Source organism: Ranitomeya imitator, chromosome 6 (genome assembly GCF_032444005.1).
Source record: "Ranitomeya imitator isolate aRanImi1 chromosome 6, aRanImi1.pri, whole genome shotgun sequence".
NCBI lineage: Eukaryota > Metazoa > Chordata > Amphibia > Anura > Dendrobatidae > Ranitomeya > Ranitomeya imitator.
Genome location: NC_091287.1, coordinates 546,417,652 through 546,489,740, shown reverse-complemented (window position 1 = coordinate 546,489,740; position 72,089 = coordinate 546,417,652).

Below are 72,089 nucleotides of genomic sequence, written 5' to 3'. Positions count from 1 at the left end.
ACACGGGCATGGGCACAGGGACACGCGGATGCTGGCCGTAATTAAGGAGAAAAGGAGTTTGACCAGTGGAATCGGCTACGGCGTTGTTCAGGGCAAATTCCGCCCAAGGTAGCAAAGATGCCCAGTCAACCTGCCTAGCAGAGACGAAATGTCGCAAATATGTCACCAGAGTCTGGTTGGTTCTCTCCACCAACCCATTCGTCTCGGGATGGTATGCAGAGGAGAGGTTTAACTCTATGCTGAGTAAACGGCAGAGCTCTCTCCAAAACCGAGATGCGAACTGGGGACCCCGATCGCTGACAATCTTATCAGGCATACCATGCAAACGGAAAACGTGTTTAATGAACAACACCGCCAAGGCCCGTGCTGAGGGTAACCGAGGAAGCGGCACCAAATGCACCATCTTGGAGAAATGGTCGGTGACAACCCAAATAATTGAGCAGCCACGCGACTTGGGTAGACCCACCACAAAGTCCATCCCGACCATCTCCCAGGGCCTGTCTGCCACCGGTAGAGGGTAAAGCAACCCAGCAGGCCGTTGCCGAGGAGACCGATTCTGGGCGCAAGAAACGCACGCCTGAATATAGTCCTTGACATCTCGGGCCATATGCGGCCACCAGTATGTTCTCGCCAGAAGCTCAGATGTCCTCTTGGTCCCAAAATGCCCACCCACTCTGGAGGAGTGAGCCCAAGAGAGAACCTCCGGTCGCAAGTTAGCTGGTACGAAAGTCTTGCCCAGGGGCACAGACTCTAGCGAAACCGGAGCTACAGTTCTCAGGCTCTCAGAAGGGACAATAAGCCGAGGCTCCTCCTCCTCCGATGACACCACGGAGCGGGAGAGAGCGTCAGCACGAACGTTCTTCTCCCCGGAGAGGAAATGGAGAGTAAAATGGAACCGGGAGAAGAACAGGGACCATCTAGCCTGGCGAGAATTCAGTCGCTGGGTCGTTTGCAGATATACCAAGTTCTTGTGGTCAGTGAAGACTTGGAAGGGAAAGCGAGCTCCCTCCAAGAGATGTCTCCACTCTGAAAAAGCCAACTTCATGGCCAGCAACCCCCTGTCCCCGTTGGAATAATTCCTCTCCGCTGGTGTGAAGGTCTTGGAGAAGAAGAAGCAAGGATGCTTCCGACCTTGAGCATCCTTTTGGAAAAGGACTGCTCCAGCACCAACGGATGAGGCATCCACCTCCAAGATAAATGGTTTATCAACATCAGGGCGATGTAGGATGGGAGCGCTAGCGAAGTGTGACTTGATCGAGAGAAAGGCTTTGGAGACCTCCACTGACCACAACTTGGGATTTGCTCCCTTCTTGGTGAGGGCAACCAAGGGAGCTACCAAAGTTGAGAAGTGTGGAATGAACTGGCGATAGTAATTAATGAACCCCATAAAGCGCTGCACCGCTTTAAGAGAATGGGGTTCCTGCCAGTCCATTACAGCCTGTAGCTTGGCAGGATCCATAGCCAAACCCTGGGCAGAGATGATATAACCAAGGAAAGGCAACGACTCCTGCTCAAACACACACTTCTCCAACTTGGCGTAGAGGGAGTTTGCCCGTAAGAGGTCGAAGACTTTGCGAACATCTCTCCGATGGGAGTCAATATCTGGAGAGAAGATGAGAATATCATCCAGATAGACTACGACCGAGGTGGTGAGCATATCCCGGAAGATGTCGTTCACAATGTCTTGGAAAACGGCTGGGGCATTACAGAGCCCGAAGGGCATCACCAGATATTCATAGTGCCCATCCCTGGTGTTAAAAGCCATCTTCCATTCATCCCCCTCACGGATGCGAATCAGGTTGTAAGCACCCCGCAGATCTAACTTTGTAAATACCCTCGCTCCCCGTAGCCTATCAAACAGCTCAGATATCAGGGGTAGTGGGTACTTGTTCTTAACGGTGATGGCGTTAAGACCCCTGTAGTCTATGCATGGACGTAAGTCTCCAGTCTTCTTCTGTACGAAGAAGAACCCTGCCCCTGCCGGTGACACTGACTTCCTAATGAATCCTCTTGCCAGATTCTCCTGGATGTACTGGGACATTGCCTCCGTCTCCGGGAGAGATAACGGATAGACTCGACCCCGGGGAGGCTCAGCACCAGGCAAGAGGTCAATAGGACAGTCATAGGGGCGGTGAGGCGGAAGGGTCTCCGCAGCTCTTTTGGAGAACACGTCTGCATAGGGCCAATAGTGCTTGGGGAGAGAGGAAAGATCTGCGGGTACCTGTGTAGAAGCAACCTGAACGCACTCCCTCAGACATCTACCCTCGCAAGATTTACTCCAACCCAAAATTCTCCCAGAGGACCACTCAATACGAGGAGAATGATAGCGAAGCCATGGTATCCCCAACAGGACCTCATCAATTCCCTCAGGAATGACTAATAGGGAGATTATCTCCTGATGTGATGGAGACACAGATAGCGTGAAAGGAATGGTTTGGTAGGTAATCTGTGAAGGTAGTGTTGACCCATTTACCACTCGAACGGTTACCAGCTTGGCGAGCATCACCAAGGGTATTGCGTGACGCTGGGCAAAAGCGGAAGACATAAAGTTACCCTCTGCCCCAGAATCCACGCATAGCTCGACCATAAGAGTGGATGGGCCTATGGTAATTGTCCCCTTGAAGGACAACATTGAGGCAAACGTCGCCGTGTCTAGTGTACCTCCTCCAACTGCCACTAGACGCTGACGTTTCCCCGACCGCTGAGGACCCTTGGAGGCAAGGTGTCCTGACTGCTGGCAAACATGACGGACCTTATGTGCACGGGCAGACTGAGACTTGGATTCCGCTTGTGTCACCTCTAAGGCCTCATGTGAATCGGATGCCTGGACTGGAGATTCCAAAGGTTTGGCGAAGGTGGGAGCCAGCCGAAACCTCTGCCTACACTGGGCTCGCTCCAACCTCCGCTCGTTAAAACGGAGGTCAATACGAGTAGATACGGCTATGAGCTCCTCCAGTGTGGCGGGAATCTCCCTAGTGGCCAAAGCGTCCTTCACATGGTCAGCCAGCCCCCTCCAAAATACGGGAATGAGGGTTTTATCTGGCCATTCCAACTCAGACGCTAATGTCCGGAATTGAACAGCAAAATGGCTGACCATGGTTGAACCCTGAGTCAAAGCCAGCAGTTGGAGCGCTGTATCATGGGTGACTTGAGGTCCTAAAAAGACCTGTTTCAGAGTGTCCAGAACCTAGGAACACTCCGCACCACATGATCGTTGCGCTCCCACAGAGGCGTAGCCCACTCCAATGCTCTGTCCGACAGGAGAGAGATTATGAATCCCACCTTTGCCCGCTTAGTAGGGAAACGTGCAGCCAGAAGCTCGAGGTGTATACCACATTGGCTCACGAAACCCCTACAGGACTTACTGTCCCCAGAGTATCTCTCAGGCAAAGGAAGGTGAGATAGGGTCGGAACAGAGGTGGCAGTGGGTAAAGCTGCTGCAGCCACGCTAGCAGCCTGAACAGCTATTGCGGTAACATCCACCGCCGAGGTTGCACGCTCAAGAGACGCCAACCGGCCCTCCAGCAGCTGGATGTACCCCTGCAATCGCTGTTCATCCGCCATTACTTAGCCAGATCCTGGCGCTAGTATACTGTTAGGGTTGGCGGAACGCACCAAATATATTGTTTATTAAAAGGAATTAGTGCGTTCGCAACCCGGGATCCACCGTGCAGGAAGGTACCTGCTGCTAAATAATGGCGGCTCTATATGGCGGTATATACCAACTCTGTTAGCTTCACAGAGTAACCGCGAGAGATGAGCTCTGTGACCTGTTAGACTTTCACAGAGGCACAGGCCAACTACCCAGATGTGAGCAGTGAGTGGTCATGCATGCATACTCAATCTCCTCGCTGGAGGAGCCAGCATTCTAGGGGCTTATTTCAGCCGGGTCCCTGAACACATTTATACACAATCTCCTCGTCGGAGGTGCCAGCATTCTAGGGGCTTATTTCAGCCGGGTCCCTGAACACATACAAACACATGACCACATTGGCGCAAAGCATATAGCAAAAGACGATACTAGCGCATGGCCGTGCAGTCATGCGCAGTTTATATAGTTGCAGCACAGGAAGCTGCTACTGAAGTTTTTGCCCTTTCAGGACCTTCCAGAAGGACCAATGGAATGTACTGCAGCACCTGAGCATGTGACCGAACATGTGGCCCTCGACCTCCAATGGGAGACCCTGCCCTGGGCATGCTCAGTGTGAGTAAACAAGGACTTAGTCCAAGAGAGGCTCGCTCACCGCAGATCAGTGCAGGGTACCATAGGAAAGCCAGAAAAGGCAGTAGTGACCCTATGCACCGAATCAGCCCCAGCGAGACGCTGGGAGCGACGTCTCCGCTGAGCAGAGCCCACTGCGGCCGATACCGAATGGGAGACCGCAGCAGACACGGATCGAGATTCCCCCTGTGCAGCAGAGGAAACTCGACTCCTAACAGACTGTCAACCAGAGCCAACAACACTACAGAAAAATATTGTTTATAATTATAGAATTCGTACCCTGAGTCCTGCGGCTTATGCACACGGATGTGTTTTCCATCAATGGCTCCAATACAATTTGTAAATTGGCATTGCTCCTCAAATCCACAGGCAATCCACAACCAGTCTTCCATCTTGGGCACAGTCATGACCACTTGATGAATTGTGGACCAGATTACAGAACAGGTAGACCGGACTATGCCTGAGACTGTAGACCTCCCAATCAAAAATTCACGATGGAGTGCTGAATAGGAAAGACCTGTTGTCAGGAAGCTGATAGAAAAAAAATCAAAAAATTAAAAATGTTTGAAGGTTTTAAAACATTCATATTGTTAGGGCTAGCGGAACGCACCAAATAATTAGGAAGATGGTATAAGGTGCGTTCGCAACCCGGGGTCCACCGTGCAGAGATGGAACCTGCTGCTGAGTAATGACGGACTATATGGTGGTACAATGTGGATACACGCACGGGTTAGCTTCACCCGGTATGAAGGAAGCGATCCCTGTTGCATCACAGGGCAGCAGTACTGCACAAAGAGCGCAAGCAAGGAGTCACTGAACACTATCCCAAGACTCAGGAAAAGAGTTTCTCTAAACCTCTTGCGCTCGACACCGCTACTGGGGTGTCAGAGTAAACAGAAACAATAATTAAATGCACAAGAGTGCGTGCAGTGCCGCTCTGGTGGACGCCACTAACCACCCAGACTTGAGTCAGGAAAGCGATTTATTAGCGCATGGTCACCGCAATCAGACGCTGTATCGTGTGTTAGGTGCAGGTAGCACTGTCGGGCGCTAGATAGCAAGCATCCACCATTCGCGAGCAGTCAACAATACTAGGAAGGGGGATGATTAAAGACAGTCTCACATCTACACACATACGTTTTCAAGCATACACTAGCGCACGGCCGAGCAGCCATGCAAACCTTTTATAGCAGCAGTGCTATGGGTCCTTCCAGATGGTCCAATACGAGCCGCAACAGGACCTGAGCATGTGACCCCTGACCTCCAATGGGAGGTCGTCTTGTGGGCATGCTCAGTATGGGAAAAGCAGGACTTAGCCCCAGAAAGACCTGCTCTCTGCTGATCAGTGCTGGCTACAAAGGCAGAGCCTGGAAGGGCAGTAGTAACCAGTCACACAGTATCAGCTTGAGCCAGATGCTGGGACCGACATCTCTACTGAGCAGGATCCTCTGTGGCTGAGGAAGAATGGGAGACTGAAGCGGAGATGGTTTGAGATTCCCCCTGTGCAGAGGTGGAAACTCAACAACTAACACATATAGAGCACAAGTACTGTGTGGAACTAAAAAGCCGGGCTATTAGTACCTTAAAATATTTACTATGTGAATTTAACATTAATAACATATTCTTAGTACTAATAGTAGAGATTTTAGATATATTAATAAAAAATTTACAGCAGCTGGTAAGCATAACTAGATAAGACACTTATTAGAGAAACATCATCAAGATAGAGTATGAGGAGGAGGAATACATACCGTAACTAGTGTTGAGCATTCCGATACTGCAAGTATTGGGTATCGGCTGATATTTGCTGTATCGAAATTCGGCGTGTAGGACCTTCGATGATGTCACGGTCACGTGAGCGGTCAGGTGACCGCTCACCTGACCGCGACGTCATCGCAGGTCCTTCACTCTCTGCATTCTCAGGAACGGAGGCAGACGCTCGCAGCGGTGACAGCCAGGGTTTGTCGGAGGGGTGAGTATATCCATATTTTTTATTTTTATTCTTTATTTTTTACATTAATATGGATCCCATGGCCTGAAGTAGAGTTTCCTCTCCTTCAGACCCTGGGAACCATCCAGGATACGTTCCGATATTTGTGTCCCATTGACTTGCATTGGTATCGGGTATCGGTATCGGCGATATCCAATATTTTTTGGATATCGGCCGATACCATCCGATACCGATACTTTCAAATATTGGAAGGTATCGCTCAACACTAACCGTAACGTAAGGAGAAGACGCTCCTCTGCAGATATACATTTACGCATCCTGGTGTCCTGAAAGGTTATCCTAGGGCACACTGTCTCCAACAAAATATCAAAGGTGGCAAGGCTCATTCGACAATATTGATAAAACTTGTTGGGATGTGTCCACAGAGATGCATAGATGCATAGAGACGGTGGAAATGGCCTTTAGTGAGGCGTTGCCTCAAAAGCAGATGGACCCACATTGATATCCTTCTTCTCGGATCCACTATCACTGGGTATGGCTGCCCAAAGTGGCGTGACAACACCCAGTTGTATAGGACACGCTCAGTTTCGGATGAAATGAAGTAGGTCTGACATGTTGCCAACAAACCACCAATGCACCAACACAAGCACAGCAACAAAATGGCGAGATTGGAGGCTGCCATCTGTTGTAGAGGCAATAAATAGGATTGCTATACGGATGACATACGGAGGAATACATGCGCAAAATACGCAGCCACACCTTGCCAACGGATGGCATATGGATCACTGTTCAGGGAACATTTATGCGTATTAGGTCGGTAAAAAACATACCGTATTTTTATACGTTATGTCTGACCCCGGCCTTACGCTGTGTAACCTCCCCAATTCCAACATCATGCACACTGCTGCTCCATTAATTTTTAATGGATCTAATAGATATAGCCAAGCTATGCACTCCGGGACAGATTAAGGGTAGCCCGAGACCCTGGCAGTTTAGTATGAGTGGGCTCCTCAAAACTCTAAACATCGTGTCACATGATGTTTTTGGGAGGTCATGTCATAGGTTACGATATGAACACACAGGTAGTCTGATGCACATCTGCAGATATAAGGAATGAGACAATGGACAGCACTATATATAACAAGAGAAGACCCTACATGGAAATGTATAGCACTATGCATAACAAGTGAGGACATAATTTAATCAGATGCAGCTATATACATAACAAGAGTGGACAATATATATTTTAATAAGGAACAAATCCATATTTAAGAAGAGAAGACCCTATATACTATTTTGGCGCCCCTGAGGGTTCAGTCGCCACAGAGGTACTGCACCTCATCCAGAGGTGTGGTATCCCACCCTCGGGTAAGGAGGGGGCACTACCCAGAACTCTAACACTAGCATCCAACACTCCACACTCCAGTCACGGCATCTGGGCATACCCCATGGGAGGATGGCCTCATCCGAGTCTAGAGAGGGATACCAGGTAGAGGATGTGGGTGGAGAGAGTAGAGTTAGCATGGAAACAAGAGGGAGAAATCAGGAAAGGTCTAGAAAGTTAGTCAGATTGTGAGAGGAGCTGAATGGAGTAAGACGTGCAGAAAGAGGCTCCCTGTCAGAGGGAAAGAAAGAAGAGTAGAGAGAAAGGGGATTCAGAAGCAAGAAGGGGTCCTAGGGGCATGGGTAGTAAGCAATCCACCTGTGGGGCTCGGATCCACACTGACCATCGCAAGGTGGAAGGACCAGGTCGCAGTGGGGATCCAGCCCCCAAGACTAGTGGAGAACTACAAGGCTCAGCTAGCCAGCAGGAGGCTGTGGTATCTGTATGATCCACAGCCACATCCATACACACTGAAAAGGCAACCATATAGGAAGCAAGGCGACTCAGAAGAGGTCATCCAACAAGGTCCAAGGCTGCTGGCTTGGGGCACTGTGTGTGAAGGCGCAGGGCAGGAGAGGGTGGGAACCAATGCAGTAAGACAGCCAGGAAAGGAACATAAGAGATGAGTCCTGGAGAAGTGCACCCCAATTCATCTGGAGATTGGCTGGACCACAGACCCAAAGGACACAGCACACGGCTGGAAACAGTAATCTGCAGAACTGTGAGTAAAACTACACCCAGCTGTGTCCTCTGAATTATTCCTACACCACTTGCCCTGCACTACAACTGCCACAACCACCATCATCACAATTACCGTCTATATCTGCCCTGGTGACTAGGTCTGCCAGTGGAGAGCTGAAACATCTTAGCTGCGTCACGAACTGCCCCAGTAGATCTGTACTGCACCATCAGCCATGTTGACTGAACACCACTTTATTCCCATTTAATTTCATTGACTCTTTTATTGGACACCCAGGTCCACGGACCGGGCCACTGCCACTGTGACACATCCCTTTAAGAACCAGCCCAGTACTGAGTATCCCCACGGCCCTGGTGGGCGCTCCACTATACCCTATACATAACAAGAGAGGACACTACATTATTTAATAATGGTCAGTATTATATATAACAAGAGAAGACCCTGTATACTAAAAGTGCAGCGCTATATTTAACAAGAGAGGACACTATATAAAAAAGGAAAAACATCCCAACCTCAGAAGGTGCTCAAGTAGGGTCCCACACCATACATGTTTAATAAAGAACACTTGACACTCAACTTCTGGAATATTTTTGGGATTTTTTTAATGCAGCCAGAAAATAATATAGACGTTTTGGCCTCACTGGCCTTCATCAATAGTGGACTGCAGTATAGTGGTTAATTGTGATAATAGGAGTGACACCATAGTCACTTTAAATATGTCTGGTCATGCACTAGGCGCTGTATAAGATAGTACTTGGGTGGGTGGGGGTGCCGTCGTGCAGTCATCAGTGACGCGGTTTCCACAGTTGTCTATCACAGTGATCAAAATGAACCAACAGGGAAAATGTCCTACTGTCGGGTGCCAGCTGGTAGATCTTGGTCGGCGCACTGCAGATGCGCCCACCATTTTCTCCTGGAAGAAGATGCCGACAGTCCAGGGGACTTCATGGGGGGAGGTTGCAGGGACAATGAAGGTAACGGGGAGGGTTCAGGGGACCCTGTTTTTCTCTCTCCCTACAGAGAAATTCCAACTTTAGGGGACACTATATCCTTATTCCTTAGTGCTGCTAAAAAGCGGCTCTGTGGCTTAAGTATCCTTAACTGCCACCATTAAAAGGCATATCTGTGGTCGTTAAAGCGTTAAGTAATAATCTTTCACTTTAAACAGGCTGTTGATCAATCAACCTATTCATGGTGTCATAGAATCATGGAATCATAGAATGTAAGAGTTGGAAGGGACCTCCAGAATCATCGTCTCCAACCCCCTGCTCACTAAACCATCCCAGTCAGACATCCCCAACCCCAGATCATTTACTTGGAAGACAATAAAATAATTAACTTTCCTGGCAATAACCGTTTGGCTCCTCTTCCTTCCTCTTGTGGCCGAAGCATTTGTGCTAAATGACTCACCTGTTACACAGAGCTCTGAGTAGAATCACCCTTTCTTCAGTTTGGCTGGACGGCCAGGTCTAGGAAGACTCCTGGTGGTCCCAAACTTCTTCCATTTGAGGATTATTGAGGCCACTGTGCTCTTAGGTACCTTGAGTACTGCAGAAATTATTTTGTAACCTTGGCCAGATCTGTGCCTTGCCACAATTCTGTCTCTGAGCTCCTTTGCCAGTTCCTTTGACCTCATGATTCTCATTTGGTCTGACATCCACTGTGAGCTGTGAGGTCTTATATAGACAGGTGTGCGCCTTTCCAAATCAAGTCCTATCAGTTTAATTAAACACAGCTGGTCTCCAATGAAGGAGTAGAACGTTCTCAAGGAGGATCACAAGGAAATGGACAGCATGGGACTTAAATATGAGTGTCTGAGCAAAGGGGCTGAAGACTTATGACCATGTGATATTTCTGTTTTACTTTTTTTAAAAATTTGCAAAAATTTCTACATTTCTGTTTTTTTTTTCAGTCCAGGTGGGCTGCAGAGTGTAACATTAATATGGAAAAAAAAATCTCAGCAAGCGAATTCATAGTTTAGTGTGAAAAGAATTAATGTGTAAAAATTTAGTCAATGCTGCTGTACTGCCTTCTTACACAAGAGTTGGATTTCTTGCGGCATTGGTTGGTTGTGTGGGCATGGTAATGGAAGTGATAATGCCCATAGTCCTGACAATGAAGCGCTGGAATATTTGAGATGTTGAATTCATTGTTCTGTATGGTATTTGCAATATACCACTCAGAGAATCTCATCATAAGAACGCCGACCCCATCCACGTTACCTTCCCCATTTCTCATTTCTTGTCCTGGTCCCTCATGACTGAGGTTACACTCCAGTAACTTTCATTATGTCATTTTCAACAAATTCGAAAAAGGCCGGTGGTCATCAATGAGGTTTTCCTCCTTTCTCCCCAGAGAGGTTCCTGGGACTGATGTGTTTCGTGCTTTTGTGTTACGTTGCTGGGTAAATGTCAGACATGATTGTGTCCTGATGCGCATTCATACTGCATGTTCTGATGTAACCGCTCCAAATATTAATACAAGTGATCCAGACAAGTGCAAGCCACAGTTATTAAAAGCGATATGACAATATTAGAGCATTTCATACAAAAATATAACATATCCTTAGTTGAGAAGATGATTAAAGTAAAAGAAAGGGGTTGTCCCAACTTAGCAAGTCCTTTGGGTCAAAAAAAAAATCTCCAGAATGGATTAATGGCCACACGAGTGTCATCTCTCCATTCATCATCTATGGGCCTGCAGGTGATGACCAGTCAGTTTGCTGGAAATTGACCCAAAAGCTGGCCACACGCATTAGAGGGCTGCCCAATGAACAATGCTTTGGCCAATCGTTCGGCCAACGCTCACCTCGATTAGCTCTCCAGAACTCGGAGCGCTTCTTTGGCCAAGTTCTCCTGTTTAGTCTAGGGAGTGCTTCCATCATAATCTTTGTTGGTGGCTAATCTCTGGGAGGGGAATAAAATCGGCAGACCCGACACAGACGTGTTAACTAAACGCTCGCGAACGAGTATCAATCAGGTCTTAGTAGCATCCATAGGGTGACAATTATTTTCGACAATTGCTGCCAAAAGTGGAGACACATCAGCGATGACTGAGCCATCCTAGCTATGGAGTTTTGATTAACAAGAAGCAGGGAATGGGTGGAATGGACCGTCTGACTACACAAGGTTTGTTTGTAGTCTGTAACCATGGATACGTATAGGCCAATGGAAAAATCAACCAACTCACTCAGGGAACGAAGGAATTCCTCATGCATAGATACGTCCTTGTAGTACGTCAAGGGGTAAGGCATGTAAAAGTGAAGAAATCCCAAAAGGGGTAATAAAAGTCCAGTTTTATTGTCAAGCCATTAAAATCCAGATGCATTTCTGATACTTATGGATTTACATAGCTGTAAGGTCCATAGTAGAAACATAGGTTGCACTCACTTTCCCTTACTAATCTTGGAGCAACAGGTTCAGCAGCAGGATAGTGGAGGAAATCTGAAAACCACGGCGTTTTCAGGCACACTACACCTCAACGGGTTTCAACTAGCTGTGTACACAAAACGGTAATACGTTTTTGGCCAGGACTGTTCGCCAAGTTGATTCATTTTATATTTTATATAAATTGTACCAATAAAAATATGGTACTACTTTTCAAATGGCAGCAGTCACTTTTAACAAATGTTCCATAAATCAGTAGTATTAATCAGTAGTAGTATTAGTAGTAGTATTAATATAGGAAACATCTCATCAGATAAATAAATATGCTTCTTTCTCCTGTTACTCCTGCTTCTTTTCTCCTGTTACTCCTGTTTCTCCTCTTCTTCTTTCCCCTGTTGTTGAGTAATTTTTTTCCCTCTTTTCTGCTTCCTAAACTCATCATGCAATGTTAAAAGATGCTAATCTGTCTTGGTCAAAACAAAATGCGCTACTATATCACTGAGGGATCAGATTACAGCTACCTATTAAAGCCTATGGGAGACAGAGTGGGGGAGAGAAATAGAGAGACATAGACACACGGCGCTGTAGTTTTCTAGTCAGTGTTTTATATGAGATGAGCTTAATTTACAGTTGCACTCTAGTCAGAGTTTAATCTCAGCAGAACTTGTTTCACAGCTACAATGCTCAGTACTGCTGTGTAAGCTTGTGAAAGCTGCTGCATCTCAACATGTTCTACAAATAAACCGGGGGATAGGACTCTCTCACGTCTGTGTTTGCTGTGTAAGAGACATCAGGTTAGCTAGTCTCTACTGACTGGCTCAGAGACAGCTTAAAATTAGAGATAGAGCAAGTAGAAGGTAAAAGTGGCAACAATTTCTGGATACAAGGCACGTAATGGCCAGTGGTAGTGTTATTCTTCATGTACATAGGACAGCTTTTACTGAAAAGTCACACGAGGACTGAAGTATCTGAAGAAATGTGAAACTTCTTTTCCTTTCTATAAAGTGGACAGAAGAAGACTCTGAAAGTCATTCTTGAGAAGCCATGGAAAATCGACAAGCTGTAAAAACGTTGAGAGTTAGGGCAGGCGAGTGGAAGTTCTGTCTCCTTCGTCATGGTTATTTCGAAGGCAAGGACAATGATGATGATAACGAGGAGCAGGGTGAAGATGTTTGGGATGAGGAGCAGGATAACGATGATTGTTTAATAAAATGTTAATTCTGCGCGTTTCAGGCATAATTTGTTTAATCTTCGATAATAAGTCGGATGCGTAAAGCATGGCCGATGCCAACAAGATGGATGTCATCACCGCTCCGTGTTAACTCAGCTGTTTCGCGGGATCATTTTTCCTTTGAGTACTTTGTGTATTTATTAAGAAAAACTTCATCCTGACAATTTATGGTTTGCAATGAAGTCCTGACCTGGATAATCACACGAATATGTTGAGTCTGTAGTCTTCTTTCATTTTTTATGGATTGTTGATTCCAATTTATTTTACTTTTTATTGGACCAGTTTGGTGTAAAATATAAAAAAGAGAGAGGACGTACTCACCTTCTGATCCCTTGCTGCTCTTCTGTACCGCTGCCTGGGTACTCAACTGCCCCTAAGGAAAAGACGTGACAGGGAGACTTCTCTTCCTCCTCACTCCTAAACTCATCATCCATGCTAAAAAAAAATGCTCTAATCACTATTGGATAGATTGTTATATCACTCACTGATCATGTTATAGCTACCTGTTCAGGTTTATAGGGTTGACCAGAATTGGAGAGAGAGATACAGAGATGTGCAGAGTTCTGTTTTCTAGCAAGTGTTTAAACTCACTTCAGTGCTGGATTCACAGCTACACTGCTCACTACTGCTATATACATTTTTCCTGTTCATCTGCACCACTTCCCGAGTATTCCACTGCCCCTAAGGAAAAGATGTGACAGGGAAATACAGATTGACTTCTCCTCCTCCTCACTCCTAAACTCATCATCCATGCTAAAAAAAATGCTCTAATCACTATAGGATAGATTGTTATATCACTCACTGATCATGTTATAGCTGTCGGTTCAGGTTTATAGGGTTGACCAGAATTGGAGAGAGCGATACAGATATGTGCAGAGTTCTGTTTTCTAGTAAGTCTTTAAACTCACTTCAGTGCTGGATTCACAGCTACACTGCTCACTACTGCTATATAAATTTTTCCTGTTCATCTGCACCACTTCCTGAGTATTCCACTGCCCCTATGCAAAAGATGTAGTGAGGATCCTTATTCCATATATAAAACACAGATTGACCCACAAATAGATGTGTAATTCAAATGCCTCTTATCTGCTACTGTTATCTTCCCTTTGTCTCCTAAACTCATAGTGCTGAAAAATTATCTAATCAGTCTTGGCCAAAACAAGATGGATTGTTGGATTGTCATGTCACTGAAGTATCAGGATGTAGCCTCCTGTTGAGGTTTATAGGGTTGAGTAGAATGGAGGACACAAGCAGAAACAGATGCACAAAGAGTTCTGCTGTTCTCATTGCTGGATTCACAGCTACGCTGCTTAGTACTGCTCTTGCTGTAGCCCCAGCTCTCTCTCCTATCTGTATATATCCAGCAGGATGTATACACATGTGCACACACTGCTAGATACCCTGTGTAATGTATATACACCCTGCTGTAATGCCGTACACCAAAAAACAGCTGCTTCCCAGGTAATGCCATACACCAAAGACAAATGCTTAATAGCAGCAACCTGATTAACTTGCTACCAATAACTGCAGCTGGGAAAGTTAAGGAAATTTGTCACCGTGTTTTTGCCGCATAATTTGATAGCAGCATAATGTAGGGGCAGAGACTCTGATTCCAGTAATGCGTCACTTGCTGGTCTTTTTCGTGTAGTTTTTAATTAATTATTGTTTCATCATCAGGAGATTATCACCTGCTGCAGGGTAGTCTAACCAAGCCCCATCACTGATTGGCAGCTTTCTGCCTACGCACAGTGTATACGGAAAGCTGACAATCAGTGGTATATGGGGCACGGTTACACAGAGCTCAGCATTCAGAGAACTAAATATCTTCAGCAGATAAAACCCACCCAACAAGGTTAAGTGGAATCAGGGTCTCTGCCCCTACATCATGGGGGGGTAGCAAAAACATGCTGACTGATTCCCTTTAAATTGATATTTATTTAGATATATGCGTTTTTTTTTTCTAAAAACAAGTATTTGAAACACAAACTTCACATCATTTATATACCTATCATATTTAAAAAAAAAAAAAAAAAAAGTTTTTCAAAGTCGATAAAAAACACGTTTTAAAGAAAACCATGCCATGATGCCACTAACCCCATAAATCTATATTATTGCTGCCAAATAAAACCCGTAACTTTCAGAAGCAATTTTTCTCACGTTTTAAAGGTATAAGGTAAAACGTTCAATAAATAATGCCTTGAAGGTTTGATACCAGTTTATATGGAAATAGATATAGAAGAAAAAGAAAAGAAAAAAGTAATAGAAAGAATGAAAGTTTTTATTTGTTTACTGTGTCGGCGATTGCTGCTTTGAATGGGAAGCGGAATGGGAAATTCAAAGCTGTTCATTCTTTATTTCCAAATATTTATTTGCAAGTTTTGTATTTTGACTTAATATTTAGATTATTTACATAAAAAAGAATAAGACATAATAAAATATAACTCAGGGAGCAAATGCAGCAATCGACAGAAATAGCTGAAAGGCAGAAATAATGTTCCCCGCTGTTTTCTGCCGGTATTTGTGACTTCAGCACTTTAACTGCAATTTTTGTGGCCGTTTTCAAAATTGTTTTTTTTTTTTGGTGATGAAAGAATTGTGGGTATTAGCTTTATTTAGACAGTAATAGCTTTTACCCTACGTAGACGACCATTCCGCACATAACGGCCCAGATTGCCGAATCTGTCCCTGTTCTAAAGCAGATTAAGTCAAATAGTTTATTAACAGATGGGAACGTTCGGCCTGAGATGGCGGCGATCACTCTGCTGCTGCGCGAGTGCTCCCGGGAAAGTTTGGGGAAAAGAAGTCCGAGCTGCAATCTTTCGATTGAGTCCTTAATCTGTAGATTGTAATTTTCTTTTTCTATTCCCTTCCAACTCGTGTTTTATTTTTTCTTTGTTATTTTACGAAACAGGGAAAAAAATATTTTCTTTTGTTCTGTTTTCGTATTTGTTTTTTTAGTCCAAACTAATCCTTTTTTTAATCAAGAGTATTTTGTCTTCAGATAAGAGACATCTCAGGCATTTTTATTTTCATGCATGTACAATTTGTTCTATTTTTCCCAGATAGAAAGGAACATTTTAACCTCCCATACGAATAGGAGGACGAAGATGAAAAGCCTCCTTTTAAGTTACAGAACCAAGGACTTTTGTGTAAAATCGAAGGGTCGTTATTGAAATAGAAATAATCCGGCTCGAAGAAACAGAATTAGGTCTAAAGGAAAAAGACGATTTAAAGAGAACTGCCGTTATTGGTATGCATGAATTGTAAAAAATCAGACAAGACATTGCGAGAATCATAAATTGTGCGTATTTAAATGGTTTTATTGTCTTCTTAATTTCCCTCAAATCTTACTATTAAAGGGTTTTTCTAGAACTAAGCGGATTGTTTGAAATTCAAAGGCACCAACTATGTGACACAAGTATGTCAAACCCTCCTGGGAGATCTGGGGTTAGATCAGTGTTTCCCGAAACTCCAGTCCTCATGGACCCCACAGGTCACGTTTTTAGGATTTCCATAGTGTTGCACAGGTGAGACAATTTCTGAGGCCTTGATGATACTTCCACTACTTGCGCAATATTTAGGAAATCCTGAAAACATGACCCGTGGGGTCCGTGAGGACTGGACTTTAGGAAACACTGGGTTAGATGATAATAATATATTGGGAATCGCAGCTCTTCCATTTAGCCTATGTGTATTGTTTTGTTCCTCATATTAAATGGACTTCATTTCCTTTGGCGCTCAAGAGGTTAACGACTCTTTCTATGCTGTTTAAAAACATGCATCTCCATCTAACAGCTGCTCCTGACCTACTCATTTCCTCTCTCTATAAAACCTGGCCAGACCTTCTCATCCCCACCTGTGAAAGTTTACTTCCTGGTTTGCTGGAGTTGGAGTTCATAGTTGCTGCTGGAGATTGTTGTGTGTTGTTTTTAGGTGTAGGATTTCTCCATTATCATGTTCACAATTGATTTGTACATTCCTCTCTACCTTTGGTGAGTATTTTGTATGTAAGTTGCTTTTTGTTTTTCAGGTCTGTCTTAAGTGTTTATACACTAACATACGACTATGTCCCAGGTCTCCAGGAGGAATGGGAGGGGATAGCTTAGGGTATTACCGGAGAACAGTAAGGTTGATGGCCCAAACCTCCTCACCTTCAGAGGTACCTTTGGGAGCAGGGATAGTTAGGGCCCCAGCTCTATGGACGATGCAAGGCCACTTTGCCTAATCATGCTGAAATTTCCTGCAAAATGTATGCGTTGCTAATAAATTTTGCATGGGTCTGATACTGGAAAACGGAGCAAATTGAGACTGAATCTGTGTGTAAATCTGGAAGTCCTGTACTGATGGTACTCCACTAGGAAACACTGATCTGCAATGATCTAGTGGAGCACTTACCATCACTTTTAAAAGGTGTAATAATCCACTTAAGAGGATATAATGTCATATAATGTCATAGCTGCTAGGCAATATGAGAAAGCCCATCCCACTGTGAAAAACTATCATAGCCTGGTTTCTGATGCCTTTATAATGTGGGGAATGGTGATGGGTAAGTTTTTTTTCTTTTGTTATGAATTGCGAGTCAAATCTCAAAGTGTTCGAACTCACATAGAATTGCAAATTTCAGGTACTTTAACTTGGACTTGACCATCAGCGGATCAATCTGCTAATCTCAAGGGCAGTTCCAACTTAGTTTGCTATTATATGTTTATATGATAGATGATAATTTCCTGATTATTGGGGGTCCCAGTGAAGCGTCGTGTTGGATTATAGAGATGGTTGCACTATTCCATTAATTGTGTATAGGACTGCGGGAGATAGTCAACTACAAAGTTCTTACCTCTCTTGACATTAAAACAACTTGCAGTCCTTGGGGTAACACTTTTCCTCAATAATAGGAACCATCGATACCCTTATTAGATTTTTTGAAAACCAACACTTCCAGTTGTACATCAAGTACACACGTTAGAATTTTTCTGCTTTATCCCTGCTTCCTTCTCTTTCATTAATCTTCAAAAATATTTTTCTTTTTGTTGGGTGATGGGAGTTGAAAACCAAAAATGAGAATCTCTTCTGCATAATTTTTGGCAAAGACTGAATCATTTTGGATATGAAACTTTCAACTCCGATTGAGGACATTTCTGGTTGTGTTTATTTGGTCTACCATTTTATTTGGTTCTACTTTACGTTGTGTACATCTTTTTGGTCTATCATGCCATTGTGCCAAAAAAAGAAGGACGCTGCTACAAAGTTTCACACTTTATACTCCGCTTTTCAGGGCATGTCAACTGTTTTTCAGCTATTCAGATTGAACTCCCAAGACTAGGGTTGAGCGAAACGGATCATTCATTTTCAAAAGTCGCCGACTTTTGGCAAACTCGGGTTTCATGAAACCCGACCCGACCCCTGTGCGGGGTCGGCCATGCGGTACGCGACTTTCGCGCCAAAGTCGCGTTTCAATGATGCTAATAGCGCCATTTCTCAGCCAATGAAGGTGGACGCAGAGTGTGGGCAGCGTGATGACATAGGTCCTGGTCCCCACCATCTTAGAGAAGGGCATTGCAGTGATTGGCTTGCTGTCTGCGGCGTCACAGGGGCTATAAAGGGGAGTTCCCGCCGACCGCCATGTTACTGCTGCTGATCTGAGCTTAGGGAGAGGTTGCTCCCGCTTCGTCAGAAGCAGGGATAGCGTTAGGCAGGGTCCATTAACCCCCAAACCGCTTGTGCTGTAGCGATTTCCACTGTCCAACACCACCTTTTGTTTGCAGGGACAATGGAAGCTACATTTTTTTTTCCTCAGCGCTGTAGCTCATTGGGCTGCCCTAGAAGGCTCCCTGATAGCTGCATTGCTGTGTGTACGCCGCTGTGCAAACCAACTGCTTTTTTCAAAGCACAAATCCTGTTGTTCCTTCCTTTCTGCACAGCTATCTTGTTTGTTTGTCCACACTTTTTATTTCATTTGTGCATCAGTCCACTCCTTATTGCTGCCTGCCATACCTGGCTGAGATTACTGCACGGAGATAGTAATTGTAGGACAGTCCCAGTGTGTTTTTTTTTTTTTAATTCTCCCTAAAAAAAAAAGCTGTGAAAGATTAAGATTGGCATTTCTGCTCGAGTGCCATCCCTGTGTGTGCCATCTCACATAGTGTGCCATAGAAAGCCTAATTTTTTTTTCTGTTTTTTTTTTGTGGGGTTTCTAAATTCTCCCTAAAAAAAAAATACAGAGTGCCATCTCTCTCACAAATAGTGGGCTATAGAAAGCCTATTTATTTATTTTTTATTGGTTTTATAAATTCTCCCTGAAAAAAAAAAACAGTGGGAGATTAATATTGCCCTTTGGGCTTGTGTGCCAGTCCTGAGCGTGCCATCTCTCTGTCAAATAGTGGGCCATAGAAAGCCTATTTATCTTTTTTTTATTGGTTTTATAAATTCTCCCTGAATAAAAAAAACAGTGGGAGATTAATATTGCCCTTTGGGCTTGTGTGCCAGTCCTGAGCGTGCCATCTCTCTCTCAAATAGTGGCCCATAGAAAGCCTATTTATTTTTTTTTATTGGTTTTATAAATTCTCCCTGAAAAAAAAAAATAGTGGGAGATTAATATTGGCCTTTGGGCTTGTGTGCCAGTCCTGAGCGTGCTATCTCTCTCTCTCAGATAGTGGGCCATAGAAAGCCTATTTGTTTTTTGTTTTTATTTGGTTTCTAAATTCTCTCTGAAAAAAATCACTTTTTTTTATTTTATTTTCTAAATTCTTCCTTAAAAAATCATTTTTTTGGGGGGGGTTTCTAAATTCTCCCTGAAAAAAAAAAACAGTGGGAGATTAATATTGGCCTTTGGGCTTGTGTGCCAGTCCTGAGCGTGCCATCTCTCTCTCAAATAGTGGGCCATAGAAAGCCTATTTATTTTTTTTTTATTGGTTTTATAAATTCTCCCTGAAAAAAAAAAACAGTGGGAGATTAATATTGCCCTTTGGGCTTGTGTGCCAGTCCTGAGCGTGCCATCTCTCTGTCAAATAGTGGGCCATAGAAAGCCTATTTATCTTTTTCTTATTGGTTTTATAAATTCTCCCTGAAAAAAAAAAACAGTGGGAGATTAATATTGCCCTTTGGGCTTGTGTGCCAGTCCTGAGCGTGCCATCTCTCTCTCAAATAGTGGCCCATAGAAAGCCTATTTATTTTTTTTATTGGTTTTATAAATTCTCCCTGAAAAAAAAAAACAGTGGGAGATTAATATTGCCCTTTGGGCTTGTGTGCCAGTCCTGAGCGTGCCATCTCTCTGTCAAATAGTGGGCCATAGAAAGCCTATTTTTTTTTTTTTATTGGTTTTATAAATTCTCCCTGAAAAAAAAAATAGTGGGAGATTAATATTGGCCTTTGGGCTTGTGTGCCAGTCCTGAGCGTGCCATCTCTCTCTCTCAGATAGTGGGCCATAGAAAGCCTATTTGTTTGTTTTTTTTATTTGGTTTCTAAATTCTCTCTGAAAAAAATCACTTTTTTTTAATTTGTTTTCTAAATTCTTCCTTAAAAAATCATTTTTTTTTTGGGGGGGGGTTCTAAATTCTCCCTGAAAAAATAAAAAAAACAGTGGGAGATTAATATTGGCCTTTCTGCTTGTGTGCCAGTCCTGACTCCTGAGTGTGCCATCGCTCTCTCTCTCAGATAGTGGGCCATAGAAAGCCTATTTGTTTTTGTTTTTTTATTTGGTTTCTAAATTCTCTCTGAAAAAATCACTTTTTTTTAATTTGGTTTCTAAATTCTTCCATAAAAAATCATTTATTTTTTTGGGGTTTCTAAATTCTCCCTGAAAAAATAAAAAAAAACAGTGGGAGATTAATATTGACATTTGTGCTTGAGTGACAGTCCTGCGTGTGTTGCATCTTCCTCATTTGGTGCCACCAAAAACAGAGTGTGTAACATTGTGCCTGCTTTTCCTTGCGGTCTCACCCACCTGTTATGAACTGGTGATTTAGAACCACAATGGACCTGGTGGTTAAGAGCACTGAAAATGACCTGATAGTTACTAATAACATAGGACGAGCTCTGAGACGTGGGAACTCTGCTGACCGCAATCCCTAATCCTATCACACCACACTAGAGGTAGCCGTGGAGCGCTCCTGACCAGACCTAGGCGCCTCGGGCACAGCCTGAGAAACTAGCTAGCCCTGAAGATAGAAAAATAAGCCTACCTTGCCTCAGAGAAATTCCCCAAAGGAAAAGGCAGCCCCCCACATATAATGACTGTGAGTAAAGATGAAAATACAAACACAGAGATGAAATAGATTTTAGCAAAGTGAGGCCCGACTTACTGAATAGACCAAGGATAGGAAAGATAGCTTTGCGGTCAGCACAAAAACCTACAAACAACCACGCAGAGGGCGCAAAAAGACCCTCCGCACCGACTAACGGTACGGAGGTGCTCCCTCTGTGTCCCAGAGCTTCCAGCAAGCAAGACAAACCAATATAGCAAGCTGGACAGAAAAAATAGCAAACAAAAGTAACACAAGCAGAACTTAGCTTATGCAGGTCACAAGAACGATCCAGGAGAGAGCAAGACCAATACTGGAACATTGACTGGAGGCCAGGAACAAAGAACTAGGTGGAGTTAAATAGAGCAGCACCTAACGACTTAACCTCGTCACCTGAGGAAGGAAACTCAGAAGCCGCAGCCCCACTCACATCCACCAGAGGAAGCTCATGGACAGAACCAGCCGAAGTACCACTCATGACCACAGGAGGGAGCTTGACCACAGAATTCACAACAGTACCCCCCCCCCTTGAGGAGGGGTCACCGAACCCTCACCAGAGCCCCCAGGCCGACCAGGATGAGCCAAATGAAAGGCACGAACCAGATCGGCAGCATGAACATCAGAGGCAAAGACCCAGGAATTATCTTCCTGACCATAACCCTTCCACTTAACCAGGTACTGGAGTTTCCGTCTCGAAATACGAGAATCCAAAATCTTCTCCACTATATATTCCAACTCCCCCTCAACCAAAACCAGGGCAGGAGGATCAACGGATGGAACCACAGGTGCCACGTATCTCCGCAACAATGACCTATGGAATACATTATGGATGGAAAAAGAAGCTGGAAGGGTCAAACGAAAAGACACAGGATTAAGAACCTCAGAAATCCTATACAGACCAATGAAACGAGGCTTAAACTTAGGAGAGGAAACTTTCATAGGAATATAACGAGACGACAACCAAACCAAATCCCCAACACGAAGTCGGGGACCCACACAGCGCCTGCAGTTAGCGAAACGTTGAGCCTTCTCCTGTGACAATGTCAAATTGTCCACTACATGAGTCCAAATCTGCTGCAACCTATCCACCACAGTATCCACACCAGGACAGTCCAAAGACTCAACCTGCCCTGAAGAGAAACGAGGATGGAAACCAGAATTGCAGAAAAACGGCGAAACCAAAGTAGCCGAGCTGGCCCGATTATTAAGGGCGAACTCAGCCAAAGGCAAAAAGGACACCCAATCATCCTGATCAGCAGAAACAAAACATCTCAGATATGTTTCCAAGGTCTGATTGGTTCGTTCAGTGTGGCCATTTGTCTGAGGATGGAAAGCCGAGGAAAAAGACAAATCAATGCCCATCCTAGCACAAAAGTCTCGCCAAAACCTCGAAACAAACTGGGAACCTCTGTCAGAAACGATGTTCTCCGGAATGCCATGTAAACGAACCACATGCTGGAAAAACAATGGCACCAAATCAGAGGGGGAAGGCAACTTAGACAAGGGTACCAAATGGACCATCTTAGAGAAGCGATCACAAACTACCCAAATGACCGACATCTTTTGAGAGACGGGGAGATCCGAAATAAAATCCATAGAGATATGTGTCCAGGGCCTCTTTGGGACCGGCAAGGGCAAAAGCAACCCACTGGCACGAGAACAGCAGGGCTTAGCCCGAGCACAAATCCCACAGGACTGCACAAACGAACGCACATCCCGCGACAGAGACGGCCACCAAAAGGATCTAGCCACCAAATCTCTGGTACCAAAGATTCCAGGATGACCAGCCAACACCGAACAATGAACCTCAAAGATGACTCTACTCGTTCATTTATCAGGGACAAACAGTTTCTCCGCTGGGCAACGGTCAGGTCTATCAGCCTGAAATTTCTGCAGCACCCGCCGCAAATCAGGGGAGATGGCAGACAAAATTACCCCCTCTTTGAGAATACCCGCCGGCTCAGGCAAACCTGGAGAGTCGGGCACAAAACTCCTAGACAGGGCATCCGCCTTCACATACTTAGAGCCCGGAAGGTACGAAACCACAAAGTCAAAACGGGAGAAAAACAGCGACCAACGAGCCTGTCTAGGATTCAACCGTTTGGCAGACTCGAGATAAGTCAAGTTCTTGTGATCAGTCAAGACCACCACGCGATGCTTAGCTCCTTCAAGCCAATGACGCCACTCCTCGAATGCCCACTTCATGGCCAGCAACTCTCGATTGCCAACATCATAATTACGCTCAGCAGGCGAAAACTTCCTGGAAAAGAAGGCACATGGCTTCATCACCGAGCCATCAGAACTTCTTTGCGACAACACAGCCCCTGCTCCAATCTCAGAAGCATCAACCTCGACCTGGAACGGGAGCGAAACATCTGGCTGGCACAACACAGGGGCAGAAGAAAAACGACGCTTCAACTCCTGAAAAGCTTCCACAGCAGCAGAAGACCAATTGACCACATCAGCACCCTTCTTGGTCAAATCAGTCAACGGTTTAGCAATACTAGAAAAATTATTGATGAAGCGACGATAAAAATTAGCAAAGCCCAGGAACTTTTGCAGACTCTTCAGAGATGTCGGCTGAGTCCAATCATAAATGGCCTGAACTTTAACAGGGTCCATCTCGATAGTAGAAGGGGAAAAAATGAAACCCAAAAATGAAGCTTTCTGAACACCAAAGAGACACTTTGACTCCTTCACAAACAAAGAACTCGCACGCAGGACCTGGAACACCATTCTAACCTGCCTCACGTGAGACTCCCAATCATCCGAGAAGACCAAAATATCATCCAAGTATACAATCAGGAATTTATCCAGGTACTCTCGGAAGATGTCATGCATAAAGGACTGAAATACTGATGGAGCATTGGAAAGCCCGAATGGCATAACCAGGTACTCAAAATGGCCCTCGGGCGTATTAAATGCTGTTTTCTATTCATCGCCCTGTTTAATACGCACAAGATTATACGCACCATGAAGATCTATCTTGGTGAACCAACTAGCCCCCTTAATCCGAGCAAACAAATCAGATAGCAGCGGCAAGGGGTACTGAAATTTGACTGTGATTTTATTTAGAAGGCGGTAATCAATACAAGGTCTCAACGAACCATCCTTCTTGGCCACAAAAAAGAACCCTGCTCCCAATGGTGACGACGACGGGCGAATATGACCCTTCTCCAAGGATTCTTTTACGTAACTCCGCATAGCACGTGCTCTGGCACAGATAAATTAAACAGTCGACCTTTAGGAAACTTACTACCAGGAATCAAGACGATAGCACAATCGCAATCCCTATGCGGAGGTAGGGCACTGGACTTGGGCTCATCAAATACATCCCGGTAATCCGACAAGAACTCTGGGACCTCAGAAGGGGTGGATGATGAAATAGACAGAAATGGAACATCACCATGTACCCCCTGACAACCCCAGCTGGACACAGACATAGATTTCCAATCCAATACTGGGTTATGGACTTGTAGCCATGGCAACCCAAACACGACCACATCATGCAGATTATGCAACACCAAAAAGCGAATATCCTCCTGATGCGCAGGAGCCATGCACATGGTCAGTTGGGTCCAGTACTGAGGCTTATTCTTGGCCAAAGGCGTAGCATCAATTCCTCTCAATGGAATAGGATACTGCAAGGGTTCCAAGAAAAACCCACAGCGCCTAGCAAACTCCAAGTCCATCAAATTCAGGGCAGCGCCTGAATCCACAAATGCCATGACAGAATAGGATGACAAAGAGCAGATCAAAGTAACGGACAAAAGAAATTTCGACTGTACCGTACCAATGGTGGCAGACCTAGCGAACCGTTTAGTGCGCTTAGGACAATCGGAGATAGCATGAATGGAATCACCACAGTAAAAACACAGCCCATTCCGACGTCTGTGTTCTTGCCGTTCAGCTCTGGTCAAAGTCCTATCACATTGCATAGGCTCAGGTTTATGCTCAGATAATACCGCCAAATGGTGCACGGTTTTACGCTCACGTAAGCGTCGATCGATCTGAATGGCCAAAGACATAGACTCATTCAGACCAGCAGGCATAGGAAATCCCACCATGACATCCTTAAGGGTTCAGAGAGACCCTTTCTGAAAATTGCTGCCAGCGCACATTCATTCCATTGAGTGAGCACAGACCACTTCCTAAACTTCTGACAATATATCTCTACCTCATCCTGACCCTGACACAGAGCCAGCAAATTTTTCTCTGCCTGATCCACTGAATTAGGTTCATCATACAGCAATCCGAGCGCCAGAAAAAACGCATCAATATCACATAATGCAGGATCTCCTGGCGCAAGGGAAAATGCCCAGTCTTGAGGGTCGCCACGTAATAAAGAAATAATGATCTTAACTTGTTGAACTGGATCACCAGAGGAGCGGGGTTTCAAAGCCAGAAATAGTTTACAATTATTTTTAAAACTCAGAAACTTAGCTCTATCTCCAGAAATCAAATCAGGAATAGGAATTCTAGGTTCTAACATAGAATTCTGAACCACAAAGTCTTGAATATTTTGTACTCTTGCAGTGAGATGATCCACACAAGAAGACAGGCCTTTAATGTCCATCACTACACCTGTGTCCTGAACAACCCAAATGTCTAGGGGAAAAGAAAGGCAAAACACAGTGCAGAGAAAAATAAATGGTCTCAGAACTTCTCTTTTCCCTCTATTGAGAAGCATTAGTACTTTGGTCCTCCAGTACTGTTATGAACTGGTGATTTAGAACCACAATGGACCTGGTGGTTAAGAGCACTGAAAATGACCTGATAGTTACTAATAACATAGGACGAGCTCTGAGACGTGGGAACTCTGCTGACCGCAATCCCTAATCCTATCACACCACACTAGAGGTAGCCGTGGAGCGCTCCTGACCAGACCTAGGCGCCTCGGGCACAGCCTGAGAAACTAGCTAGCCCTGAAGATAGAAAAATAAGCCTACCTTGCCTCAGAGAAATTCCCCAATTCTTACTTAATGGACCGAGGATAGGAAAGATAGCTTTGCGGTCAGCACAAAAACCTACAAACAACCACGCAGAGGGCGCAAAAAGACCCTCCGCACCGACTAACGGTACGAAGGTGCTCCCTCTGCGTCCCAGAGCTTCCAGCAAGCAAGACAAACCAATATGCTGGACAGAAAAAATAGCAAACAAAAGTAACACAAGCAGAACTTAGCTTATGCAGGTCACAAGAACGATCCAAGAGAGAGCAAGACCAATACTGGAACATTGACTGGAGGCCAGGAACAAAGAACTAGGTGGAGTTAAATAGAGCAGCACCTAACGACTTAACCTCGTCACCTGAGGAAGGAAACTCAGAAGCCGCAGCCCCACTCACATCCACCAGAGGAAGCTCATGGACAGAACCAGCCGAAGTACCACTCATGACCACAGGAGGGAGCTTGACCACAGAATTCACAACACCCACCTGTAAAGGGGTATCCAAATCATACTGAAGTTATAGCTCACCGTGTAAGTTGTTTGACAGCAACAAATACCGTTAGTTTGGTTACGTTTTTAAAACAATGAGGAAGTCTGGTGGAAGAGGTCGTGGCCGGGGGCGTTCATTGTCAGCTGGTAATGAGGGTAGTGGTAGTGGTGGAGCATCAGGTGGTCGTGGGAAAAAAAATATTGCACCCAAGTCTGGAGCTGTGGAGCCAGGTTCGTCGTCTGGCTACACAGGGCCTCGAACGCTCCCTTTTCTGGGAGTAGGAAAACCGCTTTTAAAGCCGGAGCAGCAAGAGCAAGTTTTGGCTTACCTTGCTGACTCAGCCTCTAGCTCTTTTGCCTCCTCTCGTGAAACTGGTAAATGTCAAAGCAGCGCGTCGTTAGTGGATGTTCACGGTCAGGGACAAGTCGCTTCCTTGTCCTCTTCAGCAAAAACAACAACAGAGAAGAATGCAGCAGGCGACACAACGGGTTACTCCATGGAGCTCTTTACACATACCGTCCCTGGCTTAGAAAGTGAAGCAGTTAACAGTCCATGCCCATTACAAGTTGAATCTGACATGGAGTGCACTGATGCACAGCCACAGCCAGACTACTATGCTGGTCCTTTGACTCAGACCACAACATTGCCCTCGCAGGGTAATGATCAAGAATCAGACCCTGATGAGACTATGTTGCCCCATCACGAACGCTATACCACCGACCGACACGGTGACACAGACGAAGTTGCACACGAGCTACAAGAAGAGGTAATAGATGACCCAGTTCTTGACCCTGATTGGCAGCCATTGGGGGAACAGGGTGCAGGCGGCAGCAGTTCTGAAGCGGAGGAGGAGGGGCCGCAGCAGGCATCAACATCGCAACAGGTTCCATCTGCCGGGCCCGTATCTTGCCAAAAATGCGTGGCAAAGCCAAAACCTGTTGGAGGACAGCGTGGCCATCCGGTTAAAGCTCAGTCTGCAATGCCTGAAAAGGTATCCGATGCTAGAAAGAGTGCAGTCTGGCATTTTTTTAAACAACATCCAATTGATCAGCGCAAAGTCATCTGTCAAAAATGTTCAACTACCTTAAGCAGAGGACAGAATCTGAAAAGTCTCAATACAAGTTGCATGCATAGACATTTAACCACCATGCATTTGCAAGCCTGGACTAACTACCAAACGTCCCTTAAGGTTGTAGCACCCTCGGCCAATGAAGCAAGTCATCAACGCAACATCCCTTCCGGCAGTGTAGGGCCACCATTTTCCGCACCACCTGCAGTATCTGTGCAGGTTTCTTTGCCAGGCCAAAGCAGTCAGGGTCAGGGAATCACCAGTTTCGTAGTAGGAAACACTGCATCTAGGGCACCGGCGGCAACAATACCATCTCCCACCGTCTCTTAGGCTGCCCTGTCCACCGGCACCCCCGCTTGTTCCACGATCTCCAGCTCTCCAGTCCAGCTCACCCTACATGAGACTATGGTTAGAAAAAGGAAGTACTTAGCCTCGCATCCGCGTACACAGGGTTTGAACGCCCACATAGCTAGACTAATCTCGTTAGAGATGATGCCCTACCGGTTAGTTGAAAGCGAAGCTTTCAAAGCCCTGATGGACTACGCTGTACCACGCTACGAGCTACCCAGTCGACACTTCTTTTCCAGAAAAGCCATCCCAGCCCTTCACCAGCATGTTAAAGAGCGCATGGTCCATGCACTCAGGCAATCTGTGAGCACAAAGGTGCACCTGACAACAGATGCATGGACCAGTAGGCATGGCCAGGGACATTACGTGTCCATCACGGCACACTGGGTGAATGTTGTGGATGCAGGGTCCACAGGGGACAGCAATTTTGGGACAGTTCTGCCTAGCCCACGGTCTAGGAAACAGTTTGCTGTAGCCGTTCGCACCCCCTCCTCCTCCTCATCCTCCTGCAGAAGCGAGAGCTCGTCCACAGACCGCAGTCGCACAACCACTCCATCCGCAGCTGCCACTGTTGCACACCAGGTCTCCCATTATGGGGCAGCTACTGGCAAGCGTCAGCAGGCTGTATTGGCTATGAAGTGTTTGGGCGACAACAGACACACCGCGGAAGTTCTGTCCGAGTTCTTGCAGAAAGAAACGCAGTCGTGGCTGGGCACTGTAGATCTTGAGGCAGGCAAGGTAGTGAGTGATAACGGAAGGAATTTCATGGCTGCCATCTCCCTTTCCCAACTGAAACACATTCCTTGCCTGGCTCACACCTTAAACCTGGTGGTGCAGTGCTTCCTGAAAAGTTATCCAGGGTTATCCGATCTGCTCCTCAAAGTGCGCGGACTTTGCTCGCATATCCGCCGTTCGCCCGTACACTCCAGCCGTATGCAGACCTATCAGCGGTCTTTGAACCTTCCCCAGCATCGCCTAATCATAGACGTTGCAACAAGGTGGAACTCAACACTGCACATGCTTCAGAGACTGTGCGAACAGAGGCGGGCTGTTATGTTTTTGTGGGAGGATACACATACACGGGCAGGCAGTAGGATGGCAGACATGGAGTTGTCAGGTGTGCAGTGGTCGAAGATACAAGACATGTGTCAAGTCCTTCAGTGTTTTGAGGAATGCACACGGCTGGTTAGTGCAGACAACGCCATAATAAGCATGAGCATCCCCCTAATGTGTCTGCTGATGCAAAGTTTGACGCACATAAAGGATCAGGCTTCTGCACCAGAGGAAGAGGAAAGCCTTGATGACAGTCAGCCATTGTCTGGTCAGGGCAGTGTACAGGACGAGGTAGCGGGCGAAGAGGAGGTGGAGGACGAGGAGGACGATGGGGATGATTATATTTTTAATGAGGAAGCTTTTCCGGGGCCACTGGAAATTGGTGGCGTGGCAAGGCCGGGTTCTGGTTTTTTGAGGGACACAAGTGACGTAGATTTGCCTGAAACTGCCCCTCAACCAAGCACAACCGCAGATTTGACAACTGGAACTTTGGCCCACATGGCGGATTATGCCTTACGTATCCTCAAAAGGGACACACGCATTACTAAAATGATGAACGATGACGATTACTGGTTGGCCTGCCTCCTTGATCCTCACTATAAAGGCAAATTGCAAAATATAATGCCACATGAGAACTTGGAACTAATATTAGCAACCAAACAATCAACTCTTGTTGACCGTTTGCTTCAGGCATTCCCAGCACACAGCGCCCGTGATCGTTCTCACACGAGCTGCAGGGGCCAGCAGACCAGAGGTGTTAGAGGGGCAGAAATCAGAAGTGGCGTTGGACAGAGGGGTTTTCTGACCAGGTTGTGGAGTGATTTTGCTATGACCGCAGACAGGACAGGTACTGCAGCATCAATTCAAAGTGACAGGAGACAACATTTGTCCAGTATGGTTACTAACTATTTTTCATCCCTTATCGACGTTCTCCCTCAACCGTCATTCCCATTTGATTACTGGGCATCCAAATTAGACACCTGGCCAGAATTGGCAGAATATGCATTGCAGGAGCTTGCTTGCCCGGCAGCTAGTGTCCTATCAGAAAGAGTATTCAGTGCTGCAGGTTCAATATTAACCGAAAAAAGGACTCTTGTGGCTACCCAAAATGTAGATGATCTAACCTTCATTTAAATGAACCACAACTGGATTTCGAAATCTTTTGCCCCACCTTGCCCGGCCGACACCTAGCTTTCCTATGAAAAGGTCTTGCCTGTGGACTATTCTGAATGACTTTTCCAATCTCGTAATTTGCAGCACCTGATTGTCCAGCATACGACATGTTTACACCTCCCTAAATGGCCAAACTCCCCACACGGGGCCGTGGTATCGCCACTTGGCGCCAGCACCCGTGAGAGTGCTGTTTGTCTGAAGAGGTGGGTGTGCCCGCTTTTGGTCGACGGCACTGCCACTGGGTCCCTCATAGTACAATAAAGTGTCTCTGGTGGTGGTGGTGCGCACCCAACGTCAGACACACTGTTGTAACATGAGGGGCCCTTGGCCTGTACCGCCGGCCACAAGAGAGTTCCCCCACCCCAGCTCAAACATTGCTAAACCACTTGCACAATTATCTCTCACAGTTCCACCAATGTATAGTCTATGCGCTGACATCCTTAAATTCCAGCCACTGACAATACCATTGTATTGGCATGTTTGATGGTACTTAACATAGTCCGGGGCAGTGTCCTATATTTACCCAAGTAAATACTTTGCGCCAAATTACTAGGTCTGAAACTCCGCAGAGGAGCCCATCCCAGTACCGAATGATTGCACCCTTTGGTGGTTTCGTTTTGTTGTCATGCGAGAGATTAACATCTATCTATTGTTTGGGACTACTAACTGGCAGACACTCATTACAATCGGCCTCCGCTGACAACACCAATGCTGCCTGTGTACCCCTGGAACCAATTATAAAGTGCCTACAGCCCAATTTTATTATGTTAGGCCTTCGAAGCCTGTCTGCAGTCCATTCTTTCTACTACTCCTCCACTGACCAGACCACTGCTGCCCGTGTACCCCTGGAACCTATTTAAAAGTGCCTACAGCCCAATTTTTTTATGTTAGGCCTTCGAAGCCTGTCTGCGGTCCCTTCTTTCTACTACTCCTCCACTGACCAGACCACTGCTGCCCGTGTACCCATGGAACCTATTTTAAAGTGCCTACAGCCCAATTTTTTTTATGTTAAGCCTTCGAAGCCTGTCTGCGGTCCCTCCTTCCACTAGGCCTCCACTGACCTGTCTACTGCTGCCCGTGTACCCCTGGAACCAATGATAAAGTGCCTACAGCCCAATTTTATTATGTTAGGCCTTCGAAGCCTGTCTGCGGTCCGTTCTTTCTACTACTCCTCCACTGACCAGACCACTGCTGCCCGTGTACCCCTGGAACCTATTTAAAAGTGCCTACAGCCCAATTTTTTTATGTTAGGCCTTCGAAGCCTGTCTGCGGTCCCTTCTTTCTACTACTCCTCCACTGACCAGACCACTGCTGCCCGTGTACCCCTGGAACCTATTTTAAAGTGCCTACAGCCCAATTTTTTTTATGTTAGGCCTTCGAAGCCTGTCTGCGGTCCCTCCTTCCACTAGGCCTCCACTGACCTGTCTACTGCTGTCCGTGTACCCCTGGAACCAATTATAAAGTGCCTACAGCCCAATTTTATTATGTTAGGCCTTCGAAGCCTGTCTGCGGTCCCTTCTTTCTACTACTCCTCCACTGACCAGACCAATGCTGCCCGTGTACCCCTGGAACCAATTATAAAGTGCCTACAGCCCAATTTTTTTTATGTTAGGCCTTCGAAGCCTGTCCGCGGTCCCTTCTTTCTACTACTCCTCCACTGACCAGACCAATGCTGCCCGTGTACCCCTGGAACCAATTATAAAGTGCCTACAGCTCAATTTTATTATGTTAGGCCTTCGAAGCCTGTCTGCGTCCGTTCTTTCTACTACTCCTCCACTGACCAGACCAATGCAGCCCGTGTACCCCTGGAACCTATTTAAAAGTGCCTACAGCCCAATTTTTTTATGTTAGGCCTTCGAAGCCTGTCTGCGGTCCCTTCTTTTTACTACTCCTCCACTGACCAGACCACTGATGCCCGTGTACCCCTGGAACCTATTTAAAAGTGCCTACAGCCCAATTTTTTTATGTTAGGCCTTCGAAGCCTGTCTGCGGTCCCTTCTTTCTACTACTCCTCCACTGACCAGACCACTGCTGCCCGTGTACCCCTGGAACCTATTTTAAAGTGCCTACAGCCCAATTTTTTTTATGTTAGGCCTTCGAAGCCTGTCTGCGGTCCCTCCTTCCACTAGGCCTCCACTGACCTGTCTACTGCTGCCCGTGTACCCCTGGAACCAATTAAAAAGTGCCTACAGCCCAATTTTATTATGTTAGGCCTTCGAAGCCTGTCTGCGGTCCCTTCTTTCTACTACTCCTCCACTGACCAGACCAATGCTGCCCGTGTACCCCTGGAACCTATTTAAAAGTGCCTACAGCCCAATTTTTTTATGTTAGGCCTTCGAAGCCTGTCTACGGTACCTTCTTTCTACTACTCCTCCACTGACCAGACCAATGCTGCCCGTGTACCCCTGGAACCAATTATAAAGTGCCTACAGCCCAATTTTATAATGTTAGGCCTACTACGCCTGTCTGCGGTCCCTCCTTTCACTAGTCCTCCAGTGACCAGTCCACTGCCGCCCGTGTACCCCTGGAACCTATTTCAAAGTGCATACAGCCTACTTTTTTTCTTTTATTTATAATTATAAAGCCCAGATGGACTACGCTGTACCACGGTAAGAGCTACCCAGTCGTCACTTCTTTTGCGATAAAAGCCATCCCAGCCCTCCACCATCATGTAAAAATCCGCATTGTCCATGCTCTCAGGCTATCTAATAGTAGAACGGTGCACATGACAACAGATGCATGGACCAGTAGGCATGTCAACGAAAGGTTACATGTCCATTACGGCGCACTGGTTTAATGTTGTGGATGCATGGTCCACAGGGGACAGCCTACTAAGTCTGTCTGCAGTCCCAAATAGAAATTGTCCTCCGCTTACCACACCAATGCTGCCTGTGTACCCCTGGAACATTTTATAAACTCCATTGACCAAAATTTTGTGTTTAAAGCCTACTACCAGTGTCTGCCGCTCCAAGGTGTTCTCCGGGTTGCCTTTTCTGAGCTTTGATCTTCAGGCTCTCGTTAAGTAGTTTTTTTTAAATCTAACTGCAGTGGGGCTAGTACTTGGGTTGGGGCCTACTACCAGTGTCTGCCGCTCCAAGGTGTTCTCCGGGTTGCCTTTTCTGAGCTTTGATCTTCAGGCTCTCGTTTAGTAGTTTTTTAAAAATCTAACTGCAGTGGGGCTAGTACTTGGGTTGGGGCCTACTACCAGTGTCTGCCGCTCCAAGGTGTTCTCCGGGTTGCCTTTTCTGAGCTTTGATCTTCAGGCTCTCGTTTAGTATTTTTTTGTAAATCTAACTGCAGTGGGGCTAGTACTTGGGTTGGGGCCTACTACCAGTGTCTGCCGCTCCAAGGTGTTCTCCAGGTTGCCTCTCCATTGCTTCAATCTTCTGGCTCTCATTTAGTAGTTGTTGAAAACAACACTGCATGCGGCCTACAAGTTGGGTCAGAGGTGTAGAGACGGTGTGTTCCACTCCAAGGTGTTCCCCAGGTTGCCTCTCCATTGCTTCAATCTTGAGGCTCTTCTTAAGTAGTTGTTGAAAACAACACTGCATTCGGCCTACAAGTTGGGTCTGGGTTGTAGAGACGGTGTCTTCCGCTCCAAGGTGTTCTCCAGGTTGCCTTTCCTGAGCTTCTATCCTCAGGCTCTTGTTAAATAGTTGTTAAATGGAACAACTGCATTTGGCCTACTAGTTGGGTTGGGGCCTACTAACAGTGTCTGCCGCTCCTTGCTGTTCTCCTGGTTTCCTGTCCTGAAATTCCATTTTCAGGCTCTCGTTAAGTAGTTGTTAATGTTAGACTGCATTTGGCCTACTAGTTGGGTTGGGCCTACTATTGGTGTCCGCCGCTCCTTGCTGTTTTCCTCCACTGAACAAAGCTGTGCCGCCTGTTTACTACTGTTGCCAATTTCGAACTGCATTTAGACTAATTACTGATTTGGGCCTACTCTCTGTGTCAGCCTCTCATTACAGTTGTCCTCCACTGAACAAAGCAATGCCCCCTGGTTAGTCCTCTTACCAATTTTGAACTGCATTTAAAGCACTTTATTCTTTGGGCCTATATCTGTGTTTCCTCCTCATCCTGCCCATTGCCCAGCCAGTGATAGATGAGTCTGCTGGTACAGTGACCCATAACGCAACATTCCCCTTGCACGCTACACAGCAAGATTGTGACCCTGCTGAAAGTCAGGTTCCTCTTCCCGCATACCATACCACCTTACACGGGGACAAAGAGGAAGGTGCAGATGAAAGTGCAGGTACCTTCATCAGGTGGGGGGAGGAATACACGTTGGCGACGTCACTGGCACAGGGCCCCTCATAGTACACAAAAGTGTCGCTGCCGGTGGGAGGTGCCCCCGCCGTGCAAACACACCGCCGTACTTTGAGGGGCCCTGTGCCAGTGCCAATGCCAACGAGTGGGCCCCCCCTGCTTGCTCAGGATCACAGCACTTGCAAAGTTTAAATACTTACCTTACCTTAACTATTATTATAAGGGAAATTAAGATTGACAAGCTTCATTAAGAAGAATGCATGGTTGTGGCATTAAAATGGGCACTCTAGGTGTTTTTCTGGCCCCCACTCACTGCCGACTATGCTGCCCCATTGACTTGCATTGGGTTTCGTGTTTCGGTCGATCCCGACTTAACGTCATAATCGGCCGATTTCACTCGACCCGACTATTGAGATAGTCGGGTTTTGCGAAACCCGACTCGACTCTAAAAAAGTCAAGGTCGCTCAACCCTACCCAAGACCAAATCCTAAAAGAGAAGCAACATGTGTTGTATACCCACCCTACATCCAAACTGGCATAAGATAACTATAATTTAGGTTTGGATCCATAAATTGAATATTCTCTCCTAAAACATATTAAGACAGATACAAGCTAACATCTGAATGGCACATTTGTTGGCCACTGTCCCAGTCTTGAATTCAGAGGGTCATGAAATTATCATTTTAAAGTTCTTCTTAGAACTATATGTAGTGCAGGCAATCTCTGTCCATTGCTCCCGATTTGACCATCTTCGAAGTTAAACTCATGGATGAATTGAATTGTAGTCAATCACAGCTGACTGTTACACTACTCTGATCATTGCTGCTTTTAAATCCTGCCCCGACAAATCTAAGTGTTAATAATCTATTCTTTTTTTGCTTTCCTAATTTGGCTAAACTTATACTTTTTTGTAAAGTATTTTAACTCCTAGAGTTACTTTTCTGACCACCAGCTAATTTTTTTCGATCTTTTTTTGCACACTTCTATGCCCGGGTACAATAACTAATTCTTTCTCACCCACTTATTGCTATGCAATTACTTAATACAAATCATTTTTTCACCTGAAGTTTAGTTCAACAATTATTTTGAACGACTTCTTAAAATTCCTACTTTGGCGGACCACGTTTCTAACTTGGCCATTTAGAGTTACTTTTCAGCATCAGGGCAAATTGTTGTAAAATGTAATTGTTTTTTCTATCATGCTCATTTTCATTCGCATATTACTGCACACAAAAGCTAAATTGAGGGCATCTAGTCTGCCATGTTGGAATTGGGAACCTAGAAAAGTCAGATGCAATGCAACAAATGTATTGTATCTCGTAATAAAGGTTGGTAGATTTTAATCTCGTTTAACCATTTTGAATCCAGATTGCTTTCAAAAAGAACCTGCTCGAGGTTCGAATGAATGACTTGTCTTCTGCAAATCTTTGAGCAGCTCTTCAAAAATTACTGATATCTCTGTTTCCCCAGCACCGCTATTAATTTTCCAATATCCTTTGTGTTTTTTCAGCAATGACATTCATGCTTCAAGAAAGAATTATTATCAAATTCCAATCATATACCTGAATGATCATAACGCTTTAGATGGCGGAGAATGATAGGATTTTGTGATACAATATTGAGTGACAGAATACTCAAAGCCTCAGTAACTCCCTAATCTACATTATTAGGCAGGTCAATGCATTCTGGCTATGCTCCTAATGATTAGTTTTTCTGAAACTAATTTGAAGTGACAACATTTCGTGCTATGTGAAGAACAAGCGGAAAAAGCTACCGGAGATTAGATGTTACTTAAAATGTAATTTTAAATGAGATTATTTATTAAGATTGGATGTGCAGATATTATTACTGGATGATAATCATGCTGTGGCTATATTTATATTGTTGTTTATGGCCATAAGTTGGCAAGTTTAATGGAGGTCATTTACCATTTTCTTTGAAGACTTATTTACATCTTTGTAATTGGGGAGTGATTATTAAAAAAAAAGTTAAAAAAAAATTAGAAAAAGTGTCAATTCAGCTCACCACTACTATTTTAGAGATAAGTATTCTAGGAAAATTCCCAGTCTATCGTGTGGCTGTGGTGCACGGGGTATGTACTGGTCTGGTTTCCACATCGAATAGTCGTCAATGATCCAAAAGGAGATATTATCCAGGAACAATGGAAAGCAGTTAAAACTTAACCTTCAATTATATTGGTTAAAAATATTGGCAGAATGTACACGTATTCAAAAACTTTAATGCTGACGCGTTTCAGGAACAAAGGGTTTTTCTACCCGAAACGTGTAAGCATTATGGGTTTTTTAATATGTGCACATTCTGACAATTTTTTTTTTTATCCTATATGATTGAAGACTAAGTTTTAACTTACTTTAATTGGTGCTGGAGATTATTGCCTGTAGAACCATTGTGTGATGATAGTAACAGATCTCCTGTTCATTTGATAGCTGGAGGTGCCAGAAAATTGAACTCACTCCAAATTAAGCATCAACTAAATTCGAATATATTCAAAAGGAAAAGAAAAAACAGATTGCCGCACCAACCGCTAGTGGATACACCTGTGCATATGTGTGTCAGATATCCAGCGTAAATGCCAATTGCAGAAATCGGGTGCTGCCACAGAAAAATAGCCCATGAAAAAGCAAAACTGTAGAAAAAAGTGGGCACTCACCATCCGCTAATGTTCAGTCTTTATTGGGACCACATGTCAATTGCAGGAATAACAGGGAGAAACGAGATATATAAAGACGACGGCCGTTTTGCGCTGCCGCGCTTCCACGCACTTCAAGACCCGTGGAAGCGCGGCAGCGCGAAACGGCTGTTGTCTTTTTAGATCACGTTTCTCCCTGCTATTCCTGCAATTGACATGTGGTCACAATAAAGACTGAACATTAGCGGATGGTGAGTGCCCTCTTTTTTCTACTGTTTTGCTAAATTGGAAGATATGTAAACTGGAGAATAACCCTTTAACAAGATTACCCCATCACATTGAAAGCTGTGTGAGAGCTTCACAGCCTTGACCTTCCCTCAGTAAAGAATGCTTATGGCGACCTTTACAAATGTATATATTGTTTATATCCAGCAAATGTACCATAAATGACCAAGTTGGGAATATCTTTTAATCATTATCTATCAAACACACGCAGTCATTTGTTCCTTTGTTTAGAGTAACAAAGACCATCGAGCACTTAATTTTAGGGGGAGTCTCCTGAAATGACAAGACTTCTTTACTGTAAGAGCAATGGAGTAGACAACCAGCAGATTGTTCACAGTATTTTACTCTAATTATAAAGCACCATTAATTCTCGAAATCTAGTCTGCTATCATTTTGAGATCGGAAAATATTTTTCCCTTACTAGGTCAATTGGATTATGATGTAAAAGGTGGATTGGCCTTTTTTTAGGTCAACAAATGGGACCAAACTTCGATGAACTCTTTACTCTTCTTTTCATCCTACTTCTCCTCTACCCCCTGGTTGAACTTGATGGACAGATGTCTTTTCATTTTTTAAAAACAATGTCACTATAGGTCTGGATAAAGGATACCATGAATCAGATAAAACAGCACTGGGGTATGACAGCACAGAAAAGTGCGATGTGACACATAACTTGACACCAGTCATTGGCTTGTGCAAAGTTAAGGAATCATAATGCTCTTAAGTGACACAACTTTCTGTAACAAGTTTCAAATTCACCAACTGTCTTGACGTTTGCCAGGAAATTCAATTATGCAGTGAATTAATTCATCACAAATTGAAAGAACTTCAAAACTCCCCTTCAATCTCAATTTACAGACATGTGTTTCGGGGTGTTGCCCCTCATCAGTACAAAGTACAAGTTTTGATTTAGCTGTGTGAGAGGCTTCAGACTGCGATCTAAGATGGAAGATTTCCCCATGTATGAAGATCGATATGCCAAGCCTGTTATGCCAGTGTAAACAATTTGTAGGCAATGCAATTCTCCTCTGAGAAAATAAATATGCAAATTGCATCTTCAGAGTGGAAGAAGACTAGAACTCTAGTGTCATGTGTTGGAAGCAGCAAGCATAAAGTCAATATCAACCCTTTAATTAGCCTTGCCATATGACTATGAATAAAAGCCAAACCAGAATCTCAATTTGCAGTCACGGTGTTTTGGGTTTTAACCCCTCGTTAGTGCAATGTATGAAATCTCATTTGGCAGTAATAGAAGTTTTAGCTTTGCTGGTTTTAAAAAATTAAAAATTAAAAAAACCGGCATGAGGACCCCTCAATTCTTGATAACCAGCCATGATAAAGCTGACGGCGAAGTGTTGTAGCTCACAGCTGTCAGTTTTGCTATGCTGGTTATCAAAAATAGAACAGACCCCATGTAATTATAAAAAAGTATACATATATAGCGCCGGCTTATGAATACTCCCATCAGCTGCCGCTTTCTCTCGCTGTTATTAGCGGTAGCAGGGGTAGGCTGATGGGAGTAGTACTCTCATCGGCCGTGCCTCTGTGAACGTAGGTCAAATTTTCACCACCAGTCACAGCTGCTGGCCGTCAGATGAACCACAGCTCTCTTACCAGTGGTAATAATCTTACTGCCAATCAGAGCCACCAGTGTTTCTTGCACTGTCATGCAGATGACAGCGTGGGAACAATCTGATGTTCGTGAGGAGAAACCCAAACAGTAACACGGACTTCCTGGAAAAGTCTGTGTTCGGGGTCCATGCACAAACAGTATGTTTTCGGTACGGACCCCGAACTTTACTGTTCGGATTCGCCCATCACTAGTTGCAAGAAATTAGAAGGAAGCCTCTAAGTTCTATGAGCCATCTCTGACTGACACATTTTTCAGCAAAGTATAGAATGGTGGTGGCAATTTGTGGGCAGTTTATGTAAAGGAAATGAAATATTTCCTAAAATTCCTAAAAATTCAACATAGTGGATGCTTTCCTGAAACGGAAAGTACTTGCAAGCAGCATAATACAAAGAATAGCAGGTTTACCCAGAATCCTTTGCAGTAGGCGGAGCTATGCAAATCATCTCTTTCCACCCCAGTCTAATCCACAGCGCTTGGAAGCCAAGCGTGCAATGCTGCGGATTAGTTTCTAAATTTACACAGCCAACCAATTCCTACCTGTGGACACGTGTTTCGGGCTTTAGGCCCTCATCAGCACAGGGCTGGAATTGGTTGGCTGTATGGAGTGGGGCTCGGTGAGCAAGCGATACATATATGCTAGCCCTAAGGTGGCTAGCATATATGTAAAAATTCAACATGAATTTGATTAGCACTAAATCGATTCATTCTCTTCTAACAATCGAACCAAAAAGGTTCCAATTTCGGGGAGAATTTAGACCTAAAAGAAACCTGTAGCAATCTGATAGCATCTTTATATGCTACATAACTCAATCTAAAATGTCTCTTTTTCGCTCTCTCCTATAGTTGTTTAACCCCAATGAAGAAAACAAGTAATTTCAATGTCTCTTTACAAGCATAAAAATGAGATATCTAATCTAATCCAGTATTATTAACCCATAACACATTGCATTTGCCTTGTTAAATATGTCCATGTTGCATGTATAAATCATATAACCTCTTGAACCGCTCTACGGCTGATGGTTGATAATATGTTGTGAATAAAATATAATAGTAATAATAGCAAACAGCAATAAACATGTCAGAACAAGCCCTCCATCTCGTCCACAGGGATGGCTGCAGTAATGATCCAAGCTAGAGGTTCCACAATATTTTAGCCAACAATAACTTGAAAAAGTTGACATAAGTTGGAGGATGTCAGCCATTACTTTATTGTCATGATTTCCCCTGACTATGGCATGGTTCTGTTTGTGTCAGCGTGAAACAATATATTACATTTTGTACAAGAGATTTTTCTGTATTTCTTTTCTTCAAATAGTGAGAATACAAAAAAAGTCTCCAAACAGTCTAAGAACAACATTAAAAAAAATGGCTGTGTGCCGTGTAGAGGCAAAAAGGTCTAAGAAAGACCCTTGGGTGCAGGAGAAGAACTTGTGGGTCATGTCCCCTGGGTTGAGGGTGCTGAAGGATTGATCTCAAAGTCATTTGTCTTGGCCAGCATATTTAGGTACAGATATAGGAACAAAGAAAATATGCTGTACTATAATATGAGAAAAAATGCTATACTGTGGTATTTAATTAGTATTTTAACCTACCAAAAATGAATATCCAGAAGAAAAATAAATGTAATTTTATTTACACAAATATTAAAACCTACATTAAAAATGTGCGGGCAATATACAAAAGAAAGTTCATGGAAAATGTATAACATATGGGAAGAATAGTCAGTATTATACTCTGTAGTAACTTTTAATGGCTGTATATAAAAATAAATAGTATAGTATAGTATGGAAATGATAAAATATGCTAATATGAAAATGCTATATATGCATTGTTTACCCACAATGGATATAGATACAGTAAGTATATCATAGCGTCAGAAAGATTCAATACAAGTATCAAATGTAACATTCCATAAGTGAACATGAGAAAATAATCCAACTATTAATACCGCAGGATTTTGTGTAAGTCTATTACATAATCTGAATATCGGTAAAAAAAAAGCTATGGAGCCCAATGACTGGGATGGATATCCATTAAAACCAACCTAAGTGTTAGGGGTTGAGTTCCCGCCTCCGCACAGGGGGAATCGCGAACCATCTCCACTGTGGTCTCCCATTCTTTTCCAGCCGCAGTGGCGCCTGCTCAGCGGAGACATCGGTCCCAGCCTGATACGGTGCGGATGGTTTCTGCTGCCTTTCCAGGGTCAGCCATTGTAGCCAGTTTGGTAAGCGGCGAGCAGACGTCTCTGGGACTAAGTCATGCTTTTTCACTTCTGAGCATGCCCAGGGTAAGTCCACTCATTGGAGGTCGGGGGTCACATGCTCAGGTACTACAGCAGCTCCCATTGGTCCTGTAGGAAGGTCCTGAAGTGGCTCAGGTACAGTAGCAGCTTCCTTTGTTTCTCTAGGAAGGTCCTGTAGTTGCTGCAGCTATAAAAGGTTTGCATGGCCGCACGGCCATGTGTTAGTATCAACTAAGTTATGTGTTCTGCGCCATATGTATGTGGTTTCAGGGTTCGGCTGAAATAAGCCCCTAGAATAGCGGCACCTCCGGTGAAAAGTTTTGCGTGTGCTGTTCTGACTGCAAGACCACTGTTCGCTCTATTTGGTAGCTGTGTTTTTCTGTGAGGTTAACAGGGCTGTTGTGAATTCTGTTGTCGGGCTCCCTCCTGTGGTCATGAATGGTACTTCGGCTGGTTCTGTCCATGGACTTCCTCTGGTGGGTGTTTCTGAGTTTCCTTCCACTGGTGACGAGGTTAATTCGTTAGCTGGCTGCTCTATTTAACTCCACTTAGATCTTTGCTCCATGCCACCTGTCAATGTTCCAGTATTGGTCTAGTTCTCTCCTGGATCGTTCTTGTGACCTGTCTTCCCAGCAGAAGCTAAGTTCCAGCTTGTATTTCATTGGTTTGCTATTTTTCTGTCCAGCTTGCTATTTTTATTGTTGTCTTGCTTGCTGGAAGCTCTGGGACGCAGAGGGAGCGCCTCCGCACCGTGAGTCGGTGCGGAGGGTCTTTTTGCGCCCTCTGCGTGGTCTTTTTGTAGGTTTTTGTGCTGACCGAAAAGTAACCTTTCCTATCCTCGGTCTGTTCAGTAAGTCGGGCCTCACTTTGCTAAATCTATTTCATCTCTGTGTTTGTATTTTCATCTTTACTCACAGTCATTATATGTGGGGGGCTGCCTTTTCCTTTGGGGAATTTCTCTGAGGCAAGGTAGGCTTTATTTTTCTATCTTTAGGGCTAGCTAGTTCCTTAGGCTGTGCCGAGTTGCATAGGGAGCGTTAGGCGCAATCCACGGCTATTTCTAGTGTGTTTGATAGGATTAGGGATTGCGGTCAGCAGAGTTCCCATGTCCCAGAGCTCGTCCTTTATTATCAGTAACTATCAGGTCATTCCGTGTGCTCTTAACCACCAGGTCCATTATTGTCCTGACCACCAGGTCACAACACAGGGCACAGCATTCTCTTGTCTTAAGTGACTCTGTGAAGTAACAGAGTTCATTTATACCGCCATGTAGTACCGTCAGTTACTAGCAGCAGGTTTTACACCTGCACGGTAGACCCCGGGTTGCGAACGAACCTATTACTCTATAAATATATATTTGGTGCGTTCCGCCAAACCCTAACATAATACTAGCGCCAGGGTCTGGCTAGTAAATGGCGGATAAACGGCAATCTTTACGGAGCATCCAGCGGCTGGCGGGTAGGTTGGCAGCTCTCAAGCGCTCAACGTCAGCAGTGGATGTTACCGCAGTTGCTGTTCAGGCTGCTGGCGTGGCTGCAGCAACCTTGTCCACTGCCACCCCTGTTCCGACTCTTTCTTGCCTTCCCCTGCCAGAGAAATTTTCTGGAGATAATAATTCTTGTAGGGGTTTCATGAGCCAGTGTTCTATTCCTCTCGAGCTTCTGGCCGCACGTTTCCCCACAGAGCAGGCAAAGGTGGGATTTATAGTGTCTCTCCTGTCGGACAGGGCGTTGGAATGGGCTACGCTGCTGTGGGAGCGTGGCGATCATGTGGTGCAGAGTGCTCCGCTGTTCCTGAGCACTCTGAAACAGGTCTTTTTAGGACCTCGAGTCACCCATGATACGGCGCTCCAACTGTTGGCATTTACTCAGGGTGAGTCCTTGGTCAGCCATTTTGCCATCCACTTCCGTACCTTAGCATCTGAGCTGGAGTGGTCGGATAAAGCCCTTATCCCTATATTTTGGAGGGGGCTGGCTGACCACGTGAAGGACGCTCTGGCCACTAGGGAGATTCCCGCCACACTGTAGGAGTTAATAACTGTGTCTACTCATATTGACCTCCGTTTTCACGAGCCGAGGTTAGAGCGAGCCCAGTGAAGGCAGAGGTTTCGGTTGGCTCCCACCTTTGCCAAACCTTTGGAATTTCCGGTCCTGGTTCCTGAGTCACATAAGGCCATGGAAGTGTCACGAGCAGGATCTAAGTCCCGGACAGCTCATGCACTCATGGTCTGTCATGTTTGCCAGCAGTCAGGACATCTTGCCACCAGATGTCTCCAGCGGTCAAGGAGACGTCAGCGTCTAATGGTAGTAGGTGGAGGTACACTAGACACGGCTACGTTTGCTTCCAAATTGTCCTTTAAGGGGACAATTACTATAGGCTCATTCGCCCACTTGGTAGAGCTCTGAGTGGATTTTGGGGCGGAGGGCAATTTTATGTCTGCTGCCTTTGCCCAATGACACGCAATTCCCCTGGTAATGGTAGCTCAACCAGATACCATACGAGTGGTGAATGGGTCGACTCTGCCCTCTCAGATAACACACCAGACCATTCCTTTCACTCTGTCCATGTCGCCATCTCATCAGGAGATTATATCTCTGCTCGTTATTCCTGAGGGATTTGATGAGGTCATGTTAGAGATACCTTGGCTACGGTACCACTCTCCCCATATTGAGTGGTCCACCGGCAGAATTTTGGGATGGGGTGAATCTTGTGGGGGTAGAGGTCAGAGGGAATGCATTCAGGTTGCTACTACCGAGGTACCTGCAGATCTATCCTCTCTCCCCAAGCAATATTGGCCCTATGCTGATGTGTTCTCCAAAAGGGCTGCAGAGACCCTTCCACCTCACCGGCCCTATGACTGTCCTATAGACCTCTTGCTTGGTGCTGAGCCTCCCCGGGGTCGAGTCTATCCGTTATCTCTTCTGGAGATGGAGGCGATGTCACAGTACATCCAGGAAAATTTGGCAAGGGGATTCATTAGGAAGTCAGTGTCACCTGCAGGGGCTAAGTTCTTCTTCATGCAGAAGAAGAACGGAGAAATACGTGTATGTATAGACTACAGGGGTCTTAATGCCATCACCATTAAGAATAAATATCCCCTGCCCCTGATATCTGAGCTCTTTGATAGGCTTCAGGGAGCAAGGGTATTTACTGAACTAGATCTGCGGGGTGCTTACAACCTGATTCACATCCATAAAGGGGACGAATAGAAGACGTCTTTTAAAACCATGGATGGGCACTATGAATATCTAGTGATGCCCTTTGGGCTCTGTAATGCCCCAGCCATTTTCCAAGACTTTGTAAACGATATGTTCTGGGATATGCTTTCCACCTCGGTCATAGTCTATCTGGATGATATCCTCATCTACTCTTCAGATATTGACTCCCACCGGAGAGATGTTTGCAAAGTCTTCGACCTCTTACGAGCTAATTCCCTTTACGTCAAGTTGGAGAAATGTGTGTTTGAGCTGGAGTCCTTACCTTTCCTGGGCTATATCATCTCCGCCCAGGGATTGGCTATGGATCCTGCCAAACTACAGGCTGTGATGGACTGGAGAACCCAATTCTCTTAAAGCGGTGCAGCTCTTTATGGGGTTCATTAACTATTATTGCCAGTTCATTCCTCATTTCTCAACTTTGGTAGCTCCCTTGATAGCCCTCACCAAGAAGGGAGCAAATCCCAAATTGTGGTCTGAGGAGGTCTCCAAGGCCTTCACTTCTATTAAGTCCCATTTTGCTAGCACTCCCATCCTACATCGCCCCGATGTAGATAAGCCATTTATAATGGAGGTGGATGCCTCTTCCGTTGGTTCTGGAGCATTCTTTTTTCAAAAGGATGCTCAAGGTCAGATGCATCCTTGCTTCTTCTTTTCCAAGACCTTCACACCAGCGAAGAGGAATTATTCCATCGGGGACAGGGAGTTGCTAGCAACGAAGTTGGCCTTCTCTGAGTGGAGACATCTTTTGGAGCGGGCTCACTTTCCTTTCCAAGTATTCACAGACCACAAGAATTTGGTTTACCTACAGACTGCCCAGCGGTTAAATTCTCCCCAGGCCAGATGGTCCTTGCTCTTCTCCCGCTTCCATGTCACCATCCATTTCCTTCCCGGGAGAAGAACATTCGTGCCTACGCTCTCTCTCGCTCCGTTGCATTATCTAAGGAGGAGGAAGAGGAGCCTCTTCTTATTGGCCCTACCGAGAGTCTGAGAACTGTGGTCCTAGTTTCGCTAGAGTCTGTGCCTCCAGGCAAGACTTTTGTACCATCCAGTCTGCATTCGCAGGTTCTTTCTTGGGCTCACTCGTCCAGGATGGGTGGACATTTTGGGTCCAAAAGGACATCTGAGCTTCTGGCGAGGACATACTGGTGGCCGCATATGGCCTGTGACGTCGCAGACTATGTTCGGGCGTGTGTCTCCTGCACCAAGAACAAGGCCCGTGTCAACGGCCAGCTGGGTTGCTTTACCCCCTGCCGGTGGCAGACAGGCCCTGGGAGATGGTTAGGATAGATTTTGTGGTGGGCTTACCCAAGTCTCGTAGCTGCACCATTATTTGGGTGCTGACCGACCATTTTTCCAAGATAATGCACTTGGTGCCTCTTCCACGGCTACCTTGTGTACGGGCGCTGGCAGCGTTGTTTATCAAACATATCTTTCGCCTACATGGTATGCCAGACAAAATTATCAGTGACTGGGGTCCCCAGTTGCGTCTCGATTCTGGAGAGAGCTTTGTCATCTACTCAGCATTGAGTTGAATCTCACCTCGGCATATCATCCCGAGACGAATGGGTTGGTAGAGAGGGCCAAAAAGACTCTGGTCACATATCTACTTCATTTTGTTTATGCCAGGCAGGATGACTGGGCATCCTTGTTACCGTGGGCAGAGTTTGCGCTTAACAACACCATAGCTGACTCCACCGGTCAGACTCCATTCCTCCTTAAAAACGGCCAACATCTGTATGTCCCTGTGCCCATGCCCGTGTCTTCCACTGACTCCAGGGTGGCAGGCTGGGCTATGGAGGCATGGGAAATTTGTGATCACACTCAGGATGCCATTCAGGCCTCCAAGGAGAGAATAAGGTCCTCCGCCGATGCTCATCGGCGCCCCGCTCTTACCTTTTCCCCTGGCAACTTAGTATGGCTCTCTGCCCATAACAACAGGCTGCGTGTTGAATCCACTAAGTTTGCACCTCACTACTTGGGTCCATTCAAGGTCCTCGAAGAGGTTAACTCTGTGGTCTACCGTCTGGCCCTTCCTCTATGCTTAGGTATCACCGACACCTTTCATGTGTCCCTCTTGAACCCCTTTTACATGTCCCGGTATTCCAAGTCATCTGCCAGGACATCGGGTTTGTGTATGATGATTACGAGGTGAATGCTATTTTGGGGTGCAAGGTGGTACGTGGCAAGAAAATTTATTTGGTGGATTGGAAGGGTTATGGCCCAGAGGACAGGTCTTAGGAAGCTGCTGAGCACATTCGAGCTTCGCAGCTCATTGCTGCTTTCGAGCGTAGCGAGGTCCAAGGAGGGGGGCCCTAGGAGGAGGGTAATGTTAGGGGTCGAGTTCCCGCCTCTGCACAGGAAGAATCATGAACCATCTCCGCTGCGGTCTCCCATTCTTCTGCAGCCTCAGTGGAACCTGCTCAGCGGAGACGTCGGTCCCAGCATCTGTCTCAGCCTGATACGGTGCGGATGGTTCCTGCTGCCTTTCCAGACTCAGCCATTGCAGCCAGTACTGGTCAGAGGTGAGCAGACATCTTTGGGACTAAGTCCTGCTTTTTCCCTTCTGAGCATGCCCAGCGTAAGTCCTCTCATTGGAGGTCAGGGGTTAAATACTCAGGTACTACAGCAGCTCTAATTGGTCCTCTAGGAAGGTCCTGGAGTGGCTCAGGTACTGTAACAGCTCCCATTAGTCCTCTAGGAAGGTCCTGTAGTTGCTGCAGCTATAAAATGTTCGCATGGCTGCACGGCCATGCGCTAGTATCAACTAAGTTATGTGTTCTGCGCCAGTGTGTTCATTTGTATGTGATTTCAGGGTTCAGCTGAAATAAGCCCCTAGAATACCAGCACCTCCGGTGAGGAGTTTTGTGTGAGTGGATTCAGGGCCGGCTAAAATAAGCCTCTAGAATAGCGGCACTTCCGGTGAGGAGTTTTGCGTGTGCTATTCTGACTGCATGACCACTGTTTGCTCTATTTGGTAGCTGTGTTCCTCTGTGAGGATAACAGGGCACAGCGTTCTCTTGTCTTAAGTGACTCTGTGATGTAACAGAGTTCACTTATATTGCCATATAGTACCGTCAGTTACTAGCAGCGGGTTTTATTCCTGCATGGTGGACCCTGGGTTGCGAACGCACCTATTACTCTATAAATATATATTTGGTGGGGCGTGGCTATGGAGTGAGCAAGGAAGGACCCATATAGTGAGAGCTCCTAGAATCCTGCATGTATCCTGCATATAAGACCCCCTTTTAAGCACTCAATTTGCTTCTGCTGGGGCTTCTGGAGACCTGGAGGCTGCCGACCCCTGGAAGGGACCACAGCGGTAACTGGAAGAAGCCGGAGGAGAGGACATACCTTACGGAGCGGTGAGCTCCACGTGTAACGGCGGCCATCTTCCCAAGAGGGCGCCCTGCGGGCAGACGGCGCGAGGCTGTCTGTGGCTGTGGCTGGAGCCCCCCTTAGTCCCCGGACAGTACCTGGCACCTGCAGGTGAGAGCTGCGGGACCCGGGCCCGACGGAGGGGCAGAGAGACTTACGTTGGCGGCGGCTGTGCGGGCGGCAGCCATCACTGAAGCGCGCGCTCCTGCAGTAGGAGGCGCGGTGCGGCTCATTATCACCGCAGCGTGACTGGGAGGTGAGCGCTTAACCTGCTCTGCACAAGTTACGGGGAATCGTGGTGAGTGCTCTGAAAGACTGAGCCCCACGCTCCCCTATTAACCACGACCCAGCCGGCTGCACTTTTATTGGGCCTCCCCTCTGCTGCCATCGCTGCAAAGAACTTTCCCTGTAACAGGGGTCTCCGCCATATTGGCAGCCTGTGCCTCTTGATTATACACCAGTATACCTCCTGACTATAAGGGTGCCCAGCTGGGATACACATCATACACAGCCTTGGTGTGACCGTATAATAATTCTACAGACCTAACTTAATTACCTTGTTGGGCCACATAATTATTAACCATGCACCGTCCAAAGAATACAACTGCAGCTGACAGGCTAAAAGAATTCGCTAGAAGTGACACTTCAGATGGTGCAAGATCTCTTAGAAATAGTTCCTCACAAGCTCAGCGCGGGAAAATCCGTCTCTCTAATAGTGTTGATGAGAGCGAGCAAGATGATTTGACTCTTAAGCAAGCATCTGAACAATTAATGCAAGCTGTATCTCTAACTAGGACGTCTCTTTCTGAAAAAATAGAGGATGTACATACGGAGGTGGGGCGCCTAAGGCAAGACATGCAGACCATGAAGGGACGTATAACAGAAGTTGAAACAAGGGTATCTCAGGTGGAGGACACTATCAAACCTATGGAGGCAAAGCTAATGAAAGTTGCTGGGTCTATAAATGCCTGGAAACAAAAGGCAGATGATTTGGAAAACAGACTGCGCCGAAACAATATTCGCATTATTGGTCTGCCGGAGCGCTCAGAAGGCCAACAACCTGAAAAATTCCTGGAAGATTGGCTCAAATCCTCTTTGGGAGACATATTCTCCCCAATGTTCTCGGTGGAAAGAGCCCATAGAGTCCCTACAAGATCCCTTCCTCCTGGAGCCCCACCCAGACCGTTCCTGGCACGCATCCTTAACCCTTGTCAGGCTGCATAATTTTACAACCTTAACAGGCTGCATAGGTACAATTGTACCTTCACATATACCTCCACTGTGGGAAGACTTTACTTGGTTTCAGAAACTAAAGTTCATTCAGCTACAAATGTTATGCTGATATCTATTGTTCAGTGTTGTTACTGGTCACTTATGTTGCTGTCAATTAAGTTAATTCAAACTGGGAGTGGCTTCTACTTGTCTTCCTGCCTCCCTCCTCTCATTAGCCATTTTGCTGTTCATCTCATTGCTGTGAGCACACATTTCTAGGCTTGTGAAGTCTTCAATTTCTTGGAAACGAAGGTAGGAAAGTCTCACAGCATCTAACAGCCAGTTATACCTTTATTCTCATTATGTGGGGACAGAACAGTCAAATTGTCTTTCAGCCTGGACTTGGCTTACATATATTTTGTATGAAACTTATCACTATAGGTATAATTTTTATACGAAAAATGGATAATAATTAGTATCTACATATTGTTTTACGATGTTTTATTTATATTCAGCACAAAATACGAAGCCAAAATTCATCTAGCAAGTCATCATGAGTGATAGTAATGCTGGATCTAGTTTCCGCCATAATCCAAGAAAACGTGTTTGCAGGTTAGTATAATTTTGTGAAAAGCCAATAATGTAGTATTTCAGAAAATTATTTATTTTACATTTTTTCATATTTACAGATTTACGTCTGACGAAATAATGCGAATGCTAGAAGAATCTGATTCTGAGCATGAGGATGAACCATATGTTCCATCTGATGATGAAAACTATGTACCACAAGTGGATGTTACTGAAGAAGATTCAGACATTGAACAAGAAATGGTCATAGAGCATGAAAATGAATACGAATCAGACGAAAGTGTTGAGGATGATTCTGTGCCTCAAAGTGCAGGCGACATTTGGACTGCTAAGGATGAAACTCAATGGTGCAGTAATCCACTGCCAAATGCACAAACAAAATCTCGTAATGTCCTACGACAAAGAGGTGGCCCTGCAGCAATCAGCAACCTATATACAGCAAAAGAGCTATTCAAGTCCATCATGACTCCCGAGATGTGTGACATCATATTACGGGAAACGAATCGAAAGGCCAAGAGAGTTTGTGATGCTTACAACAACGAACTGGTACAACGTTTTCCTGATTCTTCCAAACGGCCACCACAAAAAACATTCAAGCAATTTACTGAAACTGAACTTCATGCATTTTTGGGCATACTGATTGCTGCTGGTGTGCACAGAGCCAACAAAGAGAATCTGGAGGAAATGTGGAATGTTGCTGCTCTGCCTCTTATACGTGCAGCCATGTCTCGTGACCGCTTCAAGATGATACTCAGATTTATCAGGTTTGACAACGAAAATACACGTGCAGAACGTGTGCAAACAGATAAAGCTGCACCAATACGGGACATCTGGACAATGCTGAACAGTAATCTGGAGAGAGCCTACAAGCCATATCATTGTATCACCGTCGACGAGCAATTATTTCCATTTAGAGGTTATACTAAATTTACCCAGTATATACCTTCAAAACCAGCTAAATATGGCATAAAGATTTTCTGGGCTTGTGACTCATCAAATGCCTACCCTTTACAAGGTCAGCTCGACACTGGGAAACCAACTGATGGTCCTCGACAAGTAAACATTGGAGAACGAACAGTATTGGACCTAGTGAGCTCGTATAAAGGCTCTGGAAGAAATGTCACCACCGATAACTTCTTTACAACCATGGAACTAGCTAAGGTATTGAACTCCTGGAACATGACACTAGTTGGTACAGTGAGAAAAAACAAAAGGTTCCTACCTAACAACATGCAGCCTGCCAAAGAAAGGCCTGTATACTCGACAAATTTTGCCTACAATCATGATGCAACAGTCTGTTCATATGTACCAAAGAAGAACAAATCAGTCGTGCTTCTATCATCTATGCACATGACGGGAGAAGTTGAAGAGACACTAGCAGCCAAGCCAGAGATAATAAAATACTACAACATAACAAAAGGTGGCGTTGATGTTATGGATAAAATGTTGGGAGAGTACACTGTGAAACGACGAACATCACGTTGGACTTTGGCATTTTTCTACAATATGATTGATGTCAGTGGGTTAGCATCCTACATCATCTACAGAGAACACAATCCAAGCTTCAGGGCAAAGGATCAACGAAGAAAGTTCCTGAAAGATCTCGCAAATCAGCTGTGTATGATTGCAATTGAAGATCGTAGTACAAACAAAATGATAATGAGAAACCATTTTCTTTGAGGTGCAGTAGAAATGGTGCTTGGACGATGCATTGTGGTAGCATCGCAGCCAGCAGCTGGCCCCAAAATACCTCATGGTAGTCGTGGACCCTCCCCTGTTGTTGGTAGTTGCTATGTCTGCAGAGACCTGAGGCGAAAACAACGCAAGACTAGAAAGTCTTGTGTGGTTTGTGTGAAACCCATTTGCGATGAACACTCTGTAGCAAAGCCAACATGCATTACTTGCAAAGAAAATCAATAAAAAAAAGTTTCTTACATTTTCTTTTATAATGTAAATGAACAGTTTTTTACTTGTTTATAATAGTTAAATAGCATTATCATTAAAAAAAAAATTATGCTTTTTCCCTTGCATTATCTTCATTCAAAATATATGAGGTACATTTGTACCTATGCAGCTTGTTATGGATGCAAAAAGATCTCGACCCCTTATCTCGGAAGCGGGTGGAGATATTTTATTGAAATTTGGCCAATATATTCTGGACCAAAAATGTAGAGATGTCACGAAATTTCAGCCCTCTACGTCTTTTCAAAAAAAAGTTATTGCAATTTTAAAACGGAATAGTTACAATTGTACCTATTCAGCCGGATAAGGGTTAACTGCAAGGACAGAGATGCTGTTCTGCGACTGGCGCGACAAAAGAGTCCCATCAAGTTTAATAGTGCTACAATCTCGATTTTCCCAGACTTCTCCGTTGAACTTCAGAAACAGCGGGCAAGATTTATGGATGTCAAAAAACAACTCAGAGACAAGAACATCATCTACTCCATGATCTATCCAGCACGTCTCCGGGTGGTCTGCAATGGTTCCTCCTTGTTCTTCACTGACCCATCGGAGGCAGAGGACTGGCTGCGATCCCGTGGGAAGTCTAATGCAACGGAACCCTGATAAGTTTCCGACCAACTAATGCCTCTTTAAATTTTGAAATTGGAGCTCTCTCTGCGAGCGTTCAAAATACCAACGATACCGGACGCTGGAGTCAGCGGGGGTATCCCCAGGTTTATTTGATGATGGGAGCGATAAACAATGCTCCTGGATTGTTCAGTTCTTGTTAAGTTTTCTTTTTTTGTTAAGTTTAACTAGCACTAATAAGTGTTTAGGTAAAAGCCGCCTCCAGAACTGTTATAATTATTTATGCGTAATCTGTAGACTTCTCTCGACCACCATTGTATGCCATAGGTTAAGGAATGAATATGGAGTCTAAATTGATATGTATGACCTGGAATATACGGGGTATTAAATCACCCCGGAAGAAAATTAAGGTGTTCTCCCAGATCAGGCGATATCATCCTCATATTGTGGCCCTGGTAGAAACACATTTAACTAGAGACACAGCCAGAAGCGTACAGAAACCCTGGGTACAGTGGCATGTTCATGCGTTCCACACCAGCTACTCGAGAGGGGTATCATTGTTGATACACAGAGATGTTCGATGGGAGGCCCGGACGACTCGGCGGGACACAGAGGGACGTTTTGTTTTTGTTCATGCATTAATTAATTCTCGTGAATATGTTATATTGTGCATTTACAACCCTCCTCCAGCTAATATTTCAATACTTAGGATGGCAATTAATTTTTTGCGTTAAATTACCCAGACGCACATGTCATCTGTATGGGTGACTTTAACCTGGTCATGGATAGTTGTCTGGATAGGTTGAGACTGGGAGATGGGTCTTCTGGGGAACCTCAGCCCTTGTCTTCTTCATTGGCCCCGACTCAGCTGGCACTGTTCATAGAAAATAGTGGCTGGGTGGATCTATGGAGGATACGTCACTCTGGGGAAAAAGGATATACCTGCCACTAATCTACTAAGAGTTCCCTGTCCCGTATAGACTATATTTTTGGGTCTGGCGGCTTGGTGCAATGGGTAAGCGGTATAGAGCATGGCAATAGAGGAATCTCGGACCACAGTCCAATTGTTCTCACGCTTACATTTGGGAAACTGACTAATTGTAGAATATGGAAGTTGAACCCCTTTTGGCTTAAACTAATAGACTCAAGTGATAGAACAGTTGACCAGTTGAATTGTTATACTCGATCTCACCCAGAACCTCAAGATATTAATTTATTCTGGGACGCCCTTAAGGCGTACCTAAGGGGCTGTTTGTCCTCTACGATTTCTTATGTTAAAAGGGTGACATCGAGAGACGACGATGAGATTGAGCAACGCTTGAAAGATGCTGAGGCCGCATATACAGCCAGTCAGACTAATAACAATAAGGTTGAGTGGTTAACCCTGCAAAGATTATATGCCCAACACCTGGACACTAAATCCAAACGTAAGCTGTTTTTTACGCGACAATCATATTTTGAAGTGGGGAATCAGGCGGGGAAATTTTTGGCTTTCCTGGTACGTCAACACAATACGTCTAATATGGTAATACAACTTCGTTCGCCAGACGGCTCGTTGAACACCACCACCGAGGAAATACTTCAGTGCTTTTATAATTATTATAAAGGGTTATATGAGTCCAAGAGCGATTTCAGTGTTTCAGATTGTTTAGAATATTTATCCGATATAGAATTCCCTACACTGAATTCCGCACAGCAGGCTTTTATGGACGCTGAATTTACCCTAGAAGAAATAGAGCAAGCTATAACGGATATGGCCTCTGGGAAGGCCCCCGGGCCAGATGGCTTCCCAATCGAATTGTATAGGAAATACCGAGAAGTACTAGCTCCACTTTTATTGCAAGTATTCAGAGAGATATGGAGAGGGGGATGCCTGCCCGATACTTTTTATGAGGCACATATTATTGTACTCAGAAAAGAGGGGAAAGATCCATTAGAGTGCGGGTCCTATCGCCCCATATCGTTAGTAAATGTAGACTATAAGATTTTTACTAAGATTTTAGCCACTAGGCTGAACTCTATTATACTAGACATTATACACCCGGATCAAACTGGCTTTATGCCTGGTAAGAGCACCTCTATAAATATCAGACGGGTTCAATCGATAATCCAATACAGTTCTCTACTACCTGATAATAACTGGGCGTTGGCATCGTTGGACGCAGCTAAGGCGTTTGACTCTCTTGAATGGCCCTTCTTGTCCGCTTGCCTGCAGAAATATGGTTTCGGGGCTAAATTCCTGAATTGGGTTAATATATTATACATGAAACCAAAGGCCCGCATAATAGTAAATGGCTCCATCTCTGAGCCCTTTTTATTATATAGGGGAACCCGTCAAGGGTGTCCCCTTTCCCCAGCCCTATTTGCTCTAGCAATAGAGGCATTGGCAATACGTCTCCGATCTTCCCCCGGTATTGAGGGTATAAAAATAGCGGATCGCATTGATACCATTGGTTTATACGCCGATGACATGATAGTATTCATGGATAACACGGAAGAGACGTTACCGAGGGTGATTACTACCATAGATAGATTTAGTGGGTTCTCAGGCCTATATATTAACTGGGATAAGTCTGCTCTATTGCCTCTCTCTCAATCCCCAGCATCTAATCTCAATACTCTTTCCTCGTTGCCCATAGTATCTAACTTTAAGTACTTGGGTATATATATGTCTCAACATAGTGGGTCGGACTTACAACTCAATATTTTTCCCCTGCTAGATTACGCTAAACTGAAATTTACATCTTGGAGCAAGATTCCATTATCTGTAGCAGGTCGTATTAACCTCATTAAAATGATATTGCTCCCTAAATTTAACTATTGTCTTCAACATAGCGCAGGAACTGTACCGAAGTTCTTCTTCACCAACTTAAACTCTCAGGTTGCTTCATTCATATGGGGAAAAAGTAGGCCTAAGCTTAAATTAACTACTTTGCAGAGATCTAAGCAGGGGGGAGGAGCGGCATTGCCTGATTTTTTTCTATACTATCTGGCAGGACAGGCGAGGACACTAAGTAAGTGGATGCCACATAACTACCTCCCTAATTCTGAGAGTCATCTGGTTAGTTCTGTTAGCGCTAAATGTCCATTGGGCCTTTTGGAGTCGGGGAAAATAAACGCTCCCCGCATGCTACCCATGCTCCGACTGGCATGATCAACCTGGAGGCAGATTAAAAAAACTATTGGATTTGAAGATATTATTGCTGAAATGCCTTTATGGGACAATGGTTATTTCCCCATGTTGATAGATCATCCGTCTGCAGGTTTTTGGATCTCCCACGGGGTTCTCTCGGTGGGGGATTTATATGATCAGGGGGTCTTTATGTCTTTTGAACAGCTGCAAGCTAAATATGCCTTTCCAAGATCTCAATTTTTCCGCTATCTGCAACTTAGAACAGCTATTCAGTCATATACCAGAAATGTGGGAGCAAACCGCAACATCTCATCTTTGCCACTGATAGGCATTCTTAAATCACAGGGACCTCAGGGTCTTATTTCATCCTTATACACATATCTGTTGTCAATGGGAGCGAACTCGGCTATAGACTTGGTTAAGGGCAAGTGGGAGGGACTTATCCCTGATATGCAGAGTGAGGCGTGGGAGGACGTTCTTGACTCTCCCCTTAAAGTATCCCCGTCAATTAATAACAAGATGACCCAGTTATATATAATTCATCAGTCATATTTGACCCCAGTGAGACTTTTTCGGATGGGTCGATACTCGACGTCGGAATGTCTGCGTTGCCACTCACCGGATGCTGATTTCATACACATGATATGGCAGTGCCCAATTATTTTTCAATATTGGAAAGAGGTAACGTCGTTATTGACTTCACTATTGTCAATCCCGGTCCCTCTTGAACCCCTGATCTGTCTGTTTGGAGTGTGGGATGAGGAGGTTTGGGAACATTATGCTGGGATTTTTTTACGAGAAGTATTATTTTTGGCACGAAAGATGTTGGCGTTGCGATGGATGGGAAGGTCACCCCCTACACTTAGGTCCTGGGTTGAGCTGGTGAACACAATTGTCCCATATGAACGCACACTCTACCAGAATAGGGGTTGCCCGGGCAAATTCAATAAAATCTGGGATAGGTAGAATGCCTCCCATCTCACTTTGTGATCTAACCGATTGATAAAGATACAGTTTATTTGATTTCTTGTTCTGCAGATATTGCGCAATGGAGAGTATAATGTTACTGCTAAAAGGCGACGTAGTAATAGTTTTGGAGGCTTAGTCTAGTTTAGTTTAGTTTAGTTTAGTTTGATTATAGTTTAGGAACTCTGCATACTGACAGTTCCATAATTTCACGTATATGTCTTATTCCGTATATATACAAATGATTGGTATATGTATGCTCTGATGTCTTTTTCTTTTTTGCGAATGTAACCGTGCAAGTCAATAACAAAGACAAACATTTATACTGTATTTTATTGTGATTAATAAATAAACGAATTTAAAAAAAAAAAACATTATCAGAAATAAACATGTGAAATAGATAAATATATATTTGGTGGGTTCCGCCAAACCCTAACACTAAGTTTGTATATGACAATATAACTAGTCATGTGGCATGATTTAAAGTATATCATTTATATTTTGCTTAACAGCCTTCAGCTCAATATCGATACATGGTGACTTGATAGATCTATAGGATCTTGTACAATCCTAGATAGCTCCACCAAAATACTCTCTCTCATTATCTTGATAGTATCAAGCTTTTGAGTTTCTGGTCTTTCTCTTTGCCTTTGTCCTTCTATTCTTCCGACCATTATGTCCTTCCCCATTGATTGCTCTCATCATATGATTGGTCCAAAGTAGGCAAGTCATAGCTTGTGTTGTCAGGAACACCGCACTTCACTTGCTAACTGAGCCAGTGCGCATGTTCTGACTAAACAACCTGTGCCCAAAGATACCTGTGGAGCAGGGCAGCAGTGGTGAAGATGCGTGCTTCAGACAAACAAGACCTGAAGCACGTGACTGCTGGGGGCATGGCCGAACTCCAGAGAGCTAGGAGAAGGAAACTCCTAGAAAGGTAACTACAGGACAAAAGATACCAAGGAGCATAGACAGAACGTATAGTCAGAACGTGGCCAAGGGGTCATGCACAGAGAAGGCAGTGCAGTACAAGAGAAGTAGGCAGAGGGAAGTCAGGACGTAGCCAAGTGGTCATACACAGAGAGGGCAGCGCAGTACAAGAGAAGCAGGCAGAGGGTAGTCAGGACATAGCCAAGGGGTCATACACAGAGAGGGCAGCGCAGTACAAAGGGGGCAGGCAAAACTCATAACAGAGACTCAGCTAAATCCGAACCAGGCAGACGAAGCGCAGCACAGGCACAAATCACTGGCACAGGCGCAACAGGGTCAGACACACTTAGCCAAGGGTCAGAGTATAAGCGACAAGAAATAGACCCACAATAAGGCTATAAGAAGCCTCCCAGAATCCCAGAGTGAGGCCATCCAGATTAAACCTAGACCTTCCTTTTCCAACAAGCTAAGCAAACCATGACAGGTGATCCTTGCTTCGAGTGACATGTCTGGCTTGATTTTTTCTAAAATTGATTTGCTTGTTCTTCTTGCCATCTATGGTATTGAAAACATCCTTCTCCAGTACCACATTTCAAAGGCATAAATTATTCTTCTGTCTTGTTTCTTTATATCCATGTTTTGCATCCCTATGTTACCACAAAAAAGACAAAACTATGCACGAGCCGTATTTTTGTTGCCGATGAAATGTTCCTCGATTTGAAGACCTTGTCCAGTGACTTGATTCTTGATTTGCCCATAGCTATACTCCTATTGACTTCCAATGTCATTGAAGACCTTGTCCAGTGACTTCATTCTTGATTTGCCCAAAGCTATCGTCCTATTGACTTCCAGTGTTGTTGAAGACCTTGTCCGGTGACTTCATTCTTGATTTGCCCATAGCTGTTCTCCTATTGACTTCCAGTGTTGTTGAAGACCTTGTCCAGTGACATCATTCTTGATTTGCCCATAGCTATACTCCTATTGACTTCCAATGTCATTGAAGACCTTGTCCAGTGACTTCATTCTTGATTTGCCCAAAGCTATCGTCCTATTGACTTCCAGTGTTGTTGAAGACCTTGTCCGGTGACTTCATTCTTGATTTGCCCATAGCTGTTCTCCTATTGACTTCCAGTGTTGTTGAAGACCTTGTCCAGTGACATCATTCTTGATTTGCCCATAGCTATACTCCTATTGACTTCCAGTGTTGTTGATGACCTTGCTCAGTGACTTCTTTCTTCATTTGCCCATAGCTATTCTCCTATTAACTTCCAGTGTTGTCACAGCATCTTGAGTTATCATCAATCAGAGAAGGTTGAAGTCCTTTAAGTTCCAGTTCATCGTTGTCCATGTCCCGCTTTTCCTGGAAGTAGTCAATATTTACAGTATAAGAAGTAATCTTATTGGTAAGACATCACATTTGCAGCAAATGACATAAACCAACTGACAGCCCATTTACCTACCTGATTTCATTGTGGGGTCCTTCATTGTGAAATCTGATAGGATGGCTGACATATATTATAATAGATAATCTACTTAGATAGGTCAAACAACTAGCAAAAAAAATTAAATGTGGGTACCAAATGGAAATTGGATGCATTTTATAAATTTAAATTAGGTTTTAGGTTGTTTTTAGGTTATGTAAAAAAAAATTCTATTTTTTACATGTTATACAGCATTAAAGAGTTGATGGTTAGTTAGGAAGTTAAACCTTATCAATAGGATAGGGAATAACTCTCTTATCACTTTCGGTCCGAATGGTGGAAATGAGCACAGCACTCGCCTTTCTTCTGATGGTCCAATAGAAGATGAATGGAGCAGAGTTGTGCATGCTTGACAGGCTCTTCAGACAGCAATTCTCAGCATCAGTGCCATTGGGAAGTCATCCCAAGTGTTAGGGTTGGCAGATAAAATCATTAATAAAGCGCAATCGCAACCCTGGGTACACCGTGCAGAAATGGAAAACTGCTGCTAGTAAGCAATGACGGAACACTAGGCGAGCGATTGCTTGTGCGCACAGAGGTAAATGCCAGAACTTGAAGAGAGAAACAAAAAACAGATGCTGTGCAACTGAGCTGTGTCATTCGCACACAGAAACGAAACAGATGCTCTGCAACTGAGCTGTGTCACTCGCACACAGAAACGAAACAGATGCTCTGCAACTGAGCTGTGTCACTCGCACACAGAAACGAAAGAGGTATGGTGCTAGATACGGCCCCTGTTAACCTCACAGGGTAATGTAGCCCGCTACTGGGATAGAAAGCAAACAGTGGTCACACAAACAGCTGGAATTCTAATGGCTAGATGCCAGCCCTGAATTCACACAGACAAACGTCTCTCCGGAGAACCGGAATTCTAACAGCTTACTGTCGACCCTGAGCACATGCTGGAAAAGACCACACTGGTACAATGTCCCATACACACATGTGACTTCCTCTTGACAAAGCGGTGCTTTTGCACGCGAAACGTGCGTCGAGGGTCTCCTGCATCTATACCCTGGGTCCCCCAGCTCTGCCCCTGGTAAGCTCTGCCCTCCTGGCGATCTTTTGTCCAGCGGTTTTACTGATCTTTATATGACTACTGATGGCAATCTTACCATAGCAATATAACTATATGCACTGTCACTTTACTTAATGGATCTATATATCTACTTATATGGGCATGTGCAATGGTGGACTCTTCTGGGCATATCTGTGTCTATCCTGGTTCTGTATACATTCTACTATTGTGGTGTTATGACTTTTGTACTCACTTGAGATTATTGTTAATAAAGTATATATTTTTTACGTAGTTGCTCCAGCTTTCTCCTTCTTTTCTACACATGTAACGAGTATGATACTAGCGCCCGCATGCATCTCTGAGTCCCTTTTATATATTCAGCTCATGTCCAGTCTAACAGGACCTTGGTTGTGGACCATTCCGGAGCTGCTACATAATCAGAGCAGCTGACGACCAACCACCAATGAGACGCCGCCACATCACGAGCATGCTCAGTTGGGTGATTTCTGGACTTAGCCTCCAGAGCGTCCTTTCGTCGCTGCCTACTGCTGGTTACTATAGGCTTGTCTGAAGAGCCAGCAGTAACCAGTTGAACAGCACGAGCCTGAGCAAGATGCTCGGACCGACGTCTATGCTCAGCCAAAGCTGGATGGGAGACCGCAGATGCAGACAAAGCTTGGAATCTACACTGTGCAGAGGGAGAATCCTGGCACCTAACACCAAGGATAGGGAATAATTCTGTACAAAACATAATCCGTTTGGTGAATATTTATCATTAATTCTCCTGAATAGAGTTGAGCGACCTTGACCTTTTTTTAGAGTCGAGCCGGGTTTCGCGAAACCCGACTATCTCAAAAGTCGGGTCGAGTGAAATCGGCCGATTATGACGTAAAGTCGGGATCGACCGAAACACGAAACCCAATGCAAGTCAATGGGGCAGCATAGTCGGCAGTGAGTGGGGGCCAGGAAAACACCTAGAGTGCCCATTTTAATGTCAAAACCATCCATTCTTCTTAATGAAGCTTGTCAAGCGTAATTTACCTTATAATAATTGGAAGGCATTTGAAATTGGGGGTCATTTGGCTAAAGTTGTGGTGGGTAGGGCTGGTTCAAGTAATTAGTGGGCCCAGGAAATCTGGACCACATCACGGCAGTGGAGCAGGGAGAGGTAAGTATTTCAACTTTGCAAGTGCTGTGAACCTGAGCAAGCATGGGGGGCCCACTCGTTGGCATTGGCACTGGCACAGGGCCCCTCAAAGTACAGCGGTGTGTTTGCACGGCGGGGGCGCCTCCCACCGGCAGCAACACTTTTGCGTACTATGAGAGGCCCTGTGCCAGTGACGTCGCCAACTAGTATTCCTCCCCCCCACCTGATGAAGGAACCTGCACTTTCATCTGCACCTTCCTCTTTGTCCCCGTGTAAGGTGGTATGGTATGCGGGAAGAGCAACCTGACTTTCAGCAGGGTCACAATGTTGTTGTGTAGCGTGCACGGGGAATGTTGCGTTATGGGTCAATGTACCAGCAGACTCATCTATCACTGGCTGGGCAATGGGCAGGATGAGGAGGAAACACAGATATAGGCCCAAAGAATAAAGTTGGCTAAATGCAGTTCAAAATTGGTAACACAGGAATAACCAGGGGGCATTGCAGTGGAGGACAACTGGAATGAGAGGCTGACACAGAGAGTAGGCCCAAATCAGTAAGTAGTCGAAATGCAGTTCAAAATTGGCAACCGTAGTAAACAGGCGGCACAGCTTTGTTCAGTGGAGGAGAACAGCAAGGAGTGGCAGACACCAATAGTAGGCCCCAACCCAACTAGTAGGCAAAATGCAGTCTAACATTAACAACTACTTAACGAGCGCCTGAAAACGGAATTTCAGGACAGGAAACCAGGAGAACAGCAAGGAGTGGCAGACACCGATAGTAGGCCCCAAACCAACTAGTACGCCAAATGCAGTTGTTCCGTTTAACCACAATTTAATGAGAGCCTGAAGATAGAAGTTCAGGAAAGGCAACCTGGAGAACACCTTGGAGTGGAACACACCATCTCTCTACACCCCATACCCAATTTGTAGGCCTAATGCAGTGTAGTTTCCAAGAACTACTAAACGAGAGCCGGAAGATCGAAGCTCAGGAAAGGCAACCTGGAAAACACCTTGGAGTGGAACACACCATCTCTCTACACCCCATACCCAATTTGTAGGCCTAATGCAGCGTAGTTTCCAACAACTACTAAACGAGAGCATGATGATCGAAGCATTGGCGAGGAAACCTGGGGAACACCTTGGAGTGGAACACACCATCTCTCTACAGTGGAACACACCATCTCTCTACACCCCATACCCAATTTGTAGGCCTAATGCAGCGTAGTTTCCAACAACTACTAAACGAGAGCCGGAAGATCGAAGCTCAGGAAAGGCAACCTGGGGAACACCTTGGAGTGGAACACACCATCTCTCTACACCCCATACCCAATTTGTAGGCCCAATGCAGCGTAGTTTCCAACAACTACTAAACGAGAGCCGGAAGATCGAAGCTCAGGAAAGGCAACCTGGGGAACACCTTGGAGTGTAACAAACCCTCTCTCTACACCACGGAAGGGCTAATTCTTAGGAAGGAAGGCTGTTGGAAAGAAGCAGCGCGCGTCCGAGGGTGATTATATTCTTATTAGGTATATACTCACCCTCGGACGCGCCCTGCTTCTTTATTTGTAATGAATGTTTATTTGCAATGTGGTTTTGACTTACTCTATTTTTTTGGTAAATAATGATTTTATTATTTTCATTGTTTTGCATCTTCTTGGCAATAATATAAAGAAGACGCGACAGGACAACACTCGGTGGATGCCATATCTGTGTTTAAAATTGAAAAAACCTTTCAGTTAACTACTTGCAGGAGAAAGTTATTGTAGCTGGTGGCCATTTTTAGTACTGTACCAGATTTTTGTTGTATGTGTTTGTTTTTAATGTTAAAATGTCTGCATTTGATATCTCTCCAGTATTTTCTTTTTTATAAGCAAAATACTTATTTTTATATTTTCTGATGTTGGTTCCAGGGGTACACGGGCAGCAGTGGTGTGGTCAGTGGAGGCCTAGTGGAAGGAGTGACCGCAGACAGGCATCGAAGGCCTAAAATAATAACACATGGCTGTAGGCAATTTTAAATTGGTTCCAGGGGTACACGGGCAGCAGTGGTGTGGTCAGTGGAGGCCTAGTGGAAGGAGTGACCGCAGACAGGCATCGAAGGCCTAAAATAATAACACATGGCTGTAGGCAATTCTAAATTGGTTACAGGGGTACACGGGCAGCAGTGCCCTGGTCAGTGTAGTAGTAGTTGAAAGAATGGACCGCAGACAGGCATCGAAGGCCTAAAATAAAAAAATTGGGCTGGCTGTAGGCAATTTTAAATTGGTTCCAGGGGTACACGGGCAGCAGTGGTGTGGTCAGTGGAGGCCTAGTGGAAGGAGTCACCGCAGACAGGCATCGAAGGCCTAAAATAATAACACATGGCTGTAGGCAATTTTAAATTGGTTCCAGGGGTACACGGGCAGCAGTGCCCTGGTCAGTGTAGTAGTAGTTGAAAGAATGGACCGCAGACAGGCATCGAAGGCCTAAAATAAAAAAATTGGGCTGGCTGTAGGCAATTTTAAATTGGTTCCAGGGGTACACGGGCAGCAGTGGTGTGGTCAGTGGAGGCCTAGTGGAAGGAGTGACCGCAGACAGGCATCGAAGGCCTAAAATAATAACACATGGCTGTAGGCAATTTTAAATTGGTTCCAGGGGTACACGGGCAGCAGTGGTGTGGTCAGTGGAGGCCTAGTGGAAGGAGTGACCGCAGACAGGCATCGAAGGCCTAAAATAATAACACATGGCTGTAGGCAATTTTAAATTGGTTCCAGGGGTACACGGGCAGCAGTGCCCTGGTCAGTGTAGTAGTAGTTGAAAGAATGGACCGCAGACAGGCATCGAAGGCCTAAAATAAAAAAATTGGGCTGGCTGTAGGCAATTTTAAATTGGTTCCAGGGGTACACGGGCAGCAGTGGTGTGGTCAGTGGAGGCCTAGTGGAAGGAGTGACCGCAGACAGGCATCGAAGGCCTAAAATAATAACACATGGCTGTAGGCAATTTTAAATTGGTTCCAGGGGTACACGGGCAGCAGTGGTGTGGTCAGTGGAGGCCTAATGGAAGGAGTGACCGCAGACAGGCATCGAAGGCCTAAAATAATAACACATGGCTGTAGGCAATTTTAAATTGGTTCCAGGGGTACACGGGCAGCAGTGGTGTGGTCAGTGGAGGCCTAGTGGAAGGAGTGACCGCAGACAGGCATCGAAGGCCTAAAATAATAACACATGGCTGTAGGCAATTCTAAATTGGTTCCAGGGGTACACGGGCAGTAGTGGTGTGGTCAGTGGAGGCCTAGTGGAAGGAGTGACCGCAGACAGGCATCGAAGGCCTAAAATAATAACACATGGCTGTAGGCAATTCTAAATTGGTTACAGGGGTACACGGGGAGCAGTGGTGTGGTCAGTGGAGGCCTAGTGGAAGGAGTGACCGCAGACAGGCATCGAAGGCCTAAAATAATAACACATGGCTGTAGGCAATTTCAAATTGGTTCCAGGGGTACACGGGCAGCAGTGGTGTGGTCAGTGGAGGCCTAGTGGAAGGAGTGACCACAGACAGGCATCGAAGGCCTAACATAACAAAAATGTCAATACAATGGTATTGTCAGTGGCAGGCATTGAAGGATGTCAGCGCATAGACTAAACATTGGTGGAGCTGTGAGATAATTTTGCAAGTGGTAGAGCACTGTTTGAGCTGGGGTGGGGGGAAACTGTCTTGTGGCCGGCGGTACAGGCCCAGGGCCCCTCATATTACAACGGTGTGTCTGACGTTGGGTGCGCACCACCACCGCCAGAGACACTTTATTGTACTAGGAGGGACCCAGTGGCAGTGCCGTCGACCAAAAGCGGGCTCACCCACCTCTTCAGACAAACTGCACTCTCACGGGTGCTGTCGCCAAGTGTCGATACCACGGCCCCGTGTGGGGAGTTTGGCCATTTAGTGAGGTGTAAACATGTCGTATGCTGGACAATCAGGTGCAGAAAATTACGAGATTGGAAAAGGCATTCAGAATAGTCCACAGGACCTTTTCATAGGAAAGCTAGGTGTCAGCCGGGCAAGGTGGGGCAAAAGATTTTGAAATCCAGTTGTGGTTCATTTTAATGAAGGTTAGATCATCTACATTTTGGGTAGCCAGACGAGTCCTTTTTTCTGTTAGTATTGAACCTGCAGCACTGAATACTCTTTCTGATAGGACACTAGCTGCCGGGCAAGCAAGCTCCTGCAATGCATATTCTGCCAATTCTGGCCAGGTGTCTAATTTTGATGCCCAGTAATCAAATGGGAATGACGGTTGAGGGAGAACATCGATAAGGGATGAAAAATAGTTTGTAACCATACTGGACAAATGTTGTCTCCTGTCACTTTGAATTGATGCTGCAGTACCTGTCCTGTCTGCGGTCATAGCAAAATCACTCCACAACCTGGTCAGAAAACCCCTCTGGCCAACGCCACTTCTGATTTCTTCCCCTCTAACTCCTCTGGTCTGCTGGCCCCTGCAGCTCGTGTGAGAACGATCACGGGCGCTGTGTGCAGGGAATGCCAGAAGCAAACGGTCAACAAGAGTTGATTGTTTGGTTGCTAATATTAGTTCCAAGTTCTCATGTGGCATTATATTTTGCAATTTGCCTTTATAGCGAGGATCAAGGAGGCAGGCCAATCAGTAATCGTCATCATTCATCATTTTAGTTATGCGTGTGTCCCTTTTGAGGATACGTAAGGCATAATCCGCCATGTGGGCCAAAGTTCCAGTTCTCAAATCTGCGGTTGTGCTTGGTTGAGGGGCAGTTTCAGGCAAATCCACGTCACTTGTGTCCCTCAAAAAACCAGAACCCGGCCTTGCCGCGCCACCAATTTCCAGTGGCCCCGGAAAAGCTTCCTCATTAAAAATATAATCATCCCCATCATCCTCCTCGTCCTCCTCCTCCTCTTCGCCCGCTACCTCGTCCTGTACACTGCCCTGGCCAGACAATGGCTGACTGTCATCAAGGCTTTCCTCTTCCTCAGCTGCAGACGCCTGATCCTTTATGTGCGTCAAACTTTGCATCAGCAGACGCATTAGGGGGATGCTCATGCTTATTATGGCGTTGTCTGCACTAACCAGCCGTGTGCATTCCTCAAAACACTGAAGGACTTGACACTTGTCTTGAATCTTCGACCACTGCACACCTGACAACTCCATGTCTGCCATCCTACTGCCTGCCCGTGTATGTGTATCCTCCCACAAAAACATAACAGCCCGCCTCTGTTCACACAGTCTCTGAAGCATGTGCAGTGTTGAGTTCCACCTTGTTGCAACGTCTATGATTAGGCGATGCTGGGGAAGGTTCAAAGAACGCTGATAGGTCTGCATACGGCTGGAGTGTACGGGCGAACGGCGGATATGTGAGCAAAGTCCACGCACTTTGAGGAGCAGGTCGGATAACCCCGGATAACTTTTCAGGAAGCACTGCACCACCAGGTTTAAGGTGTGAGCCAGGCAAGGAATGTGTTTCAGTTGGGAAAGGGAGATGGCAGCCATGAAATTCCTTCCGTTATCACTCACTACCTTGCCTGCCTCAAGATCTACAGTGCCCAGCCACGACTGCGTTTCTTTCTGCAAGAACTCGGACAGAACTTCCGTGGTGTGTCTGTTGTCGCCCAAACACTTCATAGCCAATACAGCCTGCTGACGTTTGCCAGTAGCTGCCCCATAATGGGAGACCTGGTGTGCAACAGTGGCAGCTGCGGATGGAGTGGTTGTGCGACTGCGGTCTGTGGACGAGCTCTCGCTTCTGCAGGAGGACGAAGAGGAGGAGGAGGGGGTGCGAACGGCTACAGCCAATTGTTTCCTAGACCGTGGGCTAGGCAGAACTGTCCCAAACTTGCTGTCCCCTGTGGACCCTGCATCCACCACATTTACCCAGTGTGCCGTGATGGACACGTAACGTCCCTGGCCATGCCTACTGGTCCATGCATCTGTTGTCAGGTGCACCTTTGTGCTCACAGATTGCCTGAGTGCATGGACGATGCGCTCTTTAACATGCTGGTGGAGGGCTGGGATGGCTTTTCTGGAAAAAAAGTGTCGACTGGGTAGCTCGTAGCGTGGTACAGCGTAGTCCATCAGGGCTTTGAAAGCTTCGCTTTCAACTAACCGGTAGGGCATCATCTCTAACGAGATTAGTCTAGCTATGTGTGCGTTCAAACCCTGTGTACGCGGATGCGAGGCTAAGTACTTCCTTTTTCTAACCATAGTTGTTATGGCTGGCAATCAGGCAACACAGCGTGCAGTAATCAGCGCACATACAGAGATCTGGCAATAACCAAAAACAATAGGACGAGCTCTGAGACGTGGAATCTCTGTAGACTGCAGTACCTGATCTATCCTCACACAACTATAAGCAGCAGTGGATTGCGCCTAACAACTACCTATGCAACTCGGCACTGCCTGAGGAGCTGACTAGCCTGAAGATAGAAATACAAGCCTGACTTACCTCAGAGAAATACCCCAAAGGAATAGGCAGCCCCCCACATATAATGACTGTTAGCAAGATGAAAAGACAAACGTAGGAATGAAATAGATTCAGCAAAGTGAGGCCCGATATTCTAGACAGAGCGAGGATAGCAAAGAGAACTATGCAGTCTACAAAAAACCCTAAAACGAAAACCACGCAAAGGGGCAAAAAGACCCACCGTGCCGAACTAACAGCACGGCGGTGCACCCCTCTGCTTCTCAGAGCTTCCAGCAAAAGACAATAGCAAGCTGGATAGAAAAAAACAGAAAACAAACTAGAAGCACTTATCTAGCAGAGCAGCAGGCCCAAGGAAAGATGCAGTAGCTCAGATCCAACACTGGAACATTGACAAGGAGCAAGGAAGACAGACTCAGGTGGAGCTAAATAGCAAGGCAGCCAACGAGCTCACCAAAACACCTGAGGGAGGAAGCCCAGAGACTGCAATACCACTTGTGACCACAGAAGTGAACTCAGCCACAGAATTCACAACAGTACCCCCCCCTTGAGGAGGGGTCACCGAACCCTCACCAGAACCCCCAGGCCGACCAGGATGAGCCACATGAAAGGCACGAACAAGATCTGGGGCATGGACATCAGAGGCAAAAACCCAGGAATTATCTTCCTGAGCATAACCCTTCCATTTGACCAGATACTGGAGTTTCCGTCTAGAGACACGAGAATCCAAAATCTTCTCCACAATATACTCCAATTCCCCCTCCACCAAAACAGGGGCAGGAGGCTCCACTGATGGAACCATAGGTGCCACGTATCTCCTCAACAACGACCTATGGAATACATTATGTATGGAAAAGGAGTCTGGGAGGGTCAGACGAAAAGACACCGGATTGAGAATCTCAGAAATCCTATACGGACCAATAAAACGAGGTTTAAATTTAGGAGAGGAAACCTTCATAGGAATATGACGAGAAGATAACCAAACCAAATCCCCAACACGAAGTCGGGGTCCCACACGGCGTCTGCGATTAGCGAAAAGCTGAGCCTTCTCCTGGGACAAGGTCAAATTGTCCACTACCTGAGTCCAGATCTGCTGCAACCTGTCCACCACAGAATCCACACCAGGACAGTCCGAAGACTCAACCTGTCCTGAAGAGAAACGAGGATGGAACCCAGAATTGCAGAAAAATGGAGAGACCAAGGTAGCCGAGCTGGCCCGATTATTAAGGGCGAACTCAGCCAACGGCAAAAATGACACCCAATCATCCTGGTCAGCGGAAACAAAACATCTCAGATATGTTTCCAAGGTCTGATTGGTTCGTTCGGTCTGGCCATTAGTCTGAGGATGGAAGGCCGAGGAGAAAGATAGGTCAATGCCCATCCTACCACAAAAGGCTCGCCAGAACCTCGAGACAAACTGGGAACCTCTGTCAGAAACAATATTCTCAGGAATGCCATGTAAACGAACCACATGCTGGAAGAACAAAGGCACCAAATCAGAGGAGGAAGGCAATTTAACCAAGGGCACCAGATGGACCATTTTAGAAAAGCGATCACAGACCACCCAAATGACCGACATTTTTTGAGAAACGGGAAGGTCAGAAATGAAATCCATCGAAATATGTGTCCAAGGCCTCTTCGGGACCGGCAAGGGCAAAAGCAACCCACTGGCACGTGAACAGCAGGGCTTAGCCCTAGCACAAATTCCACAGGACTGCACAAAAGCACGCACATCCCGTGACAGAGATGGCCACCAGAAGGATCTAGCAACCAACTCCCTGGTACCAAAGATTCCTGGATGACCGGCCAGCACCGAACAATGAAGTTCAGAGATAACTTTACTAGTCCACCTATCAGGGACGAACAGTTTCTCGGCCGGACAACGATCAGGTTTATTAGCCTGAAATTTCTGCAACACTCTCCGCAAATCAGGGGAGATGGCAGACACAATGACTCCTTCCTTGAGGATACTCGCCGGCTCAGATAACCCCGGAGAGTCGGGCACAAAACTCCTAGACAGAGCATCCGCCTTCACATTTTTAGAGCCCGGAAGGTATGAAATCACAAAATCAAAACGAGCAAAAAATAACGACCAACGGGCCTGTCTAGGATTCAAGCGCTTGGCAGACTCGAGATAAGTCAAGTTCTTATGATCAGTCAATACCACCACGCGATGCTTAGCACCCTCAAGCCAATGACGCCACTCCTCGAATGCCCACTTCATGGCCAGCAACTCTCGGTTGCCCACATCATAATTACGCTCAGCAGCAGAAAATTTCCTGGAAAAGAAAGCACATGGTTTGAACACTGAGCAACCAGAACCTCTCTGTGACAAAACCGCCCCTGAACCAATCTCAGAAGCATCAACCTCGACCTGGAACGGAAGAGAAACATCAGGTTGACACAACACAGGGGCACAGCAAAAACGACGCTTCAACTCCTGAAAAGCTTCCACGGCAGCAGAAGACCAATTAACCAAATCAGCACCCTTCTTGGTCAAATCGGTCAATGGTCTGGCAATGCTAGAAAAATTACAGATGAAGCGACGATAAAAATTAGCAAAGCCCAGGAATTTCTGCAGACTTTTTAGAGATGTCGGCTGAGTCCAATCCTGGATGGCCTGAACCTTAACCGGATCCATCTCGATAGTAGAAGGGGAAAAGATGAACCCCAAAAATGAAACTTTCTGCACACCGAAGAGACACTTTGATCCCTTCACGAACAAGGAATTAGCACGCAGTACCTGGAAAACCATTCTGACTTGCTTCACATGAGACTCCCAATCATCTGAGAAGATCAAAATGTCATCCAAGTAAACAATCAAGAATTTATCCAGATACTCACGGAAAATGTCATGCATAAAAGACTGAAAAACAGATGGAGCATTGGCAAGTCCGAACGGCATCACCAGATACTCAAAATGACCCTCGGGCGTATTAAATGCCGTTTTCCATTCATCTCCCTGCCTGATTCTCACCAGATTATACGCACCACGAAGATCAATCTTAGTAAACCAACTAGCCCCCTTAATCCGAGCAAACAAGTCAGAAATCAATGGCAAGGGATACTGAAATTTAACAGTGATCTTATTAAGAAGGCGGTAATCAATACACGGTCTTAGCGAACCATCCTTCTTGGCTACAAAAAAGAACCCTGCTCCCAATGGTGACGACGATGGGCGAATATGTCCCTTCTCCAGGGACTCCTTCACATAACTGCGCATAGCGGTGTGTTCAGGTACGGACAAATTAAATAAACGACCCTTAGGGAATTTACTACCAGGAATCAAATCGATAGCACAATCACAATTCCTATGCGGAGGTAGGGCATCAGACTTGGACTCTTCAAATACATCCTGAAAGTCCGACAAGAACTCTGGGATGTCAGAAGGAATGGATGACGAAATAGACAAAAATGGAACATCACCATGTACTCCCTGACAACCCCAGCTGGTTACCGACATAGAGTTCCAATCCAATACTGGATTATGGGTTTGTAGCCATGGCAACCCCAACACGACCACATCATGCAAATTATGCAGTACCAGAAAGCGAATAACTTCCTGATGTGCAGGAGCCATGCACATGGTCAGCTGGGCCCAGTACTGAGGCTTATTCTTGGCCAAAGGTGTAGCATCAATTCCTCTCAACGGAATAGGACACCGCAAAGGCTCCAAGAAAAATCCACAACGTTTAGCATAATCCAAATCCATCAGATTCAGGGCAGCGCCTGAATCCACAAACGCCATGACAGAATACGATGACAAAGAGCACATTAAGGTAATGGACAAAAGGAATTTGGACTGTACAGTACCAATAACGGCAGAGCTATCGAACCGCCTAGTGCGTTTAGGACAATTAGAAATAGCATGAGTAGAATCACCACAATAGAAACACAGTCTGTTCAGACGTCTGTGTTCTTGCCGTTCTACTTTAGTCATAGTCCTGTCGCACTGCATAGGCTCAGGTTTACTCTCAGGCAGTACCGCCAGATGGTGCACAGATTTACGCTCGCGCAAGCGACGACCGATCTGAATGGCCAAGGACATAGACTCATTCAAACCAGCAGGCATAGGAAATCCCACCATTACATCCTTAAGAGCTTCAGAGAGACCCTTTCTGAACAAAGCCGCTAGTGCAGATTCATTCCACAGAGTGAGTACTGACCATTTCCTAAATTTCTGACAATATACTTCTACATCATCCTGACCCTGGCATAAAGCCAGCAGATTTTTCTCAGCCTGATCCACTGAATTAGGCTCATCGTAAAGCAATCCGAGCACCAGGAAAAATGCATCAACATTACTCAATGCAGAATCTCCTGGTGCAAGAGAAAACGCCCAGTCCTGTGGGTCGCCACGCAAAAAAGAAATAATAATCAAAACCTGTTGAATAGGATTACCAGAAGAATGAGGTTTCAAGGCCAAAAATAGCTTACAATTATTTCTGAAGCTCAGGAACTTAGTTCTGTCACCAAAAAACAAATCAGGAATCGGAATTCTTGGTTCTAGCATCGATTTCTGATCAATAGTATCTTGAATCTTTTGTACATTTACAACGAGATTATCCATTGAGGAGCACAGAGCCTGAATATCCATGTCCACAGCTGTGTCCTGAAGCACTCTAATGTCTAGGGGAAAAAAAAGACTGAAGACAGAGCTAAGAAAAAAAAATGATGTCAGGATTTCTTTTTTCCCTCTATTGGGAATCATTGGTGTGGCTGCTTGTACTGTTATGGCTGGCAATCAGGCAACACAGCGTGCAGTAATCAGCGCACATACAGAGATCTGGCAATAACCAAAAA